The sequence below is a fragment of the Bos mutus genome, chromosome 25 (genome assembly GCF_027580195.1).
Source record: "Bos mutus isolate GX-2022 chromosome 25, NWIPB_WYAK_1.1, whole genome shotgun sequence".
In the NCBI taxonomy this organism is placed as follows: Eukaryota; Metazoa; Chordata; class Mammalia; order Artiodactyla; family Bovidae; genus Bos; species Bos mutus.
Genome location: NC_091641.1, coordinates 21,633,706 through 21,705,794, shown reverse-complemented (window position 1 = coordinate 21,705,794; position 72,089 = coordinate 21,633,706). Strand labels below are relative to the sequence as shown.

At 42.4% G+C, this 72,089-nt stretch overlaps 1 long non-coding RNA gene and 1 pseudogene across 1 annotated transcript; both read right to left on the bottom strand.

The window, feature by feature from the left end:
- Positions 1–25,484: 25,484 nt before the first annotated feature.
- On the bottom strand, positions 25,485–26,231 carry LOC102288411 (ly-6/neurotoxin-like protein 1 pseudogene; annotated as a pseudogene).
- A 3,497-nt stretch (positions 26,232–29,728) lies between these two features.
- On the bottom strand, positions 29,729–48,517 carry LOC138985537 (uncharacterized). Its single transcript, XR_011462567.1, has 3 exons — positions 48,405–48,517; positions 33,984–34,051; positions 29,729–31,266 (listed from the first exon to the last, which is right to left on the bottom strand). It is a non-coding gene; the product is annotated as an uncharacterized lncRNA (long non-coding RNA).
- Positions 48,518–72,089: the final 23,572 nt, after the last annotated feature.

Genomic DNA, 72,089 nt, shown 5'->3' with positions numbered 1-72,089 from the left:
TCCGACATATTACTCTATGTGTCCTCAATATCCCATAGCTGATTTTATTCTAAATGTGTCCCACCAGAACTTGCTTGGCATCACTTTCTTAAGATGGATCCATGCTGATACAAGCAGAACTTGCTCATTCATTGTATAAATGCACCATATTTTATTTTAACTATTATTTTTTGCACCTGCACATTTAGGTTATTTCCTTCTTTCGGTGGCTACTGTCAACAATAATACAGCAAACATTGTGTACCCTTCCCCACTTGCCTGTTGCAGTGGTCTCCTCTCCTGTCATCAGGGTATGAGTTCGCTTTTCCACATCCTTGCTAACCCTTGTATGGGATGAGCTTTTATTTCCGTTTTAATTTGCGTCTCCCTGATTACTAGCAAGGTGGAGGTTTTTTCAATGTTCATTGATCACCAGTTATATTCTTCTCTCTGAATTATCTGTTTACATCCTTTGTCTATTTTTGGGGGGTGGTGGTGGGGCATGCTACAAGGCTTGTGGGATCTTAGTTCCCCCACCAAAGGTTGAACCTGGGCCTCGGCAGTGAAATTGAGTCTTAACCATTGGACTGCCAGGGGATTCCCCTTTGCCTAGAGTTAAAAAATCTTTTTCCTACTGATTTTTAGGATTTCTTTATATATTCTGGATGCTGATCCAGAACTATTTAATAACAGAAAATCTATTAATATATTATATCACAGAAATAGATTTAAAAAAATACCCCATGTGATATGTCAATAGGTACTCAAAAGACATTTTTCTCTAGAACTTGATATGTATTCCTGGTAAAAAAAAAACTCTTTGAAAATTTAAGAATAAAAGCACAAGAAAAGTACCTCTTTTAAACAAGGTGTACATCAGACTTGCTGTTGAGACATCAAATGCATTCCCATTAGAGATAAGGATGCTTACTGTTATGGGCTGAATTGTTCCCCCCACCCCCACTCCCACCCCCCACTGCTACTCAAATTCCTATGGTCAAGTTCTAACTCCTAGTACCCAGAATGTGACTGTGTTTGGAGGTACAGTCTTTAAAGAGGTGCATGCATAATTTAAAATGAGGTCACTAGGATGGGCCTTAATCCAATATGACTAATATTGTTCTAAGAAGGGGACACAGAGAGATGACCATGTAAAGACAGAGGGAGAAGACAGCCATCTACAAGCCAAGGAGAGAGGCCTCGGAAGAAACCAACTCTGCCAATATCTTAGTCTTAGAATTGTAGCCTCCTGAAATGTGAGAAAATAAATGTCTGTTGTTAAGGCCACCCAGTCTGTGAGACTTTGTGATGTCAGTCAGTTGAGTTCAGTTGCTCAGTTCTGTCTGACTCTTTGTGACCCCATGGACTGCAGCACGCCAGGCTTCCATGTCCAACACCAACTCCCAGAGTTACTCAAACTCATGTCCATTGAGTCAGTGAGGCCATCTAACCATCTCATCCTCTGTCATCCCCTTCTCCTCCCACCTTCAATCTTTCCCAGCATCAGGGTCTTTTCAAATGAGTCAGTTCTTCGCATCAGGTGGCCAAAGTATCAGAGTTTCAGTTTCAACATCAGTCCTTCCAATGAATATTCAAGGCTAATTTCCTTTAGGGTTGACTGGTTGGATCTCCTTGCAATCTGAGGGACTCTCAAGAGTCTTCTCCAACACCACAGTTCAAAAGCATCAATTCTTTGGTGCTCAGCTTTCTTTATAGTCCAACTCTCACATCCATACATGACTACTGGAAAAACCAAAGCTTTGACTAGACGGACCTTTGTTGGCAATGTAATGTCTCTGCTTTTTAATATGCTGTCTAGATTGGTCATAACTTTTCTTCCAAGGAGTAAGCATCTTTTAATTTCATTAATTTGTGATGTCAGCCCTAGTAAACTAATACACTCACCTTTACCAATATTATGTGGGTGTGTTGTGGCATATTTGACCAATGACCATATGGTGTAACAGAGAAATGAGACACAACTCTGAGAAAGAAAGAGACCAATGCATTATTTATGAATGATATATGATAAGAACTGTAGCAGCGTCAATAGGACAGTTTGTCTGATAACAGAAGTAGTTATCAGATAAGCATCTAAAACTCAATAATCAGTAAGCAAACTATTATTAAATGTCTTATTTGCAATAGCAACAGAATATAAAATAACCAGACTGCTTGTGATGGGAGATGTGCATGAAAAAAACTATAAAAATTTACTGAGCAATACAGATGGTTAAAATAAATAAAAAATGGTATTAATTGCTTGAATGGGAACCTAAAGCATTCAGAGATTTAAATTCCTCTAAAATTAGCTTACAGACTTTACCCCTGGAATTTACATTTTTTAGTAGCTTAATAAAATAATTCTATGGTTCAGTTAGAGCAGTTTGAGAAAGAGTCATAATGGAGGACTTGAAACGCCAGATCTGATTACTTATTACAAAGCCCTAGTAATGAAATAGGATGGCAGGGCTCAAGAGTTCAGAACCAGGTAAGTGGGTCAGATATTTGAACAGTCACCCAAAACGGGAAGTGGAAAACAAATGATGCAAAGATAATCTTTTAAAAATCAAAGAGGAGCGGAAGCTGGAGTAGAGGAACAATGTAGAGCCAGTAAGGCCAGAATAGAGCAAGGGGTACAGTTATCAACCAGTCAGAGGCAACTGCAGGGCCTGATTCTGACCACCATCTTCCTCTTACATCTATTTCTGTTTGCTTTAGAGCGGGGCTGCAAGATGGTCAGGATCACCCTAATCATTGTTGCCCTTCCCTATGGCTGTGTGGAGTTTCTATGAGGGCCCCCCAGTGGAAAGATTTCAAGGAATAGAAATCATACTTGGGATGTGTTTCATCCAGCTCGGGCGGGTCAGGTCTTTATGGTTGGCTGGAACAGTAAATCATGCCTGGGTGGGGCGGGGTGTGGGGTGTGTTCCCCCAAGTAAGTCTCTGGCTCACTCTCTCAGGTGTGGCATAGGCTTTGGAGGGGACTCACCTCGCCTCTCCTCTCAACCACAGAGCAGCCTGTGGAGGAGGGATGGCAGGGGTCTTACAAGGCTAACTGTGGGAGTGGGAGGAATCTGGGAAGTGGAAGGAAGTTGGTTGTCTCATTCAATGATCTGGAACAGACTCTAAGTTGTGAGTGGGATGGATAGTGTGAAAGTGGCATGAAGGAGTAGGAGGGTGAGTTATGAGGGAACGCTCCCAGTGTAACGCGTGATCTAGCATCAGCTCAGTTCAGTCGCTCAGTCGTGTCCGACTCTTCGAGACCCCATGAATCGCAGCACGCCAGGCCTCCCTGTCCATCACCAACTCCCGGAGTTCACTCAGACTCACATCCATCGAGTCAGTGATGCCATCCAGCCATCTCATCCTCTGTCGTCCCCTTCTCCTCCTGCCCCCAATCCCTCCCAGCATCAGAGTCTTTTCCAATGAGTCAACTCTAGGAATTCGCAAACGTTTACTGGAAGGGGTCAGATAGTAAATATTTTAGGCTCTGAGGATCACGTCGTTGCAATTACTCAGCTCAACTCTGCTCTCAGACTGTGAAAGCAGCCATAGGTGGTAGAGAAGCAAATGTGTGTTCCGATAAAACTTTATTTACAAAAACAAGTGGCAAGTGAGGTTTGGCCCTTGGGCTGTAGTTTGCGGATCCCTCATTTAGAACTTGAGTTTGCAGTTAAACCCATCTCCACAGCTTTGCTGTGTCTTGTACGACACTGACACATTATTTCTTGAGTTTGTTTCCTCATGTCTATTATGGGGGAAATGATAGGTCTGGAGCAGTGGTCCCCAATCTTTTTGGCACCAGGGACAGGTTTCATGGAAGACATTTTTTTCCATGGACTAGGGGTTGTGGGGTATGGTTACAGGGTAATTCAAACTCATTACATTTCTTGAGTTCCCTGAGCAGGAGGTGGAGCTCAGAGATAGTAAGAGGCTGTAAATACAGATGAAGCTTCACTCACTCACCTACCACTCACCTCCTTCCGTGAAACCTGGTTCCTAACAGGCCATGGACTGCTACTGGTTCCCAGGATTGGGGACCCCTAGTCTATAGGATTGTTGCACATAGTTAGTGCTCCAGAAAGTCAGCTTTCTTGTCGCTTTGTTGTCAGAGTCCTCATTATAAATATTGTTTTTTGTGAGGAGAAGAAGGCACTCAGGAAGGTCATCCCAGGACAGACACTGTCTCTCTCCTGGATTAAAAATAAAATCAGAACACCAATTCTACTTAACACTTTCGTCAGTAGACATGAGTCTTTAACATTTCTAAAACTCTGTAACATCTGTTGGCAGGTCTTTGGCTACTCTTCGCATCAAATCTGAATTCCTGAAGGATCGATGGTCATCTTTGAAACTTCAAATCAGAGGCTGAACTAGTGGTTTTCACAGAACTCACGTCAGGACTTTTTTGTTGTTTAGAAGATACAAGACATTGTCCCCATAAATAACATTCTGACTTTTCAAGTGTCCATAACACAGCCAAACCATCCTTCTGCACGTTGGCTAAATTTCTTTCTCACCAGGCAGTCATTTGTTGCCTTGGACATTTAGGAAGACATATATTTCCCTTCTACCCTCTCTGCTGCATCAGAGCATCCCCAAGTCCCTTCTCTGGGGACTACTTCTGTGGCGACATTGTTTTGTCATTGTCAGGAGCCAACATGTGGTCTCTGAAAAGCTGGCTTTAATTTGATCAAAGGGCCTCTGGCATTAAGATGTCCAAATTATTTTATTTGATTTTTTTCAGAGGCAATAAATCAGTGTCTCTTGAAATATATCTTGCAGCCATCTCCTATGCGCATCTCCACTGCCTTGGTGGGGGGACACCATCATCTCACTCCTGGATTATGAGACCAGCTTCCTGACTGGTATCTATGCTTTTGCTCTTACAGTTCCTCACCACAGAGCCCCCACCCATTTCTCTACACAGCAGCCAGAGTGATCTTGGAAAAATGGAGAGTAGATTATAATAAAATATTTTAATGGCTTCCCCTCAATCTTAGAATAAAATCCAAACTCGTTATGGTGGTCTACAAGGCCCTGCCCACCTCTCTCACCTCATCGTGTTGCCTGGCCTACTTGGTTCAGTCACTTCATATTTCTCAAATACACTAAAATCCCTCCTGCCTCAGGACCAACTTCCCTCTGTGACAACACCTGTGTTAGTTTCTTCTTGCTGCTGTAACAAATTACCACAAACTTCCTGGCTTAAAACAACACACATTTCTTATCCAATAGTTCTGGAGGCCATGAGTCCAAAATAGGTCTCACAGGGTCAAGATGTGTTCCTTCTAGAGGCCCTAAGGAGAGAATCCATTTCCTTGCCTTTTCCAGAAGTAGGGGCTTCGTGCTTTCCTTGGCTCATGGGCACATCATGCTGACCTTGGCTTTCAATGTCACATCTCTTTGGGTTCTCCTGCCTCCCACTTTCCTTTATAAGGACTGTTGTTACAGTAAGCCCAGGCGAATATACAGGATAATTTGTTCACCTCACTGTCCTGGACTTAATCACATCTGCTAAGTGCCTTCTCCCATGTAAGGTAACAGATTCACAGGGTCTGGGGATTAGGACATATTGTTATATTCTGATGACCATGCTCCTCTTCCTTGTGGAGCTGATTCCTTTCCATCTCTGGCCTTAAATTTAATGCACCTCCTCAGAGAGGGCTTTCTGCCCACCCCATCTATATTGGATTCTTCAAATTTTCTCTCTCATGACACCCTGTTACTTTTCTTTGTAGCAAATTCCTCATTAACTATGTCCCTATTATTTAAGCCTCTTTTAATTGGATATTTTGTTCCTTAAAACTGAAGGCATTCTTAGCATAGGCCTTAATAACCTGCACCTGTGTCCTCCAAAGATTCTCTGGCCAGAGGGGCCCCTTACTCCCCACATATAAGCCCGATCTTGCCCTGCCCTGGCCTCAGCTGAAATCCTGGAGAAGGAGCAGGTGGATTAGATCTTGGCTTCCACCCAAATCAGTCTTGCCAACAGGCTCTCATGTCCGGAATGTTTTGGATGCCAGGGGCCCAGGCTGCTGATCCCTTTCCAGTGGGGCACTAGGTCGTGGGCAGGGGGTGAAGATTCAAATGTGGAAGGGGTTAACTCTCCCTCCTCCCCCTCACCAGTTAGAGAGCTACTGGCAGGACCTATCCTCATGTGAACCAGCAAATGGTCTGTCTGGTTGGTGTGCTTTCATGCACTAAAATTTATGATATTAATCACAGCTCAGTGAGAACAGTTTCCAGCTAAAGGCTCTCTGTTTTAGAGTGGGTTTCCCAGAACTAGACCCTGAGTTGAGGCTGTGTGTAAAAGTGATTTATTAGGAGGGGTTCTCAGGGAACACTGGTAGGAGTGGGTAAGTAGGGTGGGGACTGGCAGAGGCCAGGGAAGTGTGATGTTGTCAAACCAGGACAAATGGATGATCAGCTTGGCTCAGTCCCACAGGAGAGCCCTAAGGGAAGCAAGGGTATCCCTCACAGTAGTCCCATCAAGACAAGAGAGCAGGCAGGTTTATAAGCCTGGTAAAGAATCCGCCGGCAATGCAGCAGACCCTGGTTCTATTCCTGGGTCAGGAAGATCTGTTGGAGAAGGGATAGGCTACCCACTCCAGTATTCTTGGGTTTGCCTTGTGGCTCAGCTGGTATAGAGTCCGCCTGCAATGTGGAAGACCTGCAATGTGGGTTCGATCCCTGGGTTGGGAAGATCCCCTTGAGAAAGGAAAGGTTACTCATGCCAGTATTCTGGCCTGGAGAAGCCCATGAACTGTAGAGTCCATGGGATCTCAAAGAGTCAGACATGACTGAGTGACTTTCACTTTCACCCATCACTAATTGGTTAAGTGCTTTCCTCTCAAGGGAACCTAGGCACTGCAAGCTCTTGGCACAAACAGACAAAGTGACAGCAGTCCTTGACAATGCAATGCAGGTCCTGGCTGCGGAAAAGCACACCCATACCTGTGTGCAGACAGCGGTGAAGGGATCTGGGTCTGCACACCTGTGCTTATGTGCAGAAATGGCCAAGGGATCTGAGGGCACATGGGCAGGGCATTGAGAGCCCTGCTATGTTCTCCAGCTCCAAGTGGACCCTTTAGTTCTTTCAATACGTATTCATCCATCTTCCACTCTGTGCCAGACTCTGGAGATGCAGGTCGTGAAGACATGGTCCCAGCCCTCATGAAGTTTATGGTCGAGTAGGAGAGACAGACATTAAGTCTGGTGAATGGCTGGGCATGGAAGGTTTCTCTGAATAAATGATGCTGAGCTTGGAGTTGAAGGAGGATGAGACTGAACCAGGCAAACAAGGGAGGAAAAAACATTATAAGCCAAGGGAGCATGTTCAAGGGTCCTGAGGCAGGAATCAGCAGGAGGAACAGAAAGAAGGCTGGTATGTTGGGAGTACCAAGAGTAAGGGGGAATGATAAGAGATGAGCCTGTGGCCTATGGATGATTCTTTCCTGTCTGATTTCCTTTCATTTCTGTCCGATATCTTCCAGACTCAGATCTGTGGCCCATTCTACAATATGCTCCCTGGAAGCTGAGGGGAAATGGGGACATAAAGAGGATGTTAGGTGGGAGAGTCTATTTTCAACTGTTCATCTTTTCCCCACTGAAGCTTATAGCTGAAATTAATACATAAATTTACAGCCGCAAGTCAGTTGTGATAAATAATCCCAGAAGTGTTCCGATTATTTACATTTTTATGGAATCTTGCCTGAGCAAACCCAGAGAGCTCACCAGGCACTTGAAGAATTATGTCTTGTTCAAAACCAATTTAATAGCAATGGAAAATAAAGCCATCTGTGGGAACTTGTAGAGCAGAGCAGTAATTTTGTGCCAGATGAGCAATATACAAAAAGCACCAAATCACACTGAGCTCGTGGGAAAGTAACAATGGCAACCTAAATGAACTGTCCGAGAACATCGGCCTCGGAGTGTCTCTTGCTTACATGCTATTTGGACGAGCGTTCTGGTCACATGGTGAGGTGAGTGCGTGCTGACTGAAGACAGGTAATATGATAAGGGAAGAAAGTTGGCTTTATGGAGGGATCAGGAGCATGGGACTGGGACCAAAGAGTTGAGGTTTGCATGTGGGTCCTGCCGCTTACTAGTTGAGCAACATCAGGCAAGTCATTGTTTCTAATTTTCCTAATGGGATAATACATGTGTATTTCTCTCTCCTAGCCAAGCACCCTTTCCCCCACAACATTAGTTTTATCTTCTTTCCTTTTTCATGGTCTATCATTAATTTTTAAAGGCTTTATTAAGGTACGATTTACATATATTAAAATTCACCCATTTAAATGTACAGTTCGATGAGTTTTTAGCAAATTTATATAATGGTGCAATCATTAATATCTCCACAATCCAGTTTTAGGATCCTTCCATCACTCCCCACTCCCTATTTTCTATGTCTGTTTCTCCATTCAGTTTAGTTCAGTTCAATCACTCAGTCGTGTCCAACTCTTCACAACCCCGTGGACCACAGCACAGCAGGCCTCCCTGTCCATCACCAACTCCCGGAGTTTACTCAAACTCATGTCCATTGAGTTGGTGATGCCATCCAACCATCTCATCCTCTGTCGTCCCCTTTCCCTCCTGCCCCCAATCCCTCCCAGCATCAGGGTCTTTTCAAATGAGTCAGTTCTTCGCATGAGGTGGCCAAAGTTTTGGAGTTTCACCTTCAACATCAGTCCTTCCAATGAACACCCAGGACTGATCTCCTTTAGGATGGACTGATTGGATCTCCTTGCAGTCCAAGGGACTCTCAAGAGTCTTCTCCAATACCACAGTTCAAAAGCATCAATTCTTCGGCGCTCAGCTTTCTTTATAGTCTAACCCTCACATCCACACCATATTACTGGAAAAACCATAGCCTTGACGAGATGGACATTTGTTGGCAAAGTAATATCTCTGTTTTTTAATATGCTGTCTAGGTTGGTTGTAACTTTCCTTCCAAGGAGTAAGCATCTTTTAATTTCATGGTTGCAGTCACCATTTGCAGTGATTTTGGAGCCCCAAAAATAAAGTCAGTCACTGTTTCCACTGTTTCCCCATCTATTTGCCATGAAGTGGATGCCATGATCTTAGTTTTCTGAATGAGTGTTAAGCCAACTTTTTCACTCTCCTCTTTCATTTTCATCAAGAGGCTCTTTAGTTCATCTTCACTATCTGCCATAAGGGTGGTGTCATCTGCTTATCTGAGGTTATTGATATTTCTCCTGGCAATCTTGATTCCAGCTTGTGCTTCATTCAGCCCAGTGTTTCTCATGATGTACTCTGCATGTAAGTTAAATAAGCCAGGTGACAATATACAGCCTTGACATACTCCTTTTCCTATTTGGAACCAGTCTGTTGTTCCATGTCCAGTTCTAACTGTTGCTTGCTGACCTGCATACAGATTTCTCAAGAGGCAGGTCAGGTGGTCTAGTATTCCCACCTCTTTTAGAATTTTCCAGTTTATTGTGATCCACACAGTCAAAGGCTTTGGTATAGTCAATAAAGCAGAAATAGATGTTTTTCTGGAACTCTCTTGCTTTTTCCATGATCCAGTGCATGTTGGCAATTTGATCTCTGGTTCCTCCATGGCCCTCCTGTAAATAAATTCTTCAGTACCATTTTTCTAGATTCTGTATATATGCGTTAGAATATGATATTTATCTTTGTCATTCTGATTCACTTCACTCTGTATAATAGGTTCTAGGTTCATCCACCTCATCAGAGCTGAATCAAATGTATTCCTTTTTATGGCCGAGTAATATTCCTTTGCGTATATGTACCACAACTTCTTTTATGATTGGGTTGTTTGTTTTTCTGGCATTGAGTTGTATGAGCTGCTTGTATATTTTGGAAATTAATCCTTTGTCAGTTGTTTCATTTGCTGTTCTTTTCTCCCATTCTGAGGGTTGTCTTTTCACCTGGCTTATAGTTTTCTTTGCTGTGAAAAAGCTTTTCAGTTTAATGAGGTCCCACTTGTTTACTTTTATTCCCGTTATTCTAGGAGGTGTGTCATAGAGGATCTTGCTTTGATTTATGTCATTGAGTGTTCTGCCTATGTTTTCCTCTAAGAGTTTTATAGTTTCTGTTCTTACATTTAGGTCTTTAATCCATTTTTAGTTTATCTTGGTGTATGCTGTTAGGAAGTGTTCTAATTTCATTCTTTTACATGTAGCTGTCCAGTTTTCCCAGCACCGTTTATTGAAGAGACTGTCTTTGCCCCATTGTATATTTTGCCTTCTTTGTTGAAAATAAGGTACCCATAGGTGCATGGGTTTATTTCTGGATTTTCTATCTTGTTTCATTGGTCTGTGTTTATGTTTTTGTGTCTGTACCATAATGTCTTGATGACTGTAGTTTTATAGTATAATCTGAAGTCAGGAAGGTTGATTCCTTCAGCTCCATTCTTCTTTCTCAGGGCTGCTTTGCCTATTTGGGGTCTTTTGTGTTTCCATATGAATTGTGAAAAGTTTTGTTCTAGTTCTGTGAAAAATGCCATTGGTAATTTGATAGGGATTGCACTGAATCTGTAGATTGCATTTGGTAGTATAGTCATTTCCACAATCTTGATTCTTCCTACCCAGGAACATGGAATATCTCTCCATCTCTTTAAGTCATCTTTGATTTCTTTCATTAGTGTCTTATAATTTTTTATGTACAGTTCTTTTGTCTTCTTAGGTAAGTTTATTCCTAGATGTTTAATTCTTTTCATTGCAATGGTGAATCAGATTGATTCCTTAATTTCTCTTTCTGATTTTTCTTTGTTAGTATATACAAACACAAGTGATTTCTGTGTATCGATTTTATATACTGCAACTTTGCTAAATTAACTGATTAGCTCTAGTAATTCTGATACTATCTTTAGGGTTTTCTATGTACAGTATCCGGAGAAGGCAATGGCACCCCACTCCAGTACTCTTGCTTGGAAAATCCCATGGATGGAGGAGCCTGGTAGGCTGTAGTCCATGGGGTTGCTAGAGTCGGACATGACTGAGCGACTTCACTTTGACTTTTCACTTTCATGCATTGGAGAAGGAAATGGCAACCCACTCCAGTGTTCTTGCCTGGAGAATCTCAAGGACGGGGGAGCCTGGTGGGCTGCCGTCTGTGGGGTCACACAGAGTTGGACACGACTGAAGCGACTTAGCAGCAGCAGCAGCATGTACAGTATCATGTCATCTGCAAACAGTGAGAGCTTTACTTCTTTCCTGATCTGGACTCCTTTTATTTCTTTTTCTTCTCTGATTGCTGTAGCTAGGACTTCCAGAACTATGTTGAATAATAGTGGTGAAAGTGGACATCCTTGTCTTGTTCCTGATTTTAGAGGGAATGCTTTCAGTTTTTCACCATTGAGAATAATGTTTGCTATATGGCCTTTACTATGTTGAGGTAGGTTCCTTCTATGCCCATTTTTGGAAGAGTTTCAATCATAAATCAGTGCTGAATTTTGTCAAAGGCTTTTTCTTCATCTATTGAGATTATCATATGGTTTTTATTTTTCAATTTGTTAATATGGTGTATCACATTGATTGATTTGCATATATTGAAGAGTCCTTGCATTCCTGGAATAAACCCAACTTGATCACGGTGTATGAGCTTTTTGATGTGTTGCTGAATTGATTTGCTAAAATTCTGTTAGGATTTTTGCATCTATGTTCACCAGTGATATTGGTCTGTGGTTTTCTTTGTTTGTGTTGTCTTTGTCTGGTTTTGGTATCAGGGTGATGGTGGCCTTGTAGAATGAGTTTGAAAGTGTTCCTTCCTCTGAAATTTTTTGGAAGAGTTTTAGAAGGATAGGCATTAGCTCTTCTCTAAATATTTGATAGAATTCTCCTGTGAAGCCATCTGGTCCTGGGCTTTGTTTTTTGGGGAGATTTTTGATCACAGGTTCAATTTCAGTGCTTATAATTGGGTTGTTCATAATTTCTAATTCTTCCTGGTTCTGTCTTGGAAGATTGAGCTTTTCTAAGAATCTGTCCAGTTCTTTCAGGTTATCCATTTTATTGCCATATAGTTGTTCGTAATAGTCTGTTATAATCCTTTGTATTTCTGCCTTGTCTGTTGTAACCTCTCCTTTTTCATTACTAATTTTGTTGATTTGATTCTTCTCTCTTTTTTTCTTGATGAGTCTGGCTAAAGGCCTGTCAATTTTATTTGTCTTCTCAAGGAACCAGCGTTTAGTTTTATTAATCTTTACTATTGTTTCTTTCATTTCTTTTTCATTTATTTATGCTCAGATCTTTATGATTTATTTACTTCTATTAATTTTTGTTTTTTTGTCCTTCTTTTTCCAACTATTTTAGGTCTAAAGTTAGGTTGTCTATTCAATGTTTTTCTTGTTTCTTGAGGTAGGATTGTATTGCTATAAACTTCCCTTTTAGAACTGCTTTTGCTGCATCTCATAGATTTTGAGTTGTTGTATTTTCATTGTTGTTTGTTTCTAGAAATTTTTTTATTTCCCTTTTGATTTCTTCAGTAACCTGTTGGTTATTTAGAAACATGTTGTTTAACCTCCATGTGTTTGTGTCTCTTGGTTTTTTCCCTTGTAATTGATATCTAGTCTTGTAGCATTGTCATCAGAGAAGATGCTTGATACAATTTCAATTTTCATAAATTTACTGAGGTTTGATTTGTGACCTAAGATGTGGTCTATCCTGGACAATGTTCCGTGTGCACTTGAGAAACAGGTGTATTCTTCTGCATTTGGATGGAATGTCCTGAAGATATCAATGAGATCCATCTCATCCAATGTATTATTTAAGAATTTGTTTCCTCATTAACTTTCTGTTTTGATGATCTGTCCAGTGGTGTGAATGGGGTGTTAAAGTCTCCTACTATTATTGTGTTACTGTCAATTTCTCCTTTTATGTCTGTTAGTGTTTGTCTTATGTATTGAGGTGCTCCTCTGTTGGGTGCATCATTGGTTCATCAGTTCAGTCGCTCAGTCGTGTCCAACTCTTCATGACCCCATGAATTGCAGCATGCCAGGCCTCCCTGTCCATCACCAACTCCCGGAGTTCACTCAGACTCACTTCCATTGAGTCAGTGATGCCATCCAGCCATCTCATCCTCTGTCTTCCCCTTCTCCTCTTGCCCCCAATCCCTCCCAGCATCAGAGTCTTTTCCAATGAGTCAACTCTTCACATGAGGTGGCCAAAGTACTGGAGTTTCAGCTTCAGCATCATTCCCTCCAAAGAAATCCCAGGGCTGATCTCTTTCAGAATGGACTGGTTGGATCTCCTTGCAGCCTAAGGGACTCTCAAGAGTCTTCTCCAACACCACAGTTCAAAAGCATCAATTCTTTGGCGCTCAGCCTTCTTCACAGTCCAACTCTCACATCCATACATGACTACAGGAAAAACCATAGCCTTGACTAGACGGACCTTTGTTGGCAAAGTGATGTCTCTGCTTTTGAATATGCTATCTAGGTTGGACATAACTTTCCTTCCAAGGAGTAAGCATCTTTTAATTTCATGGCTGCAGTCACCATCTGTAGTGATTTTGGAGCCCAGAAAAATAAAGTCTGACACTGTTTCCACTGTTTCGCATCTATTTCCCATGAAGTGATGGGACCGGATGCCATGATCTTCGTTTTCTGAATGTTGAGCTTTAAGCCAACTTTTTCACTCTCCTCTTTCACTTTCATCAAGAGGCTTTTTAGTTCCTCTTCACTTTCTGTCATAAGGGTGGTGTCGTCTGCATATCTGAGGTTATTGATATTTCTCCCAGCAATCTTGATTCCAGCTTGTGCTTCTTCCAGTCCAGTGCTTCTCATGATGTAGTCTGCATATAAGTTAAATAAGCAGGGTGATAATATAAAGCCTTGATGTACTCCTTTTCCTATTTGGAACCAGTCTGTTGTTCCATGTCCAGTTCTAACTGTTGCTTCCTGACCTGCATACAGATTTCTCAAGAGGCAGGTCAGGTGGTCTGGTATTCCCATCTCTTTCAGAATCTTGGGTGCATAGATATTTACAATTGTTATGTCTTCCTCTTGGATTGATCCCTTGATCATTATGTAGTGTCCTTCCTTATCTCTTGTAATATTCTTTATTTTAAGGTATATTTTGTCTGATATGAGGATTGCTACTCCAGCTTTCTTTTGCTTCCCATTTGCATGGAATATATTTTTCCATCCTTTCACTTTCAGTCTATATGTGTCTTGAGATCTGAAGTGGGTTTCTTGTAGACAGCATATATATGGGTCTTGTTTTTGTATCCATTCAGCCAGTCTGTGTCTTCTGGTTGGAGCATTTAGTCCATTCACATTTAAAGTAATTATTGATATATATGTTCCTATTGCCATTTTCTTAATTGTTTGGGGTTGATTTTGTAGGTCTTTTTTCTTCTCTTCTATTTCTTCACTATATAAGTCCCTTTCACATTTGCTGTAAAGCTGGTTTGGTGGTACTGAATTCTCTTAACTTTTGGTTGTCTGAAAAGCTTTTTATTTCTTCATCAATTTTAAATGAGATTCTTGTTGGGTACAGTAACCTTGGTTGTAGATTTTTCCTTTTCAGTACTTTAAATATATCCTGCCATTCCCTTCTGCCCTGCAGAGTTTCTGCTGGAAGATCAGTTGTTAAGCATATGGGGTTTCCCTTGTATGTTACTTGTTGCTTCTCCCTTGCTGCTTTTAATATTCTTTCTTTGTATTTAGTCTTTGTTAGTTTGATCAGTGTGTGTCTTGGTGTGTTTCTCCTTGGGTTTACTCTGTATGGGATTCTTTGTGCCTCTTGGACTTGATTGACTATTTCCTTTTCCATGTTGGGGAAATTTTCAACTATAATCTCTTCAAAAAATTTCTCATAACCTTTCTTTTTCTCTTCTTCTTCTGGGACGCCTATAATTTGAATGTTGGTGGGTTTGATATTGTCCCAGAGGTCTCTGAGACTATCTTCCATGCTTTTCATTCTTTTTACTTTATTATGCTCTTCAGAAATTATTTCCACCACTTTATCTTCCAGCTCACTGATTCATTCTTCTGCTTCAGATATTCTGCTATTGATTCCTCATGGAGTATTTTTTAATTTCAGTGATTGTGTTGTTTGTCTCTGCATGTTTATTCTTTAATTCTTCTAGGTCTTTAATTGATTCTTGCATTTTCTCCATTTTGTTTTCAAGGTTTTTGATCATCTTTACCATCATTATTCTGAATTCTTTTTCATGTGGTTTGCCTATTTCCTCTTCATTTCTTTGGGCTTCTGTGTTTCTAGTTTGTTCCTTCATTTGTATAGTATTTCTCTGCATTTTAATTTTTTTTTTAACTTACTGTGTTTGAAGTCTCCTTTTCCCAGTCTTCATGGTTGAATTCTTTCTACCTTTTGGTTTCTGCCCTCTGAAGGTTGGTCCAGTGGTTTGTGTAAGCTTCATATAGGGTGATATTTGTGCTGAGTTTTTGTTTGTTTGTTTTTCCTCTGATGGGCAAGGCTGAGTGAGGTGGTAATCCTGTCTGCTGATGATTTGGTTTGTATTTTTGTTTTGTTTGTTGTTTAGATGAGGCATCCTGCACAGGGTGCTACTGGTGGTTGGGTGATGTCAGGTCTTATATTCAAGTGATTTCCTTTGTGTGAGTTCTCACTATTTGATACTCCCTAGGGTTAATTCTCTGGTAGTCCAGGGTCTTGGAGTCAGTGCTCTCACTCCAAAGGCTCAGGGCCTGATCTCATTACATTGTCCTTCTAAAAAGATGCCTTTAAAAATGCCTCCATGGAAATCCACTTAATTGCTTTTCCATCTCAGCACATTCTTTCCTCTGGCAGAATATTTGATGTAGAAGCTAAGAATGGTCTAATCCACTCTATGACAATGATTCAAGGAAGCTTCTCCAAATAATTTCTTCTTTACAACCGAAGACCTGGGGTTTCATAGAGATGTTCACCGCCATTCCAAATGGCCCTGGCATCAGGTCAAGCAGACACCTCAGCCATGGAGAAGCCATGTTGGTTATGAGTGTTGCTCTTAGGCATCCAGATTTTTCCAAAGAACCCTGACCGATGGTTATGATTCAGGAGGATGTATAAGTCCAGCTGCCTGGGTTTTCTTGAATCCCAACCAGATTTGCAGCCCCCCCACCCCAACCCCCAAAGGAATGTGAGGACCACCGACATTGGCTGCTTGCAGGAAATTTGTTGTTTCTGGCGTAGTCTGATGGGGAGGAAGAAACGGGGATGCAGTCAGAGCATGAAGGGCAACGTGAGGTCTGAATAGGAGCTCTGTATGGAGAGACAGAGACCAGTCTGCAAGCAAGAGCCTCACGCCCATTTACAGTCGATTCCAGCTCCCACCTCCAGTTCAAGGTAACTATGGATGTATTTTCCATCTGTTCTAGAAGTTTCATGTAAATAGAATCATACGGTATGTGGTCTATGAGTTTGACTTCTTTCACTTAGCATACTCTTTTTGAGATCTGTGTCACTGCTTAGCAATGGTTTGTTTTCTTTTATTGCTAGTATGGAAACATCACATTTTGTTTAATAAGTAATTTGGATTGTGTAGTTTTTGGCTGTTATGAATTGCTGTGGACAATTGTATGGGTGTCTTTGTGTGGACACGTATTTTCATCTCTCTTGAATAGACATCTAGGAGTAGAATTGCGGGGTTGTATGGTAAGTAACTTTTTAGGAAGCTATCAAATTGTTTTCTGAAGTGGTTATACCATTTAACATTTCCACCATCAACATGAAGATTGCAGTTGCTTTGTACATTCTCACTAGCACTTGATTTGTCAGTCTTTTTTACTTGACTATTCTAAAGGGTGTGTTGTGGTTTAAATTTCCATCTCTGTCATGGCTAATGGTGTTGAGCACATTTTCATACACTGATTATCCACTGGTATATCTTTTTTGGTGAAGCGTTCATGTAAATCTTTTGCCCATTAAAAAAAATTGGATTGTCTTCTTCCTACTGAATCATAAGCATTCGTTTTTCTGGATACAAGTCCTTTTTTAGATATGTGTTTTGCAAACATTGTCTTTCAGCCTGTGGCTCACTTTTTAATTTTTCTTAGTGTTATCCTTTAAAGAGCAAAAGTTTAAAATTTTGATGAAGTATAATTTTTCAATTTTTTCTTTTATGGATTGTACTTTTAATGTCATAGCTAAGAAATGTTTGTCTAGCCCAAGGTCACAAAACTCTCTCTTATATTTTCTGCTAGAAATTTTGGCTCTTATATTTAGATTATGATCCAGTTTGAGTTAATGTTTGTGTGTAGTGTGAGGTACATTAGTACCTCACATTGCTATGCCCTCCTCCAGGGGACCTTCCTGATCCGGGGATTGAACCTGTGTCTTTTACATCTCTTGCACTGGCAGGTGGGTTCTTTTTCATAACCACCATCTGGGAAGCCCTACTAAGTGCCCAGCATTATCCTAAACACGAATTCTATAAACTCATAAATGCTTACACCAAAGCTGTAAGACACAGACTACCTCACACTAGTATGTTACATTCTAACATAAGAATATTCAATTGTTCTTGCACCACTTGTTGCAAAATTATTCTTTCCTCACTGAATTACTTTGGTCCTTTGTTGAAAATCATTTGACCATTTATGTGCAGGTTTAAACTCCAGTACTTTGCCACCTGATGCGAAGAACTGACTCATTTGAAAAGACCCTGATTCTGGGAAAGATTGAGGGCAGGAGGAGGAGGGGATGACAGAGGATGAGGTGGTTGGATGGCGTCATTGACTCAATGGTCATGGGTTTGGGTGGACTCTGGGAGTTGGTGATGGACAGGGAGGATTGGTGTGCTGGAGTTCATGGGGTCATGAAGAGTCAGACATGACTGAGCAACTGAACTGAACTGAACTGATTTCTTCTTTTGAGGAATAATCATTCTCCCATTTGATAAATGTTTGTGGGACAGTAATAGAGTGGGCACAGGAACCAAGCTGGGATCCTCTGATACTTTCTATCAAGGATTTGAACCCTGAGAAGCAAGACCAACTAACTGAACGGTGTGCAGTTACATTCAGCTTTAATGATAGTTTCCTACCCAGACTCATTCCATAAGACTCTCAATAATAAGAATGAGCAATCCATGTAGTATTTAATTTAGCCCATGTGTACGTGCTAAGTCACTTCAGTCATATCTGACTCTTTGCGACCCTATGGATTGTACCTCACCAGGCTCCTCTGTCCACGGGGATTCTCCAGGTGGGAATACTGGACCAGGTTGCTATGCTCTCCTCCAGGGGATCTTCCTGATCCGGGGATTGAACCTGTGTCTTTTACATCCTTGCACTGGCAGGAGGGTTCTTTTTCACTACCACCATCTGGGAAGCCCTACTAAGTGCCCAGCATTATCCTAAACACTAATTCTATAAACTCATAAATGCTTACACCAAAGCTGTAAGACACAGACTACTATTGTCCTCATTTTATAGTTGGGAAAACCAAAGCAGGCAGAGTCTAAGTAACTTTGTTGTGGTTGTTTAGTCACTAAGTCACCTCTAACTCCTTGTGACTCCATGAACTGCAGCACGCCAGGCTTCCCTGTCCTTCATTATCTCCCTGAGTTTGCTCAAACTCATGTCCATTGAGTCAGTGATTCCATCCAACCATCTCATTCTCTGTTGCCCCCTTCTCCTCTTGCCCTCAATCTTTCCCAGCATCAGAGTCTTGTCCAACAAATCAGCTCTTCATATCAGGTGAAGGATTGGAGATTCAACTTCAGCATAGTCCTTCCAATGAATATTCAGGGTTGATTTCCTTTAGGATTAACAGGTTGGATCTCCTTGCTGTCCAAAAGGTACTCTCAAAAGTCTTCTCCAGCACCACAATTTGAAAGCATAAATTCCTCAGTGCTCAGCCTTCCTTATGGTTCCAACTCGCACATCCATACATGACTACTGGTAAAACCATAGCTTGGACTATATGGACCTTTGTCGGCAAAGTAATGTCTCTGCTTTTTAATATGCTATCTAGGTTTGTCATAGCTTTTTTCCCAAGGAGCAAGAATCTTTTAATTTCATGGCTGCAGTCACCGTCTGCAGCAATTTTGGAGCCCAAGAAAATAAAATCTATCACTGTTTCCACTTTTCCCCCAATCTATTTGCCATGAAGTGATGGGGCCAGATATCATGATCTTTGTTTTTAGAATGTTGAGTTTTAAGCCAGCTTTTTCACTCTCTCTTTCATCTTTATCAAGAGGCTGTTTAGTTCTTCTTCACTTTCTGCCATTAGGGTGGTATCATCTGCACATCTGAGGTTGATATTTCTCCTGGCATTCTTGATTCCAGCTTGTGCTTCATCCAACCCAGCACTTGGCATGATGTCCTCTGCATATAAGTTAAACAACAGGGTGACAGCTCTTGATGTACTCCTTTCCCAATTTTGAACCAGTCTGTTGTTCCATGTTCAGTTCTAACTGTTGCTTCTTGTCCTGCATACAGGTCTTAGGAGACAGGTAAGGTGGTCTGGTATTCACATCTCTTTAAGAATTTTCCACAGTTTGTTGTGATCCACACTGTGAAAGGCTTTGGCATAGTTGGTGAAGCAGAAGTAGATTTTTTTTTTTTTGTAATTCTTTTTATTTTTCTATGGTCCAGCAGATATTGGCAATTTGATCTCTGGTTCCTCTGCCTTTTCTAAATCCAGCTTGTACATCTAGAAATGATTGGTTCTAAGTAAATTGCCCAACCTCAAAACCAGTATGTAGCAAGGCTATGATTTGAACCAGGAAATCTGATTCCAGAGACCATGCCTTTAAACATCAGGCTATCCTATCTTGGTTGAGCTTCCTCTTTCCTAACCTGTGGAGGTGTTTTTGTTCCTGCCTACTCCAAGGCCTGGGTATAGTCTGGAGGTGATCTTAGAGGGTCCAATCCCCATTTCCTCCCAGTAAATCACCTGTGTCTGAATTACCTACAGTCAGTTTTTGTTTCCTCAACCAAAGCCCCTTAATAAGTCCAATCCACAAAGTCATGGCAGGGATTTAAGAAAAATGATGCAGGTCAACCACTGAGTGCAGTACTAGGACATAGCATATCAGTAGATCTCAGAGATGATGATGATGATGAAGATAGTGATGATGGTGGGGAAAATGATGCTAATATAAAAATATATGTCTTATCAAGCCCTAAACCTAGGGATCCAAATCCAGGGATGAAAAGCAAGAGAAAGGATATCTTACTTGCACTTGGCCTTATGGCAGGGTCCGTTTGGTGGCTGTATTCATTATCTATTGGTGTATAACAAATTATCCCAAAGTGTATCAGCTTAACACAACATTGACCCCACAGCATCTGTGGATCAGGAATAAGTCTCCCATGAGCCTGCAAACAGGCTACTGGCTTGGGCTTTATTATTATCTGAAGGCTAGACTGGTAGGGAATGTGTATCTGCTACCAACCTCACTTATGTGGTTGCTGGCAAGCCTCAGTTCCTTGGCATGTGGGCTTTGACATAGAATTTCATGTGACATGGCAGCTGGCTTTCCCCAGGGCAAGTGATCCAAGAGAGAGCAAGATGGAGTGCCCAAGATAGAAGCCTCAGTACTTTTATAATTTAAAAAATTTTTTTAATTAATTTACTTTGTAATTGATGGATAATTGCTTTATAGAATTGTGCTGGTTTCTGCCAAACATCAACAGGAATCAGCCATAGGTATACATAAATACCCTCCCTCTTGAGTCTCCCTCCCATCTCCCTCCCCATACCACCCCTCTAGGTTGTTCAGATCAGATCAGATCAGATCAGTCGCTCAGTCGTGTCTGACTCTTTGCAACCCCTGAATCGCAGCACGCCAGGCCTCCCTGTCCATCACCAACTCCCGGAGTTCACTCAGACTCATGTCCATTGAGTCAGTGATGCCATCCAGCCATCTCATCCTCTGTCTTCCCCTTCTCCTCCTGCCCCCAATCCCTCCCAGCATCAGAGCCTTTTCCAATGAGTCAACTCTTCGCATGAGGTGGCCAAAGTACTGCAGTTTCAGCTCTAGCATCATTCCTTCCAAAGAAATCCCAGGGCTGATCTCTTTCAGAATGGACTGGTTGGATCTCCTTGCAGTCCAAGGGACTCTCAAGAGTCTTCTCCAACACCACAGTTCAAAAGCATCAATTCTTCGGCACTCAGCCTTCTTCACAGTCCAACTCTCACATCCATACATGACCACAGGAAAAACCATAGCCCTAACTAGACTAACCTCTGTTGGCAGAGTAATGTTTCTGCTTTTGAATATGCTATCTAGGTTGGTCATAACTTTCCTTCCAAGGAGTAAGCGTCTTTTAATTTCATGGCTGCAGTCACCATCTGTAGTGATTTTGGAGCCCAGAAAAATAAAGTCTGACACTGTTTCCACAGAGCCCCAGTTTGAGTTCTCAGAGTCACACAGCAAATTCCCATTGGCTATCTATTTTTCATATGGTAATATAAGTTTCCTTGTTATTCTCTCCATACATCCCCCCCTCTCCTTCTCCCCCTACACCCTGTCCATAAGTCTGTTCTCTGTGTCTACATCTCCACTAAGAGTTAGTCACTCAGTTGTGCCCGACTCTGCCCATGGATTGCAGCCCACCAGGCTCCCCTGTCCATGAGATTTTTTGGGCAAGGATACTGGAGTGGGTCTCCATTTCCTTCTCCAGGGGATCTTCCCAACCCAGGGATCGAACCCGGGTCTTCCGCACTGCATGCAGATTCTTTACCAACTGAGTTACAAGGGAAGCAGTGTCTCCACTGCTGCCCTGCAAATAATTTCATCAGTATCATCTTTCTAGATTCCATATATATATACATTAGTATAAGGTATTTGTTTTTCTCTTTCTTTCTGACTTCAGTCTATATAATATGCTCTAGGTTCATCCACCTCATTAGAACTAACTTGAATGCATTCCTTTCTATGGCTGACTAATACTCCATTGTATACATGTAACACAGCTTCTTTATTCATTAATCTGTCGATGGACATCTAGGTTGCTTCTGTGTTCTCTCTATTGTAAATAGTGCTGCAGTGAAGATTGGGGTACACGTGTCTTTTTCAATTTTGGTTTTCTCGGGGTATATGCCTAGTAGAGTCTTTTTATAACTGTATCTCAGATGTGACATGGCATCACTTCTGCATTTCTGTTTGTAAGAAGTCAATTAGTAAATCCAACCCACACTCAAAGGGAAGGGATAAAAAGAGGGCATGAATATTTGGAGGGGGAACACTAGGGATTCTCTTAGAGGCTGTATATACCACCGTGACAGTCTTGTGGGAACCAAAGTTAGGTGAGGATGTACCACCCAAGGAAGCCAAAAGAAAGAGCTTGAGAATGAGTTTGAGTAAAATTCCTTAGAGAGATGTCTACTCTCTTTAATTCTGAAGAATTTCTTAGAAACTTCCCATCAGTAGTCTTATTTGAGATGGATCAAGATTGGCTTTATAGCTTTTCATGGGAAGGAGAATAAACTAACCTGGATTCAGGTTCTCTTTCATTTATTGCATCATTAGACATCTACTGAACATCTACCCTGTGTCAGGCACTATGCCAGAGATACCTAAGACCTCAAGGGGTTCAAAATTCTAATGATAGAGACATAAGATAAAACAATTGTAATGGAACTATGTACAAGGTAGGGCTTCCCTGGAAGCTCAGCTGGTAAAGAATCCGCCTGCAATGAAGGAGACCCTGGTTCGATTCCTGGGTCAAGAAGATCCCCTGGAGAAGGAAAAAGCTACCCACTCCAGTATTCTTGCCTGGAGAAGCCCCATGGACAGAGGAGCCTGGCAGGCTACAGTTCATGGGGTTACAAAGAGCTGGACATGACTGAGCGACTAAGCACAGCACAGCACATGTACAAGGCATGGTAGTGGCACAGGAAGGGAGATATCCAACTCTGCCTGAGAAGTTCAATGAAAGATTCAGAAGGAATACTGAGGCTAGGCCTTGCAGCATGCATAGGCATTTGCCAGCAAAGGGGACGTGTGAAGGCATGAGAGGAGGAGGACACACAAGGCGGTAATAGTATATACAAGGGTCTGCCATGTTCAGGGAAGTGTGAAGTTTGTTGTGGTTGAATGGAGGGTAAGAGTGGATGGGTGACAGATGAATCTGGATATTTTCAAGGGCCGTATATACCATGTGGGCTTCCAGGTGGCGCTAGCGGTAAAGAACCCTCCTGCCGATGCAGGAGATATAAGAGATGCAGGTTTGATTCCTGGGTCAGGAAGATCCTTTGGAGGAGGGCATGGCAACCCATGGAGAATCCCATGGACAGAGGAGCCTGGGGGGCTATTGTCCACAGGATCGCAAAGAGCTGGACATGACTGAAGCGACTTAACGCTCGTGCATATATCTTGCAGAGGATGTTTTACTCTATCCTGGGTGGGACAGAGACACTCTGAAGGAGATTACACCCTGAGGTAGTGTTGGATTAAGATTGAAAATGCAGCTGTGATTTCCACCACAAGGTGGGTTCTTCTTCAGTAGTGTGTCTTCCCACTAACACAGCAGACTAGGTGGCTTAAACAAGAGAAATTTACCTCTCACAGTTCAGGAGACTGGAGGTCCAAGATGGAGCTGTTGACAAGTCTGGTTTCTCCAGAGGCCTGTCTCCTTGGGTTGCAGATGGCTGTCTCACTATGTCCTCACATGGCCTTTTTTCTGAGATGCCCACCACGGTGTCTCTCTTTCTTGTTCAAAGGACACCAGTCATATTGAATTAGGAACCCTCACTTATGACCCTATCTATCTTAGTTACTTCTTAAATGCCCTAGCTCCAAATATAGTCACAGTGGGGGTTAAGATTTCAACATATGAATTCAGAGAGGGGGATACACAATTCAGTCCATAACAAATAGCTATCATTTTATGAACCATGTATTATCTCCTGGGCCCTGTGCTAAGTAACTCCCATGCAATCTTCCATTTCATCCCCATGCCATTGCAACCTTGGATGAGTTACTTAACCTCTCTATGCCTCAGTTTCCTCATCTGCAAAATACTTGCCTTATTGTGTTGTTATGAATATTAAATGAATTAATATATTTAAAGCATTCAGAACACTGTCTGGTGCAGACTGTTTGTTAAACATATGAATAAACTCTCTCTAAGATATAGATAGAATTAATTTCCTCATGTTACAGACAAGAAAATCAAGACCTTGAAGGAACAGAGGTTGGCTGGCAGAACCACTTGAATTCAGTGCTGTCCTAATCACAATGCTATCATTTTGGATCTCTAAAATGGGCTTAGGGGGGTCTCAGAGCTTGATAGATTCTGATGTGTTTCTCAAGGGAAGGGAGCCTGGCTAATCTCACATTTGGAGAGCAAGGCTTATCAAAAAGCAACTGCTGGCCAACAGTCCTGTCTACACCAGGACTGACACCCTGATCTGCCACCATCTGCTGCCTCAAATGATGAGTAGGGACTTTTTTTCCCCCAGGTGACAAAGTGGGAATACAGCACTGATTTATATATGGATGCATTTGGAGAAGGCAGAAATTCTAGTGGTGCTGAAGCAGAGGGTGTCTGATATGGGGGCGACATGCCACACTAGTGGTCATTGGGATTTGTATGTCTTGCCTGCCCTTTGTGTTGCAAGCCACAGGGAGATATTGGAGATTTTTAAATAGGATATCCTCATCAGTATTAGGAGAAGGCAATGGCACCCCACTCCAGTACTCTTGCCTGGAAAATCCCATGGACAGAGGAGCCTGGTGAGCTGCAGTCCATGGGGTCGCTAAGAGTCGGACACGACTGAGCGTCTTCACTTTCACTTTTCGCTTGCATGCATTGGAGAAGGAAATGGCAACCCACTCCAGTGTTCTTGCCTGGAGAATCCCAGGAATGGGGGAGCCTGGTGGGCTGCCGTCTATGGGGTCGGACAGAGTTGGACACGACTGAAGCGACTTAGCAGCAGCAGCAGCAGCAGCATTGGTATTAAGCCACAAGAATGGATTTTGGCCAACCTAGGCTAAAAAATTCAATTAAAATTGGAACAGAAGTCAAACAATCATATTTTTGAAAGATTTGCCCCAAAGATCTAGGCAACAAGAAGTAACAGAAAACCCCTCAAAGAAACTTCACTATTTTTCTTTCTCTGCAAGAACCACCTCCAGCTGTAGTCCAGGGAGAAATAATCTGATTGGCTTAGCCTGGGTCACATGACCAACACTAGAAGGGCAGCAACCTCTCTATTGACAGTCTTGGCCAACAATCTTCAATGCACTATGGTAAGTTCCCTAAGTAAAAGTGGATGCTCTTACCTGAAGACAGGAAGTTGTTGAAAACACAAGGGGAGAAGTTGGAAGCAGACTTCTACTAACTGAGACAGCAGACCTGAGAACCAAACTGGAAAACAGTGCTTTTGTTAACCTTTCACCGGATAATCTGCAGTCCTGTGTACATTGGAGCTGTGCTTAAAATCTGCTTTATGCCTAATTTTATTTTATTTTTATCCATTTATTTTGTGGTCCTACATCAGCCTTTAGAAAAACAACAGGTCATGACCTGGAAGCAGATCCCAGGGTGGTTGGGGGAGGTCTAGGGTCCTTTTGCAGATAGTCCTGTGTGTAGCTGGGGAGGTCTGGGGAGGGGAAGGGTGGGTGGGGAGTGCAGTGGGAGAGGTTGGGGCCACGCTGCTCTGTGCTTTGCCCCCCAGTGAGTCTGTAGCCAGTGCAACAGGGCTTTAGAGCAGACCCCCAAGGGTGGCCAGGAGTATGAGGGCCAGGGCCAGGGTCCAGGGAGCCAAGAGGCCAGAGCCATTACAGGATGGCAGCAGGATGTGGTGCATACGAGCTTGGAGCGGCCATTGTATATGGTCTCAAAGCAGCTGGGCACATAAGACTTGCCCACCTTCATCCTGATTGGGGTGTAGTAAGTCTGTAGTTGTGCTGTAGGTGACCACGGCCAGGCAGCACATGGGCTTGAAGCAGTTCTCCGCACTGTAGGTGCATACGTGGCAGTCCAGAGCCTGGGCTACAAGTCAGCACACCAGAGCCACCAGGAACAGGGTGGGTAGAGGAGCCATGGCTGGAGGTGAGAGGGCAGAGTGGGAGCAGAGAAGTGGAGAGCAGCTGGTCCTCGATTCAACTCAATCCAGGGCTGGGGGAAGGCACAGGGGGAGTGGGACTACACCTCATCCTCCAGGAGTTCCTGGTCGCCTGAGGCTCTGAAGCCCCTTGTGTTACACAGTCAGCTCTGTACCCCAGCAGCTGGCTGTGCCCCTCATTCTTACAGCCCAGCTTTACAGGGATGTTCACGAAGCTGTGGCCCAGGCCTAATTTTAGGTTGTGATTTTTCAGATAAATATGAGTATTTTTCAATAGTTAAAAAATTCTGATGGTAGGCAACTAGGCAACTCTATCTAGAAACAGAGGGTGTTTTATGAACAAACATACTTATGAATTTTTTCAAGTAGTCAATGCTTGAGTTCAAAACCTAAAATGATATACAAATGTATACATGTGAAAGTCTCTTTCCTCTCCCAGGCATATAGATAAGCACTTACTAGTTTCTTATGTATGTACCCTTCTGGTGCTTAAAAAAAAAAAAAAATTCTGTTATAAATACAGATGGATATATATGGGAAAGACTTGTCCTGGGTTTCTCTCTGGAAGTTGTTGGGCCCCCCACCCCCCGCCCCCGAGGAGGCCTGAAGAAGCTGAAGTTCTATTTTATGAGCCCAGCTCCAGCTCTGTGAGTCTTCCCCTGACCTGAAGTCTTTCGTGGGGACCTGGGCCCTCAGAGTTCTCAATGTTCCGCTTCATTTTCCTGGGCAGGTCCAAAGTTTCCAGGCCTGGGAATGAACGCCCTGTTTCAGTGGAATACTCCAGTTTACTGAGACTGGGAAATTCTGGGGTCAGCTGAATTTTCACATGCATCCCATTCATCCAGGTTCTCTTGAGCAGAGGTCAACCCTGTTGGCCTTTTGTTTTTGTAAATAAAGTTTTATTGGAACACAGCCACACTCATTTGTTACATATTGCCTGTGGCTGCTTTTGCTTTACAACAGCAGAGCTGAATAACAGAGAAAGGATGGCTTTCAGAGCTACACATATTTTCTACCTGGCTGTTTACGGAAGACTTTTGCCAACCCTGCTGTAGGAGGTGAAAAGCTCATGAGCACATTGCTCTGCAGTGCTTTCCAGTGGTTAGGGAACCTCATGGGGGCCCCTAGTGAGAGACCATCATTTCAGAGAAGCAATGGCTCAGTCAAGAACTGTAGGAATTATCCTTGTTCCTCCTTCCCCTCAGCCTATCCCTGTCCCACATTCAATTCAGCATCAGGCCTGTAGATTTTTCCTCCCAAGTCTCCTTCATTCTGTCCATTCTCTCCATCTCCATCTTCATCATTGCTTTGTCTCTTGCCTAGATCACCTTCCTAAGCCTTCCTCTTCTTCTTGTTTTTGCTCCATCTGTTATTCACAGAGCAGCCAAAGTGATCTTTGTAAAGTAAAGATCAGGTCAGGTCACCCTCCTGCTTAAAATCCTTCAATGGCTTATTATTGTTCTTAGGATAATGACCCCAAAGGTGTTATGCAGACACCATTTCTCTGCCAAAGTGCTCCCCAGCCTCCCTTCTTTTCCAAAACACTCCCCATTCTTCTGGTGTTACCTTGACCATCACTTCCTTGGAGAATCTCTCTTGACCTCTCTCACAAGGTAGGGCCTCTCAGGCTCTTGCAGCCCTGTCCTCATCCCCACGTGGGACCTTGTCTCATCACAGCTGCCATTTTACATTTATTTATGTAGGTTTTTTTTGGTGGGGGGGCCTTTTCCACGAGAGGAGGAACCCATATCTGACTCTGCTGACCACTGTGTTCCCAATGCCTTGCACAGTGCCTGGCACATAGTAGACCCTCCATAAATATTTATCAAATAGATAAAGGATGAATCACGTCATCCCAGCCACCTCTGGGTGATGGGAGAGATTCTGAGGTTTTAGGTGCCAGAGTCTCAACTTCATCCCTTGAGAGTCATGTTTATCAGAGTGAGTTGGCAGAGCCAACTTAGGCTGATGCTGGCTGAATGCCATTTGGAGACAGCAGCTGCTGAATTCCTTCCAGTTAGTGTCTCCAGCCCCAGACAGGGTGTACCAGCCTCCAGACTGTGTCCCAGAGATCAGTCATACCAAGAGGGCTGCTTGTCACATTTGCTCCCAGCTCCTCCATGCCTGGTCTCCCCAGAACCCAACCAGTGAAGATGCTTAATGAGGAAAGAGAGACAGGTGTGTTGGTGCCAGGCCCTGCCACTCCCTTCGCTATCTGTTAAGTATTCCATGGGATCCAGACACAGAATTTTATTTGTTTTTCTGGACCTAAGCTGCCCCCTGACATAGCCAGTGATTGCTTTTTTAAAACCACGAAGGGGAGCTAGGTCCTTTCATCTCCTGATAAGGTGCCAGGTGACAGAGAGATCAGCATCCCAACACATAAATCTGCAACTAATCCTTGGGAATCAATATTTTTCATTAAGAACCTGTGAGAGTTGGGCCATTATGGGGAAAATCTGTTTAGGTTGACACCTTGATGAAGTTATTCAGTTCAGGGGCTTAAGTCATTGAAAGGTAATAAAGAGCACAGAGCAATCTCGGGGCTGGTTAGGGGAGAAAACGATGGGAGTATTGAGCTTCAGTTCAGTGAAAAATGACCTGCTGATTTATTGGGGAATGATGGGGTGCTGGCCTCCTGAGCAGGCTGGGCCAGACACAATCAACATGGCAGCACCTCACTCTCATTGCTTCTCACCATCTGCAGTCACTGCTATTTATAATCTATCTGGCAGTTTTAAAAAAAAAGTAGTGGGGAAATATTTAGGGCTCTTGGGATATTTCCATTTCCTACCTTCATACCACTCTTTCCCAATTTGGACTTTCTCCTATAGGTCATGGGAGATAGGGGCATTGAAGTATTGTAAACAATCGCTAGCCTGCTTGACCCACCATCCAGCTCGTCTGTCTTTGGGTTTTCTATCCCTGGTTTTATGTGCTGGAAGGTCTCCTCATTTGGGCAACTCCTTTGGACCTTGAAGTTGATCTCCCATGGTTATGCAAACCCTCCCCTTGGCACCACAGTCTCCCCTTTCTGTTCCACTCTCAACTCTGGACACCATCTCGGTTTCTGTTCAGGGGCAGCTCCATGGCCTAGGGCCCATCAGGAACCTCACACCAACTGGACCATCTCTGTGGTGCGGTCCCCAGGTGGAGATGATGGAGACGAGACACAAAGGTTGGGAGACACAGATGTAGAGAAGTTTTCTGATGAAGTGGTAGAAGCTTTAAGCTCTTCTTACTGCTGGCCACAATTTTCTAGAAGGAAGACATGAGGTTTTAGAAACTGGCCAGGGACTCTTAAAAGGATAGCCAGACACGGTGAGAGCCCTGCAGAGCACGCAGTCTCACCAGACCACACCATGGTGTGATTTCCTCCACCTGTGCTCAGCCTGCCTTGCGGAGGGAAGGAGAAGGCGTGGTTGTGGGGAGACTTGTTTATATTCAGCCCTGTGTTATTCTGCCACATGTTACAGTTATCTACTTGTCTATTTAATCTACCTGATTAGTCTGTTGAGGACATTAGAATCCACATCTTATTGATTCTTGTATCCCCGGAGCCAGACACAAAGCCTGGTACCTGGGCAGGTGTTTAATGGACCTGGGTGTTTGATGACTATTTTCCTTCCAGCTCTAAACTCGAATGGTTTTTTATTTGTCCAGTGGATCTCAGCCTTCTAAATTCTGGGTACTCAATTCATCCTCCATATCCCCTCCCCCGAGACTCACTTAAAGGATCTAGTCTTTTACAGCCATTTATTTATTAATAGCCATTAATTTATTTAGCCATTTAAAAATCAGGCATTCAATAAGACAATAAATCACACCATGAAAGAGTAGGCACACGAAACACACATATACCCAGCATTTACCTCCACACTCAACCAGTCTGTTGGTTTTGGTTAGCCTTATTGTAGTGCTATTGTAGCTAAATGTCCCAGTTTCACTCGGGATTTGTGACCCACAGGAAATCACTTGTGGGTTCCCTTCCCTCTTCCTCCAGGTGGCAGCATGGAGTAATGGTTAAACCCCTAGATTTTGGAATCAGTTTTCCTGGGCTCAGATCTTAGCATTGCCGCTTACTAGCGGGGTGACCTTGGGTGAGTTATTTAAACTCAGTTTCCCCGCTATAAAAAAGAGGAGTGGGTGGGATAATAAGTAAACCATCTCAAAGAATTGTTACAAGGCCTTTTACAAAGAACTTAGAATATAATGGGCATTTCATAAAGTCTAGGTGATGGAAAAATCACGCAGATATCTGTGCTCTGGGACCTCCATATTCAGGGACCTCCTCATAGACGTCAAGAAGCCCCCAGTCATCCAGACCCTCCGCCGGGAGAAACTGAGTATTGCTTTAGCGTTGCTCCCGGTGATGGAAATCACGGGGAAAACGAACGCTTGCTTACTGCTCTCTGGTTCTGTGTGTATTGATCAGCGTCGCGGGGGTGGGAATGGGGTACTGTTCTAGAAACACTCACTTTGATTCCTCAAATAAATCCCCCCCAGGTCCTGCTAGGAAACTAATTGGGAGTTGATACTGATGAATAAATGTGCTGCCGCCGCCTGAGGAATTGACCACGCCGGCAGATGGCTGGAGCATGAGAAACACTCTGTCGCGGCCTTCCAAGGGGCCCATCAATAATAGATGGGCTCCGGCCCTCCGAGAGGGAGGCATTGCTGCTGCAGGTATGAATTATGGATGCCGTTTAGGGTAATGCGGATCCATCTCAAAGGTTCCGCTCAGTTTATGTGCTAGTAAAAGCCGGCAATTTGCTTGTGTTCCAGCTATAATTTGCGCTACATTAAGGGACCCTCCTTTCCATAATGGATGTACGGTTGGACGCAGGCGCAGTCAAGCCTCGAGGGCAGCGCCCCGCCTGGCGGGATGCGGCGCACGGCCAGGTGTGGTCCTGCGCAGCTCATCGCCGCGCTGGAGACCCTTGGGTGTGCAGGCAGATGGAGGCCTTCAGCTTCTCCGAGATTCTAGGAAGAAGTCTCACGCCCTTCTGTGAGTCACCGGTCAAATGCAGTGGATGTTTGTCCGGAGACAAGCAGGGGAAAAAAGGCCTATGGGTTGCTGGTCTAGACAGAAAGACACCCAGGTTTTGCGAGAGAAGCAGTTGGTGAGATGATGATGGAACCAGACTGCCCAGGCTGAATTCTGGCTTTGCCGTTTCCAAGTTGTGTGCAAATTGGCCTTTTTTTGTGTGCCTCTTCGCCCCAAATAACAGTAACCGTGCTGACTACAGAGAGGCTGAAGCCAGCGCAAGCGCATGAAGGCCAATTGTTGAATTATCAGGACTGTTGTGAGCTGGTTGTTTAAAAAAAAAAAGCCATTATTAAAAATTAAATTCTATAAACTTGGAGTTAAATTATATTAAAATCAAAGCAATAAGACCTCAAAACTCATCAATTCCTAATCATTTGACTTCATTTTACTATTATATATGCCCTTGAGGCGATTTCTGTGTGTTGCATCTGGTTGGGGGCAGCGATCAGACATGCTAGTGGGCATCTCTTCCCAACTCTGAGGTCCAGGGCTCCGTACTGGCATTGTGAAACTGGTGGTGGAGGGAATGTTTATATCAGACACATAGGCAAATGTTTCCCCTGGGAACTGGTTGTTAAAATTTTCAGAGCACACCACTAGTATTGACCTAATAAAATTGCTTAGAGGATTAGCTAGTTAATATGTTTATAACTGCTTTGAACAAGGACTGGCACATCGTAAGCACCACATAAAAACTGGCTATTATTTTTTCATAGGTTTTTCACAAAATTTGCTAGCTCAGATCAAAGGGTGTATGAGTGGAGCCCTCTGAGGAACCACAAGCCTTTCTTCTTTTCCAGATCCCATGACACAACAGCCTAGAACAGACTTACTAACTCTCCCCTTGGGGCAAGGATAAACTCAAATTTTGGAGAAAAGGGAAGTTTAGGTTTGCACATTTTCCTTAGCTTTTCAAGTACTTTCCTTTACAGTGGGCAGAGATTCTAGCAAGCTGACCTTGATGAAGGGTGGGCTTCTGGCTCTGTTACCTACTAATTTGAGGATATTATTTCACCTCTTCAACTCTTTGCTTGCTCAGCTGTCAAAAGAGGGTAATAACAGTGCTTCGTGGATTTAATTCTAAAGATTCTGCGAGAGCCAGTACAACCTCTGGAATCTGATTGCCTGGGTTCATATCTTACCTCTAGCACTTGCTGGCTCCAATCTTTTAGGGGAAAAAATCTTTATTTCTGTTAGCTTTAGTTTTCTCATCTGCAAAACTAGGATAACGACACTTCTCTTGGTTGTTGTGAGAAGAAGTGGACTAGTATGTTTAAGCATGTTTACCTGGATATTATAAGTGCTTGGGTTTCCCAGGTGGTGCTAATGGTAAAGAATCCATTTGCCAGCACAGGAGACTTGAGTTTGATCCCTGGGTTGGGAAGATCCCCTGGAGGAGAGCATGGCAACCCACTTCAGTATTCTTGCCTGGAAAATTCTATGGACAGAGGAGCCTGGTAGGCTACAGTCCATAGGGTTGCAAAAGGTCGGACTCTACTGAGCAGCAAGCACACACGCGTGATAACTGCTTAATAAATATTAACAGTGACCATAGTTCCTACCTGGAAATTATGTCTCTCACCGCCCCTCGGGTGTGGAGGGGTGGTTAGGCAGATCTGAATGTTGCTGGGGAAGACTCCCCTTCCCTCTCGCTTGTGTGTTACCTTCCTCTGAAAACTGTATCTGACCTTAGCTGATGACCCTCCTGCTCTGATTCCACCCTGAGGAGGAGCCCTCTTGGATAGAGTGCAGCAAAGTGGTGCGCCCCTACTCAAACCTCTGAAGAAAAACCTCCCTGGAGCTAGTGTGAGGATTAAATGAGATAATGTAGCTGCAGTGGTGCAATTCATTAGGAATTTAATATGGCAAAATAGCCTGTCCAAGAATGAACTGCGTCTTGTTTCTCAGCTGGGGGCTCATCAGAAAAGGATGGGATGTTCTTTTTCTTCTCTTGCCCTGGAGGATAAGTGGGTCTTTGTGTCCTTTAAGTTTATACAGGCAGATCTCATTTTATTGTGCTTTGCCTTATTGCCCTTTGCAGATAGTGCTTTTTTTCATTTTTTAACAAATTCAAGATTTGTGACAACTCTGTGTTAAGCACATCTATCGACGCCATTTTCCCAACAGCATTTGCTCACTTCATGTCTCTGTGTCACATTTAGATGATTCTCCCAACATTTCAAACTTTTTCATTGATATTATGTTTGTCATGGTGATCTGTGATCAGTGACCATGATTCACTGAAGGCTCAGATAATGGTTAGCATTTTTAGCAATAAAACATTTTTTAGCTCATTCAGAAGCCTAGTGTGCTGCAATCCATGAGTCTGCAAAGAGCTGGATGTGACTTAGTGACTGAACAACAAAACTGATAAAATAGCTTTATTTAATTTTAAAATGGCTTTCCATGTGAAAATTTCCCAAAGCTGGGAGTAACAGTCTAGAGCCAGTAAAGCATTTTTAAATTAGGTATATACATTGTTTTCTTTAGACATAATGCTATTGCACACTTAATAGACTTCAGTATGGTGTAAATATAACTTTTTGTATGTACTGGGAAACCAAAAATATTGTGTAACTAACTTTATTGAGATATCTGTTTTATTGCAGAGGTCTGGACTGAACCCCTAATACCTCCGAAGTATATCTGTACTTGAGATCCTAGGCTGTTGGATCCAGTTATCTGGGAAGGGTCTTCAGAAGGATTTGCTTAAAAGCAGTGTCTGGAGGTTGTCTCTAAAGAGATGCCACCCTGGCAGGGCCATAATATTACTTTCACCTTTCAACTTGAGAGCAATTCATATTGTGATATCTGTCAAGATGTTATGAGGTTCATAAGAGAGGCTCAGTAAAATTTCCCTTCATTTACCTGTGTATACTTTATTACATTTAATCTGAACCCCACATCAGTTCAGAGGTTGAGACCTAGGGCTCTTGAGCCAGGTAGACCCAAGTTCAAATCCTTGATCTACCACTTACCTGGCAGTATGAATCTTGGGTTCATGCACCTCAGTTACATCATCTGTAGAATGAGCATTAGAACAGCGCTGTTTGTAAAAAGGAAAGAACTCTTAGTCCGCTGCTTCAGATATAATAAATACTAAGTAAGCAATGGCTGTTGTTATTGTGTGCTTTATGAGTCAAGTAGGGCAAAATAAATTTCACTAAAGAAAGCAAGAAACAGGGGTTCAGAAAGGCCAAATGTCATCTTTGAGGTCAGGAAGGACTCAGAAACCAAACGCTCAGCTCTGTGGAATCTAAGCCAGGAGGGAACACTTTGTTCCCCCTACAATTTAAAGCCAGGGTTCCACCTGCCTGAGTGTTCCATGTTCCTCAAAGCTTTCCAAAGCTATAAATATTTCTGAGAAATTTGCTAGATCACAGTTTTTGTCTAAGCAGACCACTTTGATTGGCCTTGGCTCCTTTCTTGATTGTTCTGTTCCATGAATCCATTGTTTCAATTTGTTGTGTGGTTTCTGCTGGACTCTTACAGAACCACTTTAAGCTTAAAGAGGAGAGGAGGGTGGGATGTCAGTCTCCAGCATAACACAGACAGTGGAAGGACCAGTCTAATTTGGCTAGAGTTGCCACTGAATCTGCTGGGCTGTTGTTTTTAAAATTTAAGTGGTATGGGTACTCATTTAGTTATTTTTGGAGCCAGTTTTCTGATTATCAAAGCATTATGTGGCAATTATGAGGAAGTTGGAAGTCAAAGGTCCCATAATTTTTTTGAAGGTAAAACAGTCTAGTAAAAACCCAATTCCCCAAATCTCATTGGATTGTGAAAACAATTAACACCTTGTAGAATTTATAGCTTTTCCAATTAATTAATCAATAAATCAATTACCAGAAAATCTTTATTGAGTACTTGTTTTTGTGTGCTAGGGCCAGTCCTGTGATTGTGGTGAAAAAAGGAAATAAAAGCTCTGAACTAATAAAGTTTATACAGTCCTGGAGGGGAGACTAATCTAATGACAATGTGATTAGTGATCAAGGGTTTGGTCCTTAAGGTGGCAGGAGTTGGGACAGGCAATGTAGTATGAACAGGGAGACAGATGAGCCCCCAACAGGATAAGAAAGGTTTGTTGAAAAAATTTGGTGGGGAAATGTCCTGTTTTTTAGGCTACAAGTGAAGTAAAGATGACTCCATTCATTCATCCACCCACTCATTTATCCATCCATCTATACATCCAGTTAAAATTTTTTATTATACTTAATCTTTTGAGGTATAATTGACATAGAACAAACTGCACATACTTAAAGTGTGTAATTTGGAGATGGAAATTGCAACCCACTCCAGTGTTCTTGCCTGGAGAATCCCAGGGATGGGGGAGCCTGGTGGGCTGCTGTCTATGGGGTCACACAGAGTCGGACACGACTGAAGTGATGCAGCAGCAGCAGACCTGGAATTATACCAGTGAAATCCTCACAATTGAGATAATCGTCGTGTTCATCATCCTCAAAAGTTTCCTCTGCTTCCTTGTAGGTCTTCGCGTGCACCTCCCAGACAACCCACTGATTCTCCTTCTGTCAGTGCACATTAGTCTACACTTCCTACAGTTTTATAAAAATGGAGTAATGTAGTATGCACTTTTGTGGGGCCTGGTTTCTTTCACTCAGCATCATTGAGATTTATCATCTTGTAGCGTGTATCAATATTTTATTCTTTCTTACTGTTGAGTAGTATTCCATTGCATGGACATATCACAGTTGGTTTAATTCACCTGTTGATGAATATTTGGGTTGCTTATAGTTTTTGACTATTAAAAATAAAGCTGCTATGAATATTCATGTACATATTTTTGTATGAATATATATTTTTATTTGTTTCTGGGTAAATTCCTAGGAGTAGAATGGTAGGTTCATATGGTAGGTACATTTTAAACTTTTAAAGAAACTGACAAGCTATTTTCTAAAGTAACTGTGCAATTTTACATTCTCAGCAGCAGTATATTTTCACCACATCCTCACCAACACTTGGTGTGGTCAATCTGAAGTTCTAACCATTCTAATAGGTATCATAGTGATAGGTGATTTTAACTTACATTTCTGTAAAGGCTAATTAATGACTGAATTTTTTTCTGTGCTTATTTACCAATTGTATGTCTCTGGTGAAGTTCTGTTCTATCAAATATTTTGACCACTTTTATTGGCTTGTTTTCTTATGATTGAGTTTTGTCAGTTCTGAATACAATCAGGATATAGATCCCTTATCAACTATTTGATCTATCAATTATATGATTCTCTCAGTCTACAGCTTGTTTTTTATTCTCTTAAAAAAGTCTTTTTGAAAAGCAAAAATTTTTAGTTTGATAAAGTCCAGCTTATCAGTTCGTTCTTTTTTGGATCATGCTTTTGATGAGAAATCTAAAAAATCTTTGTCTAGATCAAGGGTCATCAACCTTCTTGGCTGAAGGACCGGTTTCATGGAAGACAATGTTTCCATGGACCTGGGGGTTGAAATGGTCGCAGGATGATTCAAGCCCATTTCAGTTATTATGTGCTTTATTTCTATTAATATTACATCAGCCCCACCTAAGATCATCAGGCATTAGATCCCAGAGGTTGGGAACCCCTGACTCAGATCATGCTTACAAAGGTTTTCTCCTATGTTCTAAATGTTTTACAGTTTAAAGTTTTATATTTAGATCTATGATATATTTTGAGTTAATATTTATATATGAGGTGAGGTATGGATGGAAGTTCATTTTGTTTTTTGCAGATCGCTATCTCATTGTTCTAGTACCATTTATTGAAGGGATTATCCTTTCTCTACTGAATTGACTTTGGGATTTTCTTAAAAAACCAGTTATTTGTACATTGTGTATCTATTTATGGACTCTATTCTGTTTCATTGATCTATTTCTCTATCTTTATGCCAGTTCACACTGTCCTGTTTACTATCGCCACTGGAATGCAAAAGTAGGAAGTCAAGAAACACCTGGGGTAACAGGCAAATTTGGCCTTGGAATACGGAATGAAGCAGGGCAAAGACTAATGGAGTTTTGCCAAGAAAATGCACTGGTCATAACAAACACCCTCTTCCAACAACACAAGAGAAGACTCTATACATGGACATCACCAGATGGTCAACACTGAAATCAGATTGATTATATTGTTTGCAGCCAAAGATGGAGAAGCTCTATACAGTCAGCAAAAACAAGACTGGGAGCTGACTGTGGCTCAGACCATGAACTCCTTATTGCCAAATTCAGACTTAAATTGAAGAAAGTAGGGAAAACCACTAGACCATTCATGTATGACCTAAATCAAATCCCTTATGATTATACAGTGGAAGTGAGAAATAGATTTAAGGGACTAGATCTGATAGATAGAGTGCCTGATGAACTATGGAATGAGGTTCGTGACATTGTACAGGAGATAGGGATCAAGACCATCCCCATGGAAAAGAAATGCAAAAAAGCAATATGGCTATCTGGGGAGGCCTTACAAATAGCTGTGAAAAGAAGAGAAGTGAAAAGCAAAGGAGAAAAGGAAAGATATAAGCATCTGAATGCAGAGTTCCAAAGAATAGCAAGAAGAGATAAGAAAGCCTTCTTCAGCGATCAATGCAAAAAATAGAGGAAAACAACAGAATGGGAAAGACTAGGGATCTCTTCAAGAAAATCAGAGATACCAAAGGAACATTTCTTGCACAGATGAGCTCGATAAAGGACAGAAATGGTATGGACCTAACAGAAGCAGAAGATATTAAGAAGAGATGGCAAGAATACACAGAAGAACTGTACAAAAAAGATCTTCACGACCCATGTAATCACGAAGGTGTGATCACTCATGCTCACCTAGAGCTGGACAGCCTAGAATGTGAAGTCAGGTGGGCCTTAGGAAGGATCACTACGAACAAAGCTAGTGGAGGTGATGGAATTCCAGTTGAGCTATTTCAAATCCTAAAAGACGATGCTGTGAAAGTGCTACACTCAATATGCCAGCACATTTGGAAAACTCAGCAGTGGCCACAGGACTGGAAAAGGTCAGTTTTCATTCCAATCCCAAAGAAAGGCAATGCCAAAGAATGCTCAAACTACCGCACAATTGCACTCATCTCACACGCTAGTAAAGTAATGCTCAAAATTCTCCAAGCCAGGCTTCAGCAATATGTGAACCATGAACTTCCTGATGTTCAAGCTGGTTTTAGAAAAGGCAGAGGAACCAGAGATCAAATTGCCAACATCCTCTGGATCATAGAAAAAGCAAGAGAGTTCCAGAAAAACATCTATTTCTGCTTTATTGACTATGCCAAAGCCTTTGACTGTGTGGATCACAATAAACTGTGGAAAATTCTGAAAGAGATGGGAATACCAGACCACCTGATCTGCCTCTTGAGAAATTTGTATGCAGGTCAGGAAGCAACAGTTAGAACTGGACATGGAACAACAGACTGGTTCCAAATAGGAAAAGGAGTTCGTCAAGGCTGTATATTGTCACCCTGTTTATTTAACTTACATGCAGAGTACATCATGAGAAATGCTGGACTGGAAGAAGCACAAGCTGGAATCAAGATTGCCGGGAGAAATATCAATAACCTCAGATATGCAGATGACACCACCCTTACGGCAGAAAGTGAAGAGGAACTACAAAGCCTCTTGATGAAAGTGAAAGTGGAGAGTAAAAAAGTTGGCTTAAAGCTCAACATTCAGAAAACGAAGATCATGGCATTCGGTCCCATCCCTTCATGGGAAATAGATGGGGAAACAGTGGAAACAGTGTTAGACTTTATTTTTCTGGGCTCCAAAATCACTACAGATGGTGACTGCAGCCATGAAATTAAAAGACGCTTACTCCTTGGAAGGAAGGTTATGACCAACCTAGATAGCATATTCAAAAGCAGAGACATTACTTTGCCAACAAAGGTTCGTCTAGTCAAGGCTATGGTTTTTCCTGTGGTCATGTATGGATGTGAGAGTTGGACTGTGAAGAAGGCTGAGTGCCAAAGAATTGATGCTTTTGAACTGTGGTGTTGGAGAAGACTCTTGAGAATCCCTTGGACTGCAAGGAGATCCAACCAGTCCATTCTGAAGGAGATCCAACCAGTCCATTCTGAAGGAGATCAACCCTGGGATTTCTTTGGAAGGAATGACGCTAAAGCTGAAACTCCAGTACTTTGGCCACCTCATGCAAAGAGTTGACTCATTGGAAAAGACTCTGATGCTGGGAGGGATTGGAGGCAGGAGGAGAATGGGACGACAGAGGATGAGATGGCTGGATGGCATCACTGACTCGATGGACATGAGTCTGAGTGAACTCCGGGAGTTGGTGATGGACAGGGAGGCCTGGCGTGCTGCGATTCATGGGGTCGCAAGGAGTCGGACACGACTGAGCGACTGATCTGATCTGATAATAAGTCTTGAAATCAGATAGAATTAGTACTTTGTCTTTTTTTCCCTCACAGTATTTTGGCTATTTTAGGTCCTTTGTATTTCCAAAAACATTTTAGAATGAGTTTGTCAATTTCCACTAAAAAACCCTGCTTGTTTGATTTCATGGGATCTATGTTTTAAGTTGGGAGAATTTTCATCATCTTAACAATATTGAATCTTCATGAGTCCGTGAATCAAGTATATCTCTTCCTTTATTTAGATCTTTTAAAGACTTCTTTTAGCAATGTTTTATTTTCAATGCATAAGTCTTTCACATCTTTTGTCAGATTTATCTCTAAGTATTTCACATTTTTGATGCTATTATGAATCAGTTCAGTCACTCAGTTGTGTCTGACTCTTTGTGACCCCAGGGACTGCAGCACACCAGGCTACCCTGTGCATCATCAACTCTCGGAACTTGCTCACACTTATGCCTGTCGAGTTGGGGATGCCATCCAACCATCTCATCCTCTGTTGCCCCCTTCTCCTCCTGCAATCTTGCCCAGCATCATGGTCTTTTCCAATGAGTCAGTTCTTCACATCAGGTGGCCAAAGTATCAGAGCTTCAGCTTCAGCACCAGTCCTTCCAATGAATATTCAGGACTGATTTCCTTTAGTATTGACTGATTCAATCTCCTTGCAGTCCAAGGGACTCTCAAGAGTCTTCTCCAACACCACCGTTCAAAAGCGTCAATTCTTCGGCGCTCAGCTTTCTTCACAGTCCAACTCTCACATCCATACATGACTACTGGAAAAACCATAGCTTTGACTAGATGCATCTTTGTTGGCGAAGTAATGTCTCTGCTTTTGAATGTGCTGTCTAGGTTGGTCATAGCTTTTCTTCCAAGGAGCAGGTGTCTTTTAATTTCATGGCTGCAGTCCCCATCTGGAGTGATTTTGGAGCCCAAGAAAAGAGAGTCTTTTTCCCATTGTTTTGCCATCTATTTGCCATGAAGTGATGGGATTGAATGCCGTGCTCTTAGTTTTTGAATGTTGAGTTTTAAGCCAGCTTTTTTACTCTTCTCTTTCACTTTCATCAAGAGGCTCTTCAGTTCCTCTTCACTTTCTGGCATAAGGGTGGTGTCATGTGCATATCTGAAGTCATTGGTGTTTCTCCCAGCAATCTTTATTTCAGCTTGCATTTCATCCAGCCTGGCATTTTGCATGATGTACTCTGCATATAAGTTAAATAAAAAAGGTGACAATATACAGCCTTGACATACTTCTTTACCAATTTGGAATCATGTCTGGTTCTAACTGTTGCTTCTTGACCCGCATACAGATTTCTCAGGAGGCAGGTAAGGTGGTCTGGTATTCCTATCTCTTTAAGAATTTTCCAGTTTGTTGTGATCCACACAGTGTTTTATTACTTTAAATTTCTGAGTGTTTGCCGCTATTATATAGACATCTAGTTGTTTTTTGTATATTAAAATTGTACCCTGCAACTTTGCTAAACTAACTTATTGGTTCTAGTAGGTCTGTTGATTCCATCAGATCTTCTGAGTAGAAGATAATGTCATCTACAAATAAAGATTGTTTTAATTTTTTTGTTTCTGTCTGGATAGGACATTCTTGTCTTGTTTTTTATCCTTCAGAAAAAGCACTCATTCTTTCATCATGAAGTATGCTATAGTTTAGCTGTATATGTTCTTTATCAGGTTAAAGAAGCTCCCTTCTGTTCCTACATTGCTGAGAATTTTTATTAGAAGTGAAAGTTGCTGAATTTTTATATATGTTCTTGCCTCTATTGAGATGATCATATTTTTTCTTTTTAGTTTGTTAATATGATGAATTACCTGATTTATTTTGATTAGTAAACCAACCTTAGATTCCTGGAATAAACCTTAGATGTCATAATGTATTATCCTTTTTCTATATTGTTAGATTCAATATGTGAATATTTATTTAGCAATTTTGCATGTATAACCGTGAGGTTTTGGTCTGTAGTTTTTTTTTTTTTTTTTTTTTGTTTATTAAATATTTAAAAAAAAAAACATGCTCCCCATCCTGAACCCTCCTCCTTACCATCCCCCTGGGCCTTCCCAGCGCACCAGCCCCAAGCATCCAGCATCGTGCACTGAACCTGGACTGGCATCTCGTTTCATACATGACATTTCACATGTTTCAATGACATTCTCCCAAATCTTCCCACCCTCTCCCACAGAGTCCATAAGACTGTTCTATACATCAGTGTCTCTTTTGCTGTCATTACACAGGGTTAGTTACCATCTTTCTAAATTCCATATACATGCGTTAGTATACTGTATTTATGTTTTCCTTCTGGCTTACTTCACTCTGTATAATAGTCTCCAGTTTCATCCACCTCATTAGAACTGATTCAAATGTATTCTTTTTAATGGCTGAGTAATACTCCATTGTGTATATGTACCACAGCTTTCTTATCCATTCATGTGCTGATGGACATCTAGGTTGCTTCCATGTCCTGGCTATTATAAACAGTGCTCACGATGAACATTGGGGTACATGTGTCTCTTTCCCTTCTGGTTTCCTCAGTGTGTATGCCCAGCAGTGGGATTGCTGGATTAAGGCAGTTCTATTTCCAGTTTTTTAAGGAATCTCCACACTGTTCTCCATAGTGGCTGTACTAATTTGCATTCCCACCAACAGTGTAAGAGGGTTCCCTTTTCTCCACACCCTCTCCAGCATTTATTATTTGTAGACTTTTTGGATCGCAGCCATTCTGACTGGTGTGAAATGGTACCTCATGTAGTTTTCTTGTAATATCTTTATCTGATTTTGATAGTAGGGTAATGTTGGTCTTATAAAATCAATTGGAAAGTATTTCTCACTTTGCTGCTTTCCAAAAGAGTTTATACAAAACTGGTATTATGTCTTCCTAAGATGTTTTTTGAATTCATCATGAAGCCATTTATATATATAATTTTTATTCAGGCAGTATAGTTCTCCAAATTTTAAACACAGACTGCCTTGGTTTGAATCCTGGTTACTAAAACTTACTATATATGCAAGCTTGGGGATCTCCAAACACCCATTTGCAAAGTGGAGGAATAACAATGCAAAGGTACCTACGTCATACATTTGTTTGTGAGAATTAAATGAGATGATGTACATATTCAGTACACTTATTATTATTACCATATGTCTATATGGGAACAGCTCCCCACTCCAGTATTCTGGCCTGGAGAATTCCATGGATAGTATTCTGGCCTGGAGAATTCCATGGACTATATGGTCACAAAGTATCGGACACAACTGAGTGACTTTCACACGCACACACACACACACACATCTCCTGAACAAGACTGAACTGTGGATTAGGACAGAAAAGGACCAGTGGGGAGGCCATGTACCGTTTTCCTCTTCAGACACGGCCTCACTCACCTGGGCCTTTTTCTCCTCCCTTACTCTCTAAGGTCTTTGAAAAGAAAGCTGGGCCTATCATTTGATCTGTGACCAAATGAACTTTGCATGGCCTTCATTTCCTCATTCATAAGGAAGAGATAATAATAGCAAATAATTTTACAGACACTGCCAGACACTGTCTTGAAAACAATCCATGTATTCACTCATTTAATCCTCACAACATCTTGTAAGGTGGGTACTATTATAATCCCCAATTTTACTGATGGGAAACCGAAGCAGAGAGAGGTTAGTAACTTGCCCAAAGCTGCATGTCTAATAAGTGGCAGGATTTGGCTATGAACTTAGGCAGATTGGCTTCAGAGCCCACTTTTTTACCCATTATCCTACACATATGCCTTATAATTTGTTGTTGTTGTGTGCGTTTTGGGTGAGGATTAAATGAGATAACCTGGGGCACACAGAAGAATGTCCAAAAGTGCTCCCTTAGCTTCCACAAGTCTTATAAAACTCTGGAAGGAATAATCTTTTCAACACACTGATTATTTTGTTTTCTCAGCTTCCATCCCCAGTCCAGCTGAGATCCAGGGCTGACTCCAATTAGAAGAGCCTCTTTCAGCAGAGAGGGCAAGCTACAATCCCAGAAAACTCTGACTCTCAAGGCTAGAAGGGCAATGCTGTGGTCCTCTTTATCCTCTTGCCACTCAAAGTGTGGTCCTTGGACCAGCAGCATCACTGTCTCCTGGGAGCTTATGAGAAACGCACAATCTCAGGCTCCCCAACAGACCTACTGAATCAGAATTCATATTTTAACAAAAGCCCAGGTTATTAGTCTGCACATTAAAGTGTAAGAAACACTGTTTTAAATCAATACTTTTTCTGCTTGATCTTTCCAAGCGGTTGCTTGGTTGATAAGCTGATGGGAATTCACCACCACGTCTCCTGACGGTGTGATGCTTATACTGAGTACACATTTATCTTTCCAGAGCAGAAGATGCAGAGTTAAAGGTCTTCATTGGGTCAGGTGGGAACTGTGATAAACTGGAGTGTGTGTTCTATCTAAAGGGGCAGCCAATTGCTGTTAAATGGAAATGCAAGTTTTTCTGATGTCTTTATCAAAGCTGGGCATCTGGCTATTTATCTTAAACCCCTTATTTGTTCAATATTAACAACTAATTCAAACCAATAAAATAACACTGAGAACCAAACAGGTCTGTGTGTAGGCCATATTCCTAATGGGGTGCTATTTGTGACTTAGACTAACCTAGATAGCATATTGAAAAGCAGAGATATTACTTTGCCAACAAAGGTCCATCTAGTCAAGGCTGTGGTTTTTCCAGTGGTCATGTATGGCTGTGAGAGTTGGACTGTGAAGAAAGCTGAGCACTGAAGAATTGATGCTTTTGAACTGTGGTGTTGGAGAAGACTCTTGAGAGTCCCTTGGACTGCAAGGAGATCCAACCAGTCCATTCTGAAGGAGATCAGCCCTGGGATTTCTTTGAAAGGAATGATGCTAAAGCTGAAACTCCAGTACTTTGGCCACCTGATGCAAAGAGTTGACTCATTGGAAAAGACCCTGATGCTGGGGGGGATTGGGGGCAGGAGGAGAAGGGGACAACAGAAGATGAGATGGCTGGATGGCATCACCGACTCGATGGACATGAGTCTGAGTGAACTCCGGGAGTTGGTGATGGACAAGGAGGCCTGGCGTGCTGCGATTCATGGGGTCACAAAGAGTCAGACATGACTAAGCAACTGAACTGAACTGAACCTAAAAAAGACTTCAAAATAGTCCAGGTTCATGAATAAATCAAATATGTATTATATATGATGGTCTTTTGACTGTTTGGAAGTTCTTGCAAAGCATAAGCATACAAGACTTTCTATTATTTAGTTGTCTGTAATATCAGCCACACTCGACCACAAATATTTAATTGCTGTTTCATCTTCCATTCTTGGCACATATCTGTTCTCTCTGTATGGAACTATTCATTCCCTAACTGCCCATCTGACTAACTCTGAATCATCCTTCAAGACCCAAATCATCCCAGTGCACCAGCCCTGAGCACCCTGTCTCAGGCATCAAACCTGGACTGGCGATCTGTTTCACATATGATAACATACATGTTTCGGGATGGGATGGGGAGGGAGGTGGGAGGGGGGTTCAGGATGGGGAACACATGCACACCCATGGCTGATTCATGTCAATGTATGACAAAACCACTACAATATTGTAAAGTAATTAGCCTCCAATTAAAATTAAAAAAAGACCCAAATCAAGCTTCACCTCCTTTGTGAAGGTGTTCTGGCTCCCCTCAACTAGAGCTGAGCACTACTAGTCCAGGTGCCCCCGTGCCTGGACCATGTTCTGTTGGAATCGCTTGTTCATATCCTTGTTTCTCCTAGAAGTGCTCAGACATCAGAGACCGAGTCTTACATAATTCTGTATTCCAAACATCCATAAAGGGTCAGGTACAGAGTAGATGCTTACACTAGTTACCTATGGTTGTTGTTTAATTGCTGAGTCACGTCCGACTCTTTGTGACTCCATGAACTACAGCATGCCAGGCTTCCGTGTCCTTCACTATCTCCCAGAATTTCCTCAAACTCATGTCCATTGAGTAAGTGATGCCATCTAACCATCTCATCCTCTGTCTCCCTCTTCTACTCTTCTTCTACTCAGTCTTTCCCAGGAGCAGAGTCTTTTCCAATGAGTCAGCTCTTTGCATCAGGTGGCCAAAGTATTGGAGCTTCAGAATCATTCCTTCCAATGAATATTCAGGGCTGATTTCCTCTAGGATTGACTAGTTTAATCTTCTTACTGACCAAGAGACTCTAGAGAGTGTTCTCTAGCACCACAGTTCAAAAGCATCAATTTTTTGGTGCTCAACCTTCTTTATGGTCCAGCTCTTACATCTGTACATGATTACTGGAAAAACCATAGCTTTGATCTATTGTAGCATAACTTAATTCAAAACTTAGCGGTTTTTGATAATGCACACTTATTATCTCTTAATTTCTGTTGTCTAATCTGGGCATGCCTTAGCTGAGTGCTTCTGGCTCAGGGTCTCTCATAAATAAGGTTGTGGTCAGAGTGTAGGCTGGGGCTGTGGTATCATGTGAAGTCTTGACAAGGGAGAATCTGCTTCTAAACTCACTTACATGGTTGGTGGCAGGATTCAGTTATTTGTAGCCTTCTGGAACTGGGAGGCTCAGTTCCTTGCTGACTCTTGGCCAGCGGACTTCTTAAGTTCTTTTCCACATAGATCTCTCATGGACAGCTCAAACATGGTAGAGTGAGTGAGAGTGCTTGAGACAGAAGACAACCTCTTTGTAACCTGATCCCAGAAGTAACTTCCTCTCTTCTGCTGCATTCTATTTGCTAGAAGCCAGCACTAAATACAACTCACATGCAAGGGAAGGGAATTATACAAGGGTGAAACTGCCAGGGAGCAGAGCTTATTGGACCATCACTGAGACTGCCTACGTGATGCTCAAATTGCAGTATGTGCTGTGCATAATTGCTCAGCCTTGAGATTCAGATTGCTGCTGCTTCTGCTAAGTCACTTCAGTCGTGTCTGACTCTTTGCGACCCCATAGACGGCAGCCCACCAGGCTCCTCTGTCCCTGGGATTCTCCAGGCAAGAATACTGGAGTGGGTTGCCATTTCCTTCTCCAATGCATGAAAGTGAAAAGTGAAAGTAAAGTCACTCAGTCATGCGAGATTCAGATTATCCATGTTCAAATCCCAGTTCTGCCACTTACTCTGCAAGTTTAGTCAACAGGGACGGGCATCAGAGGATTTCTGATCCTTTATTTGCAAAACAGAAATAGAGACACAGGCATAGAGAACAAACATATGGACACTAAGGAGGAAAGTGGGATTGGGATGAATTGGGAGATTGAGATTGTCATATATACACTATTGATACTATATATCAAATAGATAACTAATGAGAACCTACTATATAGCTCAGGGAACTCAGTGTTCTGTGGTGACCTAAATGGGATGACCAAAATGAGAGAGGATATATGTATATGTGGAGAAGGCAATGGCAACCCACTCCAGTGTTCTTGCCTGGAGAATCCCAGGGACGGGGGAGCCTGGTGGGCTGCCGTCTATGGGGTCACACAGAGTCGGACACAACTGAAGTCACTTAGCATAGCATAGCATATGTATATGTATGGCTGATTCACTTAGCTGTGCAATAGAAACTAACACAGCATTGTAAAGCATTATACTCTAATAAAAATTAGTTTTAAAAAAAGCTTTCTGATCCATAGTAATATTTTGGGGACTGCTTAACATGGCATCTGCCTGACTCTAAAAATGTTAGTTATAATTAGCATTGTTATTTAGAAATGATTATTGAATGTACTAGAGGTACACAGGTAAGGGAGGGAAAATAGAAGAAATAGAATAAATGAAATAGAAATAGAAGAATATGGCTGGTGAGATGCCCAGGTCTCTCCCTCTGATTGAAGTTGCTCATTTCTAAACCTTTTTCTTTCCTCTTACCAGTTAACTTGATCTTTGTCCTAATATGATCCTCCACTCCCATAACTCTGCCCCATCCTCCAAGTCTAGCAGGGTCTCCTTACTTTGCTCAGAGCCTGTCCCTTTCCCACACCAGATTTTTTTAACCCTTGCCATTCCTTAAACACCGCAGATGGTAACTGCAGCCATGAAATAAAAAGACACTTGCTCCTTGGAAGAAAAGCTATGACAAACCTAGATAGCATATTAAAAAGCAGAGACATTACTTTGCCAACAAAGGTCCATCTAGTCAAAGCTATGGTTTTTCCAGTAGTCATGTATGGATGTGAGAGTTGGACTGTAAAGAAAGCTGAGCACTGAAGAATTGATGCTTTTGAACTGTGATGTTGGAGAAGACTCTTGAGAATCCCTTGGACTGCAAGGAGATCAAACCAGTCAATGCTAAAGGAAATCAGTATTGAATATTCATTGGAAGGACTGATGCTGAAGCTGAAGCTCTAATACTTTGGCCACCTGCTGTGAGGAACTGACTCATTGGAAAAGACCTTGATGCTCAAGATTGAAGGCAGGAGGAGAAGGGGATGACAGAGGATGAGATGGTTGAATGGCATCCCTGACTCGATGGATATGAGTTTGAGCAAGCTCCGGGAGTTGGTGATGGATAGGGAAGCCTGGCGCGCTGCAGGCCATGGGGTCACAAAGAGTTGGACATGACTGAGCGACTGAACTGAACTGAATTCCTAAAACCAGAATGCTCCCAACAAATCATTTGTTCCACTCCTCCCCCTGCCCCCCGTTGTTCAATATGGAGTGTTGCAGGAAAGACTGGCCTGACTGTGCGTTGGTTGAATTTATTACAAGTTCATCAGAGCATGATTCAACTGACCACTTCCTGCCTCCTGGTCATCTTTTTTTTGGAAGTATGGACAGTGATCATTTAAATACACATAATAGTTGTTTCTGCTTTTATTCCTGTGTCCTTCCTTTCCTCAACAGATAGTCTTATCTATTTGATTTAAATAACAACAATAAGCAAAAGTTACTGACTGCTTACTAGATGCCATCTAAACCTCTGAAATCAATTGTCTCAATTATCACAATAACTTCTATGAAACTGTATCTATGAAATAACTTCTATGAAACTATGCACTAATATCACCCCAAGTTTAAGCTCTTACTTACATTTATTGAAAAGTGGTTTAGATTCTTGGAGTCCATCTATTCCTCAGCTCTGCATACTCAGTAGACTGCAAGATGCTTCTTCAACCCAGACTACTTCACTGAACTTGTTTTCCCCAAAGACCTGGAGGCCGAGTTGCAGAATGCTCCTCCCACATGACCTTCTGGCATTCCAGGCTGCTGGCGAGTAATCCTTTTGGAACTCTTCCCTGGCTTATGTGACTCTGCACATTCCTTTCTCTCCAACAATTACTCAAGCATCTTACTGACTTCTTGCCTCATTCCATCCCTTAAATGTCAGCATTTTCTAACGTTCTGTCTTGGCCGTCTTTGCAGGCTACACATTCTCCCTAGGTGATCTCACTGACTCTTGTAGCTCCAAATATCATCGCTCCATGAATGACTTCTCTATTAATGTTTTTAACTCTACTTTTTACTTGAAGCTTCAGATTCGTATTTCCTACCACTTGGGGATTCTGGAGGGACTTCAGAATCAGCTTGGCTAAACTCAATGTCATTGTTCCTGAAATATTTCCATCATTCTTCACTACATAGCCTAACAGAAGAACCACCTACCCAGTCTGGACTTTAGTTACCAAAATTAATTAAGTAACCAAATTCTGTTGATTTCTCCCAAATATAAGTAAGTCTTCTGGAAAAACTCCGGTTCCAGCTCAGTCTCTCATTCTTGTTGACTAGTAAGATCTCTCTGCTACTCATCTCCACAAAATAGACCCACTTATGTTATTTTCCAACTTGAGTTTTCCCCATTGTATATTTCACAAATGGGGCTTCACTGGTGGATCAGCAGTAAAGAATCCACCTGTCAATATAGGAGACACAGGGTCCATCCCTGGGTTGTGAAGATCCCCTGGAGAAAGAAATGGCAACCCACTTCATTACTCTTGCCTGAGAGATCCCATGGACAGAGGAACCTGGGGGGGCTACAGTCTGTGGGGTCACAAAGAGTTGGACATGACTCAGCCAACAACAACATACTGCATAAATACCAGATTTTTTGGACTGGCATTCCATGATTTTATATTCCCCATGTTCATGATCTTCTCATATTCACTTTTCTAAGTTTTAAAAATTTTTTAAAATAATACTTAGTAATTACCGGTATAGAAAAAAACTCTTGACTTTTGTAGATTTATCTTGTAACCACACAACATGCAGTTTCCTCTTTAATTGATGTTATGGATTATAGTAACAGATATTGTGGTGTTAAGCCATCCTTCTGATTCAAACAAAAATGTATTATTCTTATGATAAACCAATGGACTTAATTTTCTAATAATTCATTTAAAATTGTGCATCTGTATTTATAAATGTATTTGTGCATTGCTTTACTTTTTTATGTTTTCTTCATTAGATTTAACTGATAAGGTGATTCTAATTTCATAAAAGTAATAATGTCAAACATACACATATGGGCCTGTTATCTACCAACCATTGTTCTAAATACTTTATCTGCATAAATTCCTTGAACCTTCACAACAACTTCTAGAGGCTGCTCACATTCCACGGCTCACGATCCTCTTTCTTTGTCCTCAAAGACAACAATGTGAGCCTTTTTCCCATTGCATCCCTCCAATTTCTTCTTTGGTCAAATCTCCTACTGCCTCTTTAAAAGGATGCTTGTGATTATACTGGATCCACTTGGCTAATCCAGGGTGAGCTTTTTATTTTAAGATCAGTTGATTAGCAGACTTCATTCCATCTGCAAACATAATTCCTCTTTGCCAAATTCATCGGTTGTGAGGATAAGGATGTGGACATCTTTGTAAGGAGCAGGCGGACATTATTCTGTCCATCACATCCCCCCAGCCTTTGTGCTTTTCCTAGTTATCCTTGGTATTCAGATATTCTGAAAATTCACTTGACAATTTATGCTGCTTATCATTCAGTGCATCCTTTCAACCTGAAGACTCTGAATTCTGTCTGTGAACTTTTTTCTATGATGTTGATTAGCGCCTCCATTCATTTCTCTCTCTTCTCTTCCCTGGAACTCCCACTAGATGGATTTTGTTCCTTCTGGGTGTGTCTTTCATTTCATGTAAATTTTCTTTTTGTTTGGTTGATTGAGAGCAGGGCTCTGGGGCCAGACTCCCTGGGATTCAGTACCTCAGATCCCCTTTTTATTGGCTGTGTGTTGTGGGGGAACTTGTAGCGCCTCAGTTTCTTCATCTAAGTGAAATGGGGGTTATAATGAACACTTGGCCACATGTGGTTGAGAAAATGATAACACTTAGGCTGGTGTAGGTCCTTGAAAAATACTCAGTAATTGTTAGCTATTATGCTATTTATATTAGCATCATGTTTGTATTTATGATCATTCTCCTTCCTGTAGATGAGTACTGACTACAGTAGCTTAACTCTGAAGGGGGAGGGTTGGGTAAGATGTGGCCAAGGGGCTTGTCTGGTAACTGGTGTGGAGGTTCCCTTGTTCCTCCCAGGCAGGGGGAGGATCCACTGGCAACCTGGGCTTCAGCCATGCAACTGCAGCCCAGAAATAGAGTCTTCGTATACTGCGAGTCCCACTTGATCCCCATTTTCTGGGGCCCCAAGCTGTACAAACTTGGCCCAGCCTTCTCTCTCCCACCCCTTCCCTCTGGAGATACATTGGCCCCCTTTGAGTTCCTCCAAGCACCTAGGTGCTTTATCCCAAGGCCTTTGCATGGAGAGGTTCTCATTCTTAGAAAGCCCTTGCATTAATGCAACCTTCCTTGAGTTATTGGAGTTCTTTCTTTCTTTTTTAAACATTTATTTTATCAATCTATTTATTCATTTATTTTTGGCTGTGCTGGGTCTCCACTGCTGTGCGTGGGCTTTCTCTAGTTGCAAAGACTGGGGGCTATTCTCTAGCTGTGGTGTGGGGGCTTCCCACTGTGGTGGCTTCTCTAGTTATGGAGCATGGGCTCTAGGTGCACGGGCATCAGAGTCATGGCACGTGTGCTCAGTGGGTGTGGTGCGTGAACTTTGTTGCCCCGTGGCACATGGGATCTTCCTGGGCCAGGAATCAAACCTGTGTCCCCTGCATTGGCCAGTGGATTTCTAACCACTAGACCATGCGGGAAGCCCCATGCAGTTATTTCTTTAAACAACTGTCTCACAAATCACATGATCTATTTTGAATTCTAGACAACTAAAAACAAAAGATTCCTCCCCGCCCCCCACCGCCCCCCACCGCCCCCCAGCAACAATAGACCTGCGTGCAATGAACATCAATCTCTTGGGCTTACGTTCAGTAAAAAGTAAGAATAATAATACACACACAAAAAAAACCAACAACGTAGCTATAGATTCATGTTAGCTCTTCCTACGATTTTAATAACCACTGTCCAAACACCAGAAGTGAAAGTATAAACCCTTCCCAGTGCAAAGAGACTGGCCTCTTTTGTTTCAAATCCAATTTCTCCCTGGTGGGATTTTTCTTCTCCAAGTCAAATGCTAACTGTCTTTTTCTCCTTTAGATATTTCTGACTTGGAAAAGTGGTGGGCAGAACATCTGCTGGCAGCCAGAACATACAGAACCACTTCTTCATTCTTTCAATCATTTATTTGTTCATTTATAAAAAGGAACAAATTTGAGTCAGTTGTAGTGAGGTGGATGAACACAGAGTGAAGTAAGTCAGAAAGAAAAGAACAAATATCATATATTAACTCATATATATGGAATCTAGAAAAATGGTCGGGGGGCCAGCTGGAAAAATGGTACTGATGAACCTATATGCAGGGTAGGAATAGAGAGGCAATGTAGCGAACAGACTCTGGACACAGCTGGGGCAGAAGAGGGTGGGATGAACTGAGAGAGTAGCATTGATATACATATATACACACTACCATGTGTAAAATAGCTATCTACCACGAAGCAGCTGTAAAGGACAGGGAATTAAGCTCAGTGCTCTGTGATGACCTAGAGGGGTGGGCTGGAGGCTCAAGAGGGAGGGGACATATGTATACTTATGGCTGATTCACACTGTTGTACAGCAGAAACCAACACAACATTGTAAAACAATTACCCTCAAGTAACAACAACACAAACCATTGTGGGGTGCCCACCGTGTTCCATGGGCTGAGTTTACAGAGATGACTGAGCCCAGAGCTCGATAGGCCTGTAATCACATATGACTGTTTCGTCCAGCTTTCTCTCTCCTACCCCTTCCCTCTGGAGATACAGCGGCTTCCTTTGAGTTGTTCCAAGCACCTAGAGACTTTTTCCAAAGGCCTTTGCATGGAGAAGTTCTCAGTCTTAGAAAACCCTTTCCTTTCTCTTGCCCCATCCAGGCTCTTTCTCAGTCAAGCTTTCCTGGGTTTCTAGTACTTCACACGCTTGGCACCCTGTACCTCTCCTTCCCAGCACATAGCTCAATTGTAATTAAATAATGTAGATAACTATGGCTCACTGTCTATTCCCTCTCCTAATATCTAGTTCCATGTGAGTGGAGGCCATTCTGTCTTTTTTGACACTGTGCTTAGCACAGAGCACATTATTGGTGCTCAATAAATACTTGGCAGGCAAGGAATGAGATCATGTTCCCTCACCCTGGGGATATTCACAATTCTGTAGTTTTGCTAATCACCAGCTGAGTGACCGTGGATGTATCATCTGCCTCTCTGTGCCTCAGTTTTTTCCTTCTGTGAAATGGGGAAAATAATAGTAGAGTTGTTGTGTGAATTTAATGAAATAATGTATGTAAAGCTCTTAGAAAATGCCTCATGCATAGTAAGCGCAATGCTCAATAATCTTAGCAATGGTGATGAGGAGGAGGATAATAATGACTGTGATGGAAAATACATAGTGTTCTGTGAAAACTTTGAGGAAGAAACGGCTGAGTGGATGTTGGACTAGATCTAGAGGGATTCTTTAACAAAAAAGTGATGTTGGAGTGGCGACCTAGAACTGAGTAGTCAGGGGGAGGCTGCTTTGAGGAGGGGACCTTCAGGCTGAGACCCAAATGGCAAGGAAGAAGGAGCCGTGGGAGGATCTTGGAGAAAAACCTCCCAAGCAGACAGAACAGGAGGTGCCGTGGCCTCAGGAGGAATCCCATTTTGTTGTTCCAGGAACAGCAAAGAGGCCAGTGTGGCCAGAGCAGAGTGAGCAATAAGGGAGGTGGTAGGAGAGGAGGTCAGATCATACAGGGTCTTTTAAGTGATGGCAAGGGTTTGGATCTTATTTGTAGGTGTTGGAAGGTTTTGAGACGGGGCTGATCTTGTTTTGAAAGGGTCACTCTATGGAAAACTATGGAGGTTCTTCAAAAATTTAAACATAGAACCATCTCTGTTGTTATTTAGTCACCAACTTGTATCTAACTCTTTGTGACCTCGTGGACTGCAGCACTCCAGGCTTCCATGTCCCTCAGCATTTCCAAGAGTTTGCCCAAGTTCATGTCCATTGAATTAATGATGACATCCAACCATCTCATCCTCTGTCACCCTCTTCTCCTTCTGCCTTCAATCTTTCCTAGCATCAGAGTCTTTTCCAATGAGTCAGCAGTTCACATCAGGTGGCCAAAGTATTGGAGCTTCTGCTTCAGCATCGGTTCTTCCAAAGAGTAATCAGGATTGATTTCCTTTAAGATTGACTGATTTGATCTCCTTCCTTTCCAAGGGACTCTCAAGAGTCTTCTGCAGCACCACAGTTTGAAAGCATCAATTCCTCAGTGCTCAGCCTTCTTTATGGTTCTAACGCTCACATCCATGCATGACTAATGGAAAGACCATGGCCTTGACTATATGGACTTTGTAAGCAAAGTCATGTCTTTGCTGTCTAACACAGTTTAGGTTTTATAGCTTTTCTGCCTGGAAGCAATTATCTTCTGATTTCATGGCTGCAGTCATCATCCACAGTAATTTTAGAGCCCAAGAAGAGGAAATCTGTCACTGCTTCCACCTTTTCCCCTTCTATTTGCCATGAAATGATGGGACCAGATACCATAATCTTAGTCTTATTTTTAATATTGAGTTTTAAGCCAAATTTTTCACTCTCCTCCTTCACCCTCATCAAGAGGCTCTTTAATTCCTCTTTGCTTTCTACCATTAGAGTGGTATCATCCACATATCTGAGGTTGTTGATATTTCTCCCAGAAATCTTGATTCCAGCTTGTAACTCAACCAGTCTGGCATTTTGCTTGATGTGCTCTGTGTATAAGTTAAATAAATGAGGTGATAATAAACAGCCTTGTTGTAATCCTTTTTCAATCCTGAACCAGTCAGTTGTTTCATACAGAGTTCTAATTGTTGCTTCTTGACCTGTGTACAGGTTTCTCAAGAGACAGGTAAGATGGTCTGGTATTCCCATCTCTTTAAGAGTTTTCCACAGTTTGTTATGATCCACACAGTCAAAGATTTTCGTGTAGTCAATTAAACAGAGGTAGATGTTTTTCTGTAATTCCCTTGCTTTCTCTATGATACAGGGGATGTTGGCAATTTGATCTCTGATTCCTCTTCCTTTTCTAAACCCAGCTTAAAGATCTGGAAGTTCTTGGTTCATGTAATGCTGAAGCCTAGCTTGGAGGATTTTGAACGTAACTTTATAACATGGGAGTTGAGTGCAATTGTCTGGTGGTTTGAACATTCTTTAGTACTGCTGTTCTTGGGAATTGGTATGAGGATTGACCTTTTCTAGTCCTGTGGCCACCATTGGGTTTTCCAAATTTGCTGATGTATTGAGTGCAGCTCTTTAATAGCATCATTATTTAGAATCTTAAGTTGTTCTTCTGGAATTCCATCACATCCACTAGCTTTATTGGCAGCAGTGCTTCCTAAGACCCACTTGACTTCACACTCCAGGATGTCTGGCTCTAGGTGAGCAATCATGGTTATCTGAGTCACCTGCTAAGAGAGTAGATTGTACAAATTCTCATCACAAGAAAACAAATTTGTTATTATATGTGGTGATGGATGGGAACTAGACTTATTGTGGTGGTCATTTCTCAGCATGTACATATTTCAAATTACTCTGTTGAACACCTTAAATTAATACAATGCTATATAGCAGTTACATCTCAATAAAAAAATCAATAAATCAATAAATAAGAGAGTCACTTTAACCACTATATGAAGAATGAGCTGTAGGTACAAAGTTGGACATGTGAACAGAACATGCCAGGAAAAGAGGGCATTTCAGGGGGAGAAAGTGGCAGCCAAGGACACTGATTTGGGAATGAATGTAGTTTGTTTTGGGGAACAGAAAAAATTCAGAGTGACAGGTTCCTAGTGTGCTTGGAGGAAGATGTGTGTGCAAATGGGACTGGGGCCCGGATTTTGAAGGTCTGAAGGACATTCCAGGGTATTCAGATTTTATCATGGAGCAAGTTTCTGGAAAGATGCTTAAGCAGGGAAAAGATAGAAAGTTACAGTAAGATCCAATCAGTAAAACATGAACCTTTCTAGGTATCTCAAACAGAAGTAATTTAATACAGGGAAGTGCTGAGAAATGAACCAAGGGATGATAAACCAGCTCACAGTTTATCAACACCAGAAGCCAGTACCACTCTCTGGGCTGGGGAACATGGCAAAGAGGAGGTACCAGAATCCAGAAGCTGGAGTTGTTCAATAGGAAGTAGATCCACAGCAGGGGCTGTCTCGCCAAGTTCAAGCCACGGGAGAGATGCAGAAGCTGCCAAAGCCAACTGCATGAGACAGAGGCTGGGAGAAAAGTGCCCTGACTTCTTGTTTTTCCACCCTAGATCTCCCATCAATGCTTCCCGTTGGCTAAACCTGATCAGAAGTCAGATAGCAGGAAGGCTGAGAAACAGCTTGTAGAAGTGCAAGAATGGATCTGTGGGCTAATAGGACATGATTGGCCACACGACCAATTCTGTTTCCTAGAGAGACTGCAGTAGCATCTGTGTTAAGGAAGGCAGGCACCAGCATCTGTGTTAAGCTAGGGAGGCCAGATAGGAAATGACCACAGGATCCTAAAGAGTCCGTGATGAGAATCTGAACTCAGGCAAAGGTAGTAGAGGTGGAGAGAAGGGGTGGGTTCAAAGGACATGCCAAGATCTGGGTGACCACTGGAATGCAGAGAGTGAGGAGGAAGAGAGGATATTGGAGATTTTGAGTTTGGGAAACTGTGCCAAATCTGGTCAGGGAGGGGAAGGAGTGTGAGTGAGGAGCTCCATTTCTTTCTTTAAAAAAAAAAAATTTTTTTTTTTTTGATGTGCACCATTTTAAAAGTCTTTCTTGAATTTGTTACAGTATTGCTTCTGTTTTATTTATTTATTTGATGCAAGGCATGTGAGACCTTAGCTCCCACACCAGGGATCGAACCCACACCCCCTGCATTGAAAGTGAAGTCTTAACCACTGGCCTGCCAGGGAAGTACCCAAGGAGTTCCAATGCAATGTCCTGAGTTTGAGGTACCCCCAGGTCACCCACATGGAGACCGTGTATGCCCCCTCAATCCTTGGTTTCATTCTCTGTTTATGAATGATGAGTAATAATAGATAATGTTTATTGGTCCTTACTGTGTGCCAGGTGCAGCTCTAAGTATTTTATGTGTGATAATTAATTTATAGTTATGATGCCCTCATGTGGAAGATATTGTTACTCCTATTTTACTGATAAGGAAACTGAGGGACAGAAAGAGAGTGCCTGACTAAATTCACTGAGTTTGTAGGGGTTCTGATGTAACTCCAGCCTGCCTCAACCTCCTGTTCAGAGAATCAATTGAGGTAATATACAATTCAGGCTCTGACATAAAATAATTATATTTTGTTTTAATATTATTGTCAAAGATATATTTGCTTTTGTGAACAATGTTGACTCACACAGTGTTCAAGGTAATGTCAACGTATCACTGAGGGAGGAAAGAGTTATGAGAGCTGAAATCACACAGTATTTGAAGGCTGATAGACTTTGAATTCAAAATATGATCTCCTACCTTGGCATCTTGGTGACAAATGAACTTACACTCTCTGAGCCTCAGTGTATTTATTTGTAATATGGGCACAATGATGCCTCACTTGGGTCTTGAGAGGATTAAGCAAGGTGAAGTATGTGGTACCTAGCACATAGTAGGTGGTTCATTGCTACTGGGTCTCCTTACCTGGGGAATCTCTTGGACCAGTAGAATAAGAGGAACATGGACTCTAATTGTGATTCACTAGGATCTATCTTTTTGTGAGTCCTTTCTACTCACAACTTTGGTTTCTTACCACCAAGGGAGCTGGAATAGACCTCCAAGGCTCCAGCCCCGAAAACCTGGCAACCCACGATCTCACATCTCCAACTTACTTTATAGTTGATTTGCAATATTATATTAGTTTCAGGTGTATAGCATAGCGATTCAGTATTTTTTATAGATTGTTTGTGTGTATGTGCTCAGGCATTTCAGTTGTGTCTGACTCTCTGTTACCCCATGAACTGTAGCCCACTAAGCTCCTCTGTCCATGGGATTCTCCAGGTAAGAATAGTAGAGTGGGTTGCCATGCTCTCCTCCAGGGGACCTTCCCTACCCAGGGATAGAACCTGCGTCTTCTGCATCTCCTGCAATGCAGGTAGAATCTTTACCACTGAGCCACCAGGGAAGCCCCTTTTACAGATTATACTCCATTGAAAATTATTACAGGATAATGGCTATAATTCCCTGTTCTGTACAATATATCCTTGTTGCTTATCTGATTTATACATAGTTGCTTGTATCTCTTAATCTCTTACTCCTAATTTTCCCCTGACCTCTTCTCTCTTCCCTTTGATAACCACTAGTAAGGCAATGGTACCCCACTCCAGTACTCTTGCCTGGAAAATCCCATGGACAGAGGAGCCTGGTAGGCTGCAGTCCATGGGGTCTCAAGAGTCGGACACGACTGAGCGACTTCACTTTCACTTTTCACTTTCCTGCTTGGAGAAGGAAATGGCAACCCACTCCAGTGTTCTTGTCCGGAGAATCCCAGGGGCGGGGGAGCCTGGTGGGCTGCTGTCTATGAGGTCGCACAGAGTTGGACACGACTGAAGCGACTTGGCAGCAGCAGCAGCAGTTTCTTTTCTTTATCTTTGAATCTGTTTTGCAGAAACATTTACTTGCACTATTTTTTGGATTCCACACGTAAGTGACGCCATACAGTATTTGTCCTTGTCTGGCCGATACCACTAAGCATAATATCTCACGGTCCATCCATGTTGTTGCGAATGGCAGAACTTCATTTTCTTATGGCTAAGTGAAACTCATGGGCTTATGAATATATCCCAAATCTTCTTCATCCATCCCTCTGTTGATCAGCATTTGAGTTGCTTCCATATCTTGGTTACTGTAAATAGTGCTGCTATGAGCGTTGGTCACACCCCCAACTTTTCATGCTGTCAAATGGAGACATAACATCAATCTCCAAAGCAGGCTGAGTACTGGGGGCCAGGCTGAGAACATGTTGTCCTTGGGGACAGCCGTTTGTCCTTAGAGGACAGGGATTTGACATCTGGAGGACATTCTTGGTTTTTTTTCGTCAAACCAAACAAAGAAGGCTTTGGAGGCAGGATCAGCACTGGGGTAATGTCTTTAAGAGTTTGAAGCATCTTACAGATGGGCCTTCTATTCATAAAATGTCATCTTATTACTCTAAATTTAAGCATGGGTAAATGAGTCAGATTGTTCTTATCTTCATTTATTTGTTTGCCAATAAACTTTCTGAGTGCCTATTATGTGCCAGGCATGGTGAAAGCTGCTGGTGATATAGCAGTGAACAGAAGTCCTCTTGGGGCTTACATTCTAGCTGGGATAAACAGATAAACAAGTAGGCCAATAAACAAGTAAACACATAAGGGAATTTAATGGAAAATAGGATAGAGAGGGGGCTAGTGTGCTCAAGTGAGTGGTCAGGGAGGCCTCTCTGAGAACACAGCATCTGAGATGAAATCTGCAGGGTAAGGAGAAAGAAAGTGAAAGTGAAGTCGCTCAGTTGTGTCCAACTCTTTGCGACCCCATGGACTGTAGTCTACCACGTTCCTCCATCCATGGGATTTTACCATGCAGGGTAAGGAAAGGCAGGTGCAAAAGTAGGAGAAGAGAGTTCCAGGCAGAGGGAATTGCAGGTGCAAAGGCCTTAAGGTGAGGAGAGCTGGAGCCAATCAGATGAGAGAGTGAGGAGCAGCCAGAGCCCACTGACAGCTCTTCCTCCCGGTGCGCGGATGCGGTTGGACCACTCTCTCAGTGTGGGAGGGACAGTCTGGGTTGAGACTTAATTTACATTTCAAGAGGGCTAGAAACCTTTGAAAGCAATTTTCTCGGCTGACTTCGGAGAATTAATTAGTTAATATCTGCATGACACTCAAAAATCTTGGAGGAACAGGAATATATTATTGTTATTTCCCCATTGAGGCTTTCTAAATGGAGGTCTGAGTACTTGGGATTTTTGCCCAGAGGAGGCTGAATGAGAAACGGCCCGCGGTCCCCTGCAAAAGAAACATTTCTTTCTCCTGCCCTGCTGGGAAATCTGACTTCCATTTTTATAAGGCCAGAGAGGGACTTGGAAACAGGGCCAGTTCTGACTCTGTAATTAATTTCAAAGAAAGTCTTTTACCTTCACTGCCTATAAAAAGATTAAAAAATAACTTTTGTTTAGGCAATACCTTTCTCTAGAGAACTCACTCAACTCCACAGTGAAGAGTTTGATCTTCTTGCCTTGCTGTGAAGTAGGCAAGAAACCCACTCCGGTTCATTTTTATTTTTTCAAACATGCAAGAAATTATACCAAAGGTTTCCTGGCAACCTTGGGGAATCCAGTTGTCAGAAGCTGCACCCTTCACTCTATCCCAGATCCTTAACCTTGACTCCACTTTCTGTCTTTTGATAATTTGGATGTTTGCTGAGGATTTTCATCCAGGTAATTTCTCTTTCTCTCTCTGTTTTTTCCTAATATCAGCTAGACACTCTACACGCATCATGTCATTTACTTGAAAATGTACAAAGGTGCCTGTTTTTTCATGAATGTCATAGATGAGGAAACTGAGGCTTGAAGAAGCCAACTCTTCCTGAGATCACGTTGCTTATAAGAGGAAGGGCTGGGATCTGGACCCAGGCAATTTGACACCACATGGACATGGTGAAATATTACCATCTACCGCCTCCTTTGGAAGAAAAGCTACGACAACCCTAGACAGTGCATTAAAAAGCAGAGACATTACTTTGCCAACAAAGGTCCATTCAATCAAGGCTATGGTTTTTCCAGTAGTCATGTATGGATGTGAGAGTTGGACCATGAAGAAAGCTTAGCGCTGAAGAATTGATGTTTTTGAACTGTGGTGTTGGAGAAGACCCTTGAGTCCTTTGGACTGCAAGGAGACCCAACCAGTCAGTCCTAAAGGAAATCAGTCCTGAATATTCATTGGAAGGACTGATGCTAAAGCTGAAGCTCTGATACTTTGGCCACCTGATGCAAAGAACTGACTCACTGGTAAAGACCCTGAGGCTGGGCAAGATTGAAGGCAGGAGGAGAAGGGGACGACAGAGGATGAGATGGATGGTATCACCAACTTGATGGACATGTGTTTGAGCAAGCTCCGGGAGTTGATGATGGACAGGGAAGCCTAGTGTGCTGCAGTCCATTGGGTTGCAAAGAGTCAGACAAGACTGAGTAACTGAACCTTTGAACCTTTGAATTAAAACCCTAAGAATGACTGGGATGTCTTTGAAGATTCTTTGTGCAGTATCACATTAAGGGTATCGAAGGTATACTTTTTAGTTTTTGGGAGGCAATACTGTGTTTTTCTTTTTTTGTGTGTGAAGAGATGGGGGTGGGAGGTGGGTGGGTGCAAAGTGGAGAGAAATGCCTTTTATGGATTGTCTGCTAAACCTTGTGAAGCTGTAGCTGAGTCTCGGTGCCAGACAACTGCGCCTGCTGACTTAATGGCTCTGAAGGATGACAAGGCTTAAAAAATCGACTGTCACCGCAGAACTTGGAACAGATTGAAATAGAGCGCTTGAGTCATCTGTTAAAGATGCCACCCTGGGCCCCTGTCATGCAATGCCCGGTTAGAGCCAAGAACACATTAAAAACTAACTACTTTGATTGTGATGCCTAAGGGTCCTTGTCCCTTGCGAGGGGACTGCAGGACGGACATTGCTGCTTGGCAGACACCCTGATTTTGGTGGCCGCTGGTCAGAGACGAGTGCAGCTAGGTTACAGATAAGGCCTCCAGTTCAGCAACTAGTAAACAGTGAGGTTCCCAGAAGACCTCAGAGCAAGAAGGTGAGTCCTGTCTTGCCTGCAGAGGCCCTGTCGACTCTGCTTCAGTGACCCTACATGTCACGGCATGCCATGCAGTCAAGTGCCACCCATGAGCATTCCCTGTGTGTGTACAATGCACCCACAGCCCCACTCATCCTCAGTGTCCTGCCAGACAATCTCCAACCCAGGAGATTCTTGTTTGGAACTCATCTCTAAATATTATGGAAATGATTAAGAGCATTGGGTTTAGTACTGGAGAAACCCTAAATAGAAAGTCTTCATCATTCCAAATGTGTGTAAAACAAGCCCACATACTCTGAGCAATGCCTGTGGCCAATTAGGATGTCAGAGGAAGCCGGTAGCACTTAGACACTGTAGTTGGGTGCTGTAAGTGCTATTGTGTCATGGGTACGACGTGTATCTTGTTTCTCAAGGTGGAGGAGGGCCTTTTGAAAAGTCAGGTGGGTTTACAGGTCGGATGGCAGGGAGGGTGAAAGCCGAATATACTGATATTGACGATGGAGCAGGACAACTGGCTTGTTATCCTGGCTTCACTGCATACCACTGTGCAACCTCGGACAAGTTACTTGATCCCTCTGTGCCTTAGTTTTACCAGCTTGAAAATGGAGATTAATAATAGCATCTAATTTTGAGGTTTCATGAAGATTAGGCCATTAGAAGTGCAATTCTCTGGCACTGTGTTCTTGCTCAAAGAATTTTAGCTAAAAAAGAAAACCGATGAAAAAGTATCCAGATTCTCATTTTTTGCCCTGAAAGAGAAGTGGAAAGAGGGGAGGTTCTGGGTGGGGCTTGAGTGGGAAGTCCCATGAAGTCCTACAGCCTGGGTCATGGTGACTGTCTTGCAGGAAGTATCATGACTGCCCCATGGGTAGTATTGATCAGAAGGAAAATCTATAATATTGGAAGAGGGAAATCTATTAGGGCAAATAATACATACATAAAAAGCATTTAGTTTTACAGGTGTGATGTAATAAATCCCCAGCTCCTGGGGTAGCTCAGATGCTAAAGAGTCTGCCGGCAATGCAGGAGATCCAGGTTCAATCCCTGGGTCGAGAAGCTCCCCTGGAGAAGGGAATGGCAACCAGTCCATGGACAGAGGAGCCTGGAGGACTGCAGTCCATGAGGTCACAAGAATTGGACGTGACTGAGTGACTAACACAATTTCCTAGCACAGAACTCCTAAAAACCCTTGGAATTTCCTGACTGCTAAGAGTGTCTTTTGTTATTCATAAGGGTCCCCTTTAGATGACCCCTGAGTTTTCCTAATGGGGTGATGTAGAGTGGAGCTGGTCACCAACAAAACCAAGTGATCTGGAAGCTAACACTTTGAGCTGCATCCACTGACCTCGGGGAAGAGGAGTGTGTGTGTCTGTTGGGGAGGGGCTGGAACGAGACTCAACTGGCTTTCTCTGCATGCTGCAAGGGTGGTGCACCCAATTTCCATGGGGACAGAAAGTGCTGTGCTCAAACCCTTTTGGACCTCATCTTATGTACCTCTTCATCTAGTTTCTCATTGGAATCCTTTACAATATCTTTATATTAATAATAAACTGGAAATAGTAAGTGAAGTGTTTCCCTGGGTTCTATGAACCATGATAGCAATTTATTGAACCCAAGGAGGGAAGCTTGGGAACCCCTGGTTTGTAGCCAGCGTGAACAAAAATATAGGCAACCTGGGGACCCCACTACTTGTGACTGGAATCTGAAGTGGTGGCAGCCTTGGGTGACTTAGACCTTGCCCTGTGGGGTCTGCACTAATCTGGGTGGTTAGTGTCAGAACTGAATTCCAGTGAGGGAAGTTCATTGTCCCCCGGGATTTCATTGAGAAGTATCTCACCCAACTCAAATCTGTGAACATTGCACCTGTGTAGCAAAAGAGCGGAGAAGGCATTGGCACCCCACTCCAGTACTCTTGCCTGGAAAATCCCATGGACGGAGGAGCCTGGTAGGCTGCAGTCCATGGGGTTGCTAAGAGTCGGACACGACTGAGCAACTTCACTTTCACTTTTCACTTTCATGCATTGGAGAAGGAAATGGCAACCTAGTCCAGTGTTCTTGCCTGGAGAATCCCAGGGATGGGGGAGCCTGGTGGGCTGCCGTCTATGGGGACACACAGAGTCAGACACGACTGAAGCGACTTAGCAGCAGCAGCAGCAAAAGAATCAACAAGAATACTTAGCCTACCGGCTAGGGAGTGGTTTCTGGAAACTCTAACCTGGTGGAGTCATTTGCAGACTAAAGGATAAAGCAGGCAGTAGCATTCAATAGAACATCTTGGAGGGTATCCTTACTGGTGTCAGATTTTGAACCCCAAAGTCTAGTAACTGGGGAGAAATAAATAGAAAACACTATACACATACACACATATAAATATGTGATTAGATATTTTGATCAATGCATCTGTAAACCAAGTATGTCTAGTATTTTGTTGAAACTTTCTGGGACCCTTTGGGAGGGAGGTAACACTTTCTACCACCACCAGACCTTTAAGCAAGTGCATAGACAAGAAACAAAAATTGTTGCAAATATCTATAAAGCCTAAAAGTTTAAGCTTTAATGAAGTCTTATACATGACACCCACCTTAAGCAGCAAGTTGAGGATGATGAAAACTTGGCCTATGCAACAAACAGACTCTAGACTGAACCTCAGTTATAACAACAACAGGTAATATTGAGAGCCAGGCACCATATACGCCTTTAACATATGAGCCCTATGAGCCTCATAACAACCCGATGACATAGGTATAATGTTTTCCCCATTGTATTAGTGAGGAAACCGAAGCACCAGAGCTGATAGGTGGTCGAGTCAGACTGAATAAGCCTGAAAACTGAGGATGGATGCCATTGCAGCCCTTACTACTTCCTTTATAGAAACTAGAACCAGAACTGCAGGTGTATATCATTCATGCTTTGTTGATTCAAGTTATTCCTCCATTTGGAGTGAAGTGTATATAGTTCCCATTCCTTGGTGGGGGCTATATAATTCTAAATAAACCTTTTTGTGGTCTTCAGAGAGTCTTGAGCTGAAAAAATCCGTCTAGGTGCAGTAATTGGAGAAAACCTTGGCAGGGTGGATTCTGTCCTGCTACTGCAGTGAAAATTCTGTTGCCCAGGCTGTATATATAAATAGCCTACTTCATAGGCCCACTGAGGTGTCTCAGACCCATGAGATGAGCATGCCCAAAGCCAGCTTGATACTTATTCTGAGTCTCCTTCTTCAGTTTGTGGTACCAGCATCCTTCCGGTCGCCCAGACCATGAACCTAGGGTCCTCCATTTCCTCCCTTTTAGTCCCTGCCCTCAAGTCTAACTGGCCATCAAAAGCATCAGGTGTCATTTCTTAAAGAGTCCCCAGACCTGGCGCTGGCTGTGTCCCTGCTGCTACCACCCTAGTGAGGCGCTCAGATGATTCTGTGATTACCGTAGCAGCCACTTTCCAACTAGTGATCTGGCTTGGTTTTTGTCATCTGGCTTTTGTTTCCTTTCTTTTAAAAAAAATTTATGTATTTATGACTGCTGGGTTTTTATTGCTGTGCAGGCTTTTCTGTATTTGCAGAGATCAGGGGCCACTCTTGTGCACGGGCTTCTCATTGCGGTGGCTTCTCTTGTTGCAGAGCACGGGCTCTAGGTGGGTGGATTTCCGTGGCTGTGGCACATGGGCTTGGTAGTTGTGACTCCTGGGCTCTGGAGCACAGGCTCAGTAGTTGTGGCGCATGGGCTTAGTTGCTCTGTGGCGTGTGGGATCTTCCCAGAATAGGGATCAAATGCACGTTTCCTGCATTGGCAGGCAGATTCTTTACCACTGAGCCGCCAAGGAAGCTCCTGTTTCCTTTCATTTTAATTGTACTTTTCCCCTTTACAAATAGTCTCATCTTTTGTGAAAACCTGAAAGGCAGGCACCTTGATTTAAATTCTACTAGTAGCAACCTTAGAGATTTTAAAGAAAATTCTTTTTTTTTTAAATTGCAGTATAGTCAATTTACAATGTTGTGTTAGTTTCTGGTGTACAGCCTAGTGATTCATATATGTGTGTGTGTGTGTGTATACATATAGCACACATATATACTCTAAAAGAAATTCTTAAATCTATATTTGTTAATAAATGATCAAAATCCATTACAGAAATGCAATTCTGGGGGGGCTCCTTTTTGTGGAAGATGAGAAATTTTGAGGATTTTTTCCTTGTGAATTTAGCCCTGTTACTGTTGTAATTATAATAAAACCTATTGGAGTATGATCAACCTGGTAGCCATACTACAACAATGCTTTAGAGTTATTATTTCTATTCTATTTAACTGGCTTCAACAGAAAAGCACACGTTTGCTAGCCACATTTCCTTATTTTTGAGTATTTACCTCTGACTGCTAATTAATTTTTTGGCATGAGTCTTCAAATGGTTTATTCAAGATGGGTCTTTGCATGTTCAAGAAAATCTTTTTGGTAATTTCCTCCAGATGACAACTTGGTTGGATGTAGGCTATTAGTGCTTTGTAAATGATGTTCCATTGTTTGCTTCCATTTAGTATTGTAAAGTGCAGGTCTGAAGCCAACATATTTCCTTCAGATACTTATAGGAATTAAAAAAAAGTTTGCCCCAGTATTTCTACCTGTGGATCTTATTTGTCTAAATAAAAGTCCAATCTCTATTCTTAAATTATCTTTCTTTAGATCCAGAATTTTCCTTCTATTATGTGATAGTGTGTCTGCTCCTTGGATTCTACTTTTGTGTCCTCTTATGATTTTTTATCATGTTACCATTTCCTCTGAGTTTAGTGGGTGAGGGAGGCAAGTTTTTCTTCCACTTTGTGAGTCTTTCTTCCACATGGCCTTATCTCCTATGTACAGCTTCTAATTAAGTTATTTTGCTTTCCATCTTTAGATAATCCTTAATCCAAAATTGGAGAAGGCAATAGCACCCCACTCCAGTACTCTTGCCTGGAAAATCCCATGGACCGAGGAGCCTGGTGGGCTGCAGTCCATGGGGTCCCTAAGAGTTGGACACGACTGAGTGACTTCACTTTCACTTTTCACTTTCATGCATTGGAGAAGGAAATGGCAACCCACGCCAGTGTTATTGCCTGGAGAATCCCAGGGACGGGGGAGCCTGGTGGGCTGCCATCCATGGGGTTGCACAGAGTCGGACACGACTGAAGCGACTTAGCAGCAGCAATCCAAAATTAATTCCTCATTGTGACCACTTGTTCCCATTTTATAGACTAAAAAGACTTTTGGGATCTTGTTGAGATCACATATCAGGTATGTAAGAAACATTTTCTCCCTGTCTTCCTTCCTCTCATCTTCCTCCTTTTCCTCTTCTTTCTTTTTCTTCTTCTTTTTTTTTTTTTTTTTGGTCTGGTTATAAATGAATTATCTCTGACTCTGGAGCAAGGCTCCTTCCTTTGAACTGCAGACGATTTGCATACACCTCATGTTGCTTGTCATATTCGCCTGAATTTTTATAAAGAAGGACCTACAGGTCCACACTTTAGAAGAAAAAGTAAAAAAAGCTAAAAGATTATCAGTCATGGCCAAGTTTAGGGACCAGAAGCACATGTGTATGTGTGTGGCTCAAGATAATGGAAGCAGCAAAGTTTCTGGTAACCTCCTCAGGAGGCTTTATCACAGACCCTAGAAACAAAACCTAGGGACTTTGGCACACCCAGGACTCAGCTATACAATGTGTACGGGAAAGTAGAGGTTTATTTGTACCAATGTATGATCTCACCAAACATCTATCTACAAATGGATGGTTTTACTCTATCCATCACCAGTTGAGAGTTGGTTTGGCTAAGAAGTTTTGAGTTTTTAAATACACCCTTCTGTTCCTACCTTAACTAGGAAGATTGGTTCTAAGCTTGGTCTTCCCTTAATTTATAGTTTGAAAATAGGTTCAGTTACACTGCTCTGGGTACTGGGTTGCAATGCTGAGGGAAACAGACATAGTCTTTGCTCTCATGGGATTTGTAACCTATAGGGCTATAGCATAGTTATCGGATGTTAATCCAACAATCATACTAATAGGGGACGAGGGACAGGTAGCCACAAACTGAGAGTGTGTAACTGGGAATGGGGAGGGAGGTCAAGGGCGGCTTCCTGGAGGAAGTGGCATTTGAGCTGTGATGCGGAAGATGGATGGGGATGAAGAAAACCAAAGTGGGAGCAATTGGAAGAGCAGGCCAGGCAGAGGGAGCCTGTGCAAAGTTTTGTGTGGAAGGAATATGAATAAAAACTGCTTCTGTGGTTGGAGTGTGAGCAGGAGGGATGGGGGCTGGGGAATGGTACCAGAAGGGATCAGAGGAGTTGTTAGGGCCAGAGTTAAGGGCAAGGAGAGCCCTGGGAGAATTTCTTTGATGAATAGAGCTAGAAGGGGTAATGACAAGATCAGATTTGCCTATTGGAAAAGGAACTCTGAAAGTAGAGAATCTCCAGGCTGGGGGAGGGCTAGTAGGAGAGGGTAGATTAAAGATCCACTGGGACCTGAGGGATAATCTCACTGTTTGCCCGTAGTTGTGCCCATAGAGAACGTGCCTACTGTTGAAGGGTTTTTGTTTTTCCTGTGTGAAAACCAGCTACCAGTGTCAGAAGGTTTGTCCCTGGGGGGACAGGTGGGGGAAATCAGTTACTTTTCTGGGGCTTACTGATCCAATCCTCCTTCATAAGGTGTGGAAGATGACCTCCCCTGATAGAACCAATGGAGGTGAGTCCACCGGGTTGGTCTTGTTGGAAGCCCATCTCGCAGGCTGTTCAGGGCTTCCCCAGCCCTCCAGGAAGGGGACAGGAGTCCACGCCTCTCAGCCTATGGTGCCTGGAGCCCACACCCCTCTGGCTTAGGGGACACGGGGTCAGGGAGGTTCGACCAGGTTCTCCCCTTCACTGCTTTAACAGAACACCTCTCCAAGGAGGGTAATCCCATGTCAGGCCTCAAAGAATTCTTTTCATCTGGTCCTATCCATGCTCTACTAGGCAGGCATTTTTGAAGCTCCTGGCATGTCAATTGCACCCTGCCTATATCCTCTCTTAGGCACTGGTGAGTGGAGATGCTGGAAAGCTGTACTCAACATTGAGAATTTTGAGCACAAAAAATATTTCTCTTGAAACACTTGTCTAAATAACATTTCCTAAAGAGTAAATCAGTTTGCATGCGTGCATTCTCAGTCATGTCCAGCTCTTTGCGACCCCATAAGCCATCAGGCTCCTCTGTCCATGGGATTCTCCAGGCAAGAATGCTGGAGTGGATTGCCATTTGCTTCTCCAGGTGATCTTCCCAACTCATGGATAGAACCCTTGTCTCCTGCACTGGTAGGCAGGTTCTTCCACTGAGCCACCTGGGGAGTCATTTTATACAGCTGAAAACAGAAACGAGCATGCCAGCTCTGCTCCTTCACTGGGTGTTTGTTTGTTTGTTTGTTTTTTTAATGTCTGCTACGTTTTTGGAGGAAAATGTATGGATTTGCTATTCTTTGTGAGCTCACTTATGAATTGCATTTCCTCTTTCTCTGATGTCTGTTCAGGTCACAAAGGGTTAATTTAAAGTGGCCTGATCTCCCCCTCCCCGCTCCCCGCCCCCGCAGGGGAGCCCTGCCTTGGAGGTACAACTAATTATACTGGCTCTGGGAGATCTCTGAGCTCATTTCAAGGTAGATCAGAGATGATTTCTGAAAACGTATTCATTGCTGCCTGGCTGTCGTGGGAGAAGTGAGGGAGGGGACGGATTTCCTCAGGACTAATTGGTTGTTTGTGTGCAATGAGAAAAATAGCTCTTGAAATCGGTTCTAGATTTTCATTATTTATTCTATAGCCAAGATTTGTTATCATTAGAGAATTCAATAAGTGAATGAACACTCCAAATCAGTGAAATGATTAGTAATTCATTTCTGGATGAAAATATTTTCAAAATTGAAGTTAATATGACTGACTAAGGGGTCAGGGAGCTGACAGAGGGAGGCCAGGCAGGGCCGGGAAGTGGGAGACAGGACTGGGGCCAAAAAGAATAAGAAAACCAGGTCCCTGTGGCAGGGGATGGCTGCTGCTCACCTCTGGCTGACTTCTACCACGTGGGAATATGGGTTCAGCGTTGCCCTGTCTTCCAGCTTTTCCAAAAGAGGCGGAACATCTGGATTTTTACATGGAATTAGTTGGCAGCTAAATTTGCAATATCTCTGCAGGTGACACGGGACATAAATGCTGCAGCCCACCTGCTTGCCACCTTGGGTCTAGACTGGAAGGTGAAGAAATCCTTTTATCTCCGTGTTTTATGTCTACTGGAGACCCTCACAAAAATAGAGAAGACTAAATGTCAGGTCCCAAAACCCTGGAGCTTTGTTTCTCCTTTCTTATTAAGAGGAGACTGGTATTTTCAGAACTCAACTCCTAAAAGAAATATAATGCACGTCCAACCCACTGATCCAAGCAGAGAATGACCACCAGGTAGAAAGCACCAAAGGGGGCCATCAGGACTGACAGTCAGTTCCAGCCTATCACTTTCCTAGCCCTGCATGGAGTCCAGTGGACTGCCATGTACGGATGTGTAGGTGGGGTACTGTTCAACTGTTGAGGGTCTCATTCTCATTGCAGACTATGCGAATGGTACCCACCACTCTGGGGCTGTGCGGTGTTATCACTCAAGCCCTGTCTGAGGCCATATGGACAGAATGGAAAGTATGTTACATTGTCTGCACTTCTCTGTATCCTCCTTGAGTCTGTAGAGTGTTGAGACTACAACTTGATTATCTCTACAGCAGCCTGCACAGTGGTCTAAGTAGTGTGGCTAGAAGGGGGTTAATTAAAATTTTTTAGTAGTGATAACTAAGGAAAGAGATAAAACTAACTTCTACACAGTATAGTAAGTGTAGACTGGAGAAATATGTAAACCTAAATGCGGAGTGAAGGGAGAAATAAGTTATTCCCAGGAGAGACATTATGAAGGTTTCACAGGGAGACTGAGAGAGAGCCTTAAAATTAGGTGGAGCCAAGGAAACAAGGTAACCGTTTTGGAGTTCTTAAGATGCTACTTAAAACAAAGGGGCATTTTCTCCTTATTACAGGCTCAAGACCTAGACAGAGTACTTTTCTTTCTTTCTTTTTTTTTTTTTTTTTTTTTTTTTTTTAGAGTACTTTTCTTAAAAGTAAGAGCTCTTGAGTTAAGGAAGAACAATGAGAGATGTTTGGTAAATCCCATCCTCAATAAAATGAAAAATTCTTCATTTTATTGAAATAAATAAGGTCAGATGTCCAAAAGGGCTTCTGGTTCCACATAAAAATATTTATCAAATGTGGAAAAATGTTCACAACATGTTGCTAAATGAAAATCGGACTAGAAAATGATACGTACAGTGTATCTTTATAAGAAAAACGTGTTTTTCTTTCCCTTTCTAAAAAATGAGTTTTTCTTAGAAATAAACAGATGTATAGAAAATGAAAGATTGCAAGGGTTTTCACTAAAATGTTTACCTGGTTACAATTGACCTTTTGTGTTTTTCTTTCTTTCTGAAGTGTCTGCATGAAAAATTATTACTTGAGGAATAAAAAAGCTCACAATAAATATAATTCAGTATGAACATTCCCAGCGTGAAGTTTTGAATAACATGCTCAATAGCACAGAAAATGATGATGATATTTGTTGAGTGAGAAAAGTAGATGGTAAAATTTGTCGCATGTGAAATGCTACCATGTTTATAGCAATTTATGAGTCTGCGCATCTGTGCACAGGAAAAAACAGTGGTTATCTCTAGTCAGTGAGCCTAGGAAAGATTTTGATATTCTTTTTCTATATTTTTGGTTATAATAACTAAAATTAATGTTGTAATGCATTTTTAAAATTAGTAACATCTTCTGTTACAATATCTACATTGTGTGTATTATATTTGTTACACTACATGTTTATTATATCTATATTCTGTTATTATATCTACATTGTATTATTATATGCACATGATGTTAAATCTACATGTTACTTTGTAATTAAAATTATTTAAATAGGAGTACCTATATAGAAGTATAGGGGTCAGGAAACATTTCTGAAAATATTTTGTAAAGATTTTACAACGTCAAACTTTTCATGTTTGTAATCCTTTTTGTGTCCTGACTATTTTCCTGTGGTAATTATAGCAAAGGCCTAAAAACAGTAATATTGAGAAAGCACAACTTTGATCACGTCAATCCCCGGCTTAGAATCCTTCCATCACTCCCTGTTGCTGTAGAATCGAGTCCAAACTCCCCAAGCAGATTCACAAGGCCTTCAGTGAGCTGGCTCTGCCTCCCCTCTGTCCTCTGCTGTCCCCTGCCCTTCATCCCTGTGCCATTCCAGTCATGCACTCACCCACCCCCGGGCCATCCTGCACTCCTGCACACGCCGTTCTCTCGGCTGGGACACGCTTTCTTCGTGCCTCACAAACTCCTACACAGCGTTGAGGTACCAGTAAAATGCCGCTTTCTTTTAACTCACTCTGCAGCCCTGTTTAGTCATCTTATTCACAGACTCTCTCAGCACATTGTGAATC